This window comes from Bos taurus, chromosome 11 (genome assembly GCF_002263795.3).
Source record: "Bos taurus isolate L1 Dominette 01449 registration number 42190680 breed Hereford chromosome 11, ARS-UCD2.0, whole genome shotgun sequence".
In the NCBI taxonomy this organism is placed as follows: domain Eukaryota; kingdom Metazoa; phylum Chordata; class Mammalia; order Artiodactyla; family Bovidae; genus Bos; species Bos taurus.
The window spans coordinates 8,914,271-8,986,359 of NC_037338.1; the positions used below are offsets into that span (position 1 = coordinate 8,914,271).

The 72,089-nt window shown below is 45.3% G+C and overlaps 2 long non-coding RNA genes across 6 annotated transcripts; one reads left to right on the top strand and one right to left on the bottom strand.

Annotated features, from left to right (window-relative positions):
- Nucleotides 1-2,564: 2,564 nt before the first annotated feature.
- On the bottom strand, nucleotides 2,565-46,657 carry LOC101909778 (uncharacterized). Of its 4 annotated transcripts, none has more exons than XR_809611.4 (4): nucleotides 46,430-46,657; nucleotides 37,045-37,227; nucleotides 33,650-33,827; nucleotides 2,565-2,817 (listed from the first exon to the last, which is right to left on the bottom strand). It is a non-coding gene; the product is annotated as an uncharacterized lncRNA (long non-coding RNA). The 4 variants fall into 4 exon arrangements; XR_003037098.2 differs by lacking the exon at nucleotides 2,565-2,817 and adding an exon at nucleotides 6,690-9,010; XR_009496371.1 differs by lacking the exon at nucleotides 2,565-2,817 and adding an exon at nucleotides 45,499-46,179 and having other exon boundaries at nucleotides 30,533-33,827.
- An 18,874-nt stretch (nucleotides 46,658-65,531) lies between these two features.
- On the top strand, nucleotides 65,532-68,090 carry LOC132346544 (uncharacterized). Of its 2 annotated transcripts, none has more exons than XR_009496372.1 (4): nucleotides 65,532-65,884; nucleotides 66,012-66,256; nucleotides 67,043-67,187; nucleotides 67,630-68,090. It is a non-coding gene; the product is annotated as an uncharacterized lncRNA (long non-coding RNA). The 2 variants fall into 2 exon arrangements; XR_009496373.1 differs by having other exon boundaries at nucleotides 66,012-66,191.
- The last annotated feature ends 3,999 nt before the right edge of the window (nucleotides 68,091-72,089 follow it).

Consider the following 72,089-nt stretch of genomic DNA (forward strand, 5'->3'; position numbering starts at 1 on the left):
GAGTTGCCAGTTGGTGACAGGGAAGAGGAGGTGCTGTCATCAGAGCAGGGGAGTTGCACACACAGCCGCTAAGGTGGGATTCCTGCCCGGCCAGATTCCTGCCTTGCCGGTCTGTCCCCAACAGCTCCACTCGCTGCCACGAGCCGAGTCAGGCCGGCACACCCACATCCCAACAGCAGGATGCAGAGTCAACCATATCACCCCAGGCCACTGTTGCTGGAGGCTGGCCCATGTTTCTTTCTAAATTCTCTGTCCTACTGAGAGAAGGTCTTTCTGACTAGTCTCACTCAGTTATAACTAACAAACTCATCAGAAAAGAAAAAGGAGCAAATTTTAAGCAGTTTCTGCGGAAAGACCTCAATCGGAAAATAAAGATCTTCTTTTACAGGCAGGTATTCATGATAGGTTAGATTCCTAGAAGGCTCAGTGGTAAAGAACCTGCCTGCCAATGCAAGAGATGCAGGTTCCATCCCAGGGTTGGGAAAATCCCCTGGAGGAGGGCATGGCAACCCACTCCAGTATTCTTGCCTTGGAAATTCCATGGACAGGGGAACCTGGCAGGCTATAGTCCATGGGGTCACAAAGAGTTGGACACGACTAAGCATGCATGTAGTCATGGTAGATTAAATTACTGTTTAGCAAACATTCACTGCATGCCCCAAACACATACAATACTGACTTCCTTGGCATGAATTTACTTTCTTTTTTAAAATATTTATTTTTATTTCTTTCTTTGGCTGTGCCAGGTCTTATTTGCAGCACACAGGATCTTCAATCTTCAATGCAACACTCAGGAAATCTTTAGTTGTGGCGTGTGGGATCTAGTTCCCTGACCAGGGAACTAGATGGAATCCAGGTCCCGTGCACTGGTAGCTCAGAGTCTTAGCCACTGGACCACCAAGGAAGTCTTGAATTTACTTCCTTATCCCACGGATGTTGAGCTCGACCACGGGACCTCTTTTAGCCAATAACATGTGGGCAGATATATCGAATGTAGATTTGGAGTCTGGACCTTAATGCATGCGTGTTTACACTCACTCCTCTGAGAGCATTTGCCTTCACCTTGGAAAGATCAGTCTATACGGTTCTAAGCCCTCAGACAATCCTTGCAGAATGAAAGGCAGATGAAACAGACTTGAGCTCCAGCTGCAGCCCGAAGCAGGGTTGTCCCAGCTGGCCCCTAAACCTGGAGGAGAGCTGCCCAACCAAACCCAGCCCACGTTGGCCCAGCCGCAGCTGACCCAAAGCCCCAGAACTGGGGCTTAATGACGTAAGTCATTGAAATTTGGAGCTGTTTGTTGTTCAGCATCATTGTGCTGCTTCCTAAGCTTTTGAGAGAGGTCATTGATAATATATGCCTAATTATGCAACAGCAAGAAATACTCCAGCCAGAGCCAGAAACCTCTAGCCCTATGGACACAGTGTTCCAGAAAGCCGGCAGAGCCAGCACTCCAACCATGCAATCCTATTGATGTCATCAAGATGAATACCGCTCCACACTAACTGCATCTTCAACCTCTTGGTTCCAAGTTGGGGTGGCGGAGTCCCGCTTAACAGTAATATTTCAAAGCTGCTCCTGTTCCCACCGTGCTGCATTGGTTGCAGTCCATCCACAGTTTACAGGGAAAAACTACGAGTACCCACCTGCGTCTGTCTTCTTCTCTGGTGGTGGTGGTGGTGGTTTGGTCGTTCAGTCATGTCCAACTCTTTGCAACCCCACGGACTGTAGCCCCCCAGGCTCCTCTGTCCCTGGGATTTCCCAGCCAAGAATACTGGAGTGGGTTGTCATTTCCTACTCCAGGGGATCTTCCCCAGCCAGGGATTGAACCCACGTCTCCTGCATTGGCAGGCAAATTCTTTACAGACTGAGCCACCTGGGAAGTATCTGTCTCCTTCTCTGGAGTCTGTTTCATTTCCATGGGCTCTGTTTCAACCTCTGTCTTCCCTCCATCACAGGAAGACAGCAAAAGGAAACTCTCACACCGAACCATTATGACAATTTCCTCTAGAGGGGAGAGACCCGTAGGTGTCGAAAACCTTCCCTAAGTTGCTGCTGCTGCTGCTGCTAAGTTGCTTCAGTCGACTTAGTGTCCGACTCTGTGCAACCCCATAGATGGCAGCCCACCAGGCTCCACCGTCCCTGGGATTCTCCAGGCAAGAATGTTGGAGCAGGTTGCCATTTCCTTCTCCAATTGTATGAAAGTGAAAAGTGAAAGTGAAGTCGCTCAGTCATGTCCAACTCTTAGCGACCCCATGGACTGCAGCCTACCAGGCACCTCAGTCCATGGGATTTTCCAGGCAAGAGTACTGGAATGGGGTGCCATTGCCTTCTCCGTCCTCTAAGTTATATTTGCTTAATTTATGCTTCTACCAGCAAGTAATTAGGGCAACAATTAATTTCCGAATGCAAATGTGCGATGGGTCTCACTCGTTTTGTTGTTTTCAAAGCCCCTTGTCTTGAGCCACTTGTGTTAGCATCTTAATGGGTTTCGTTTAGCAAAAGGAAGGAAATTATTTTTTCTAATGCTTTATTTACTTGATCGAATCGGGCTTTTGATCAAACATTGACTACAAACGTTTGTTCAAGATCACATGCCATAGCATTTAATAGGAATGAAAACCTATAGTACAGAACCGTCATTTTCCACGTATCTGGCAGGCAACTGACATAAGTGGTGCGTCATCGGCAGACAAAAGACATTTGTAGGGATGTGCCTGTCTGTATGAACCAACACTGATTTTCCAATCAGAGGGAAGACTTCATTTCATCTCTGAAAATGCCACCGAGATGTTCTTCGAGGAGAGAAAATGTTCCATCTGGAAAGACAAGTAAAATTAGCTCTTATTCCTTTTACATCCTCCAGTGCTGGAAAGACTGGGATGATGGTCAGACGTCCAGTGAACACTCCTTGTAACTGTTCATTCCTTCCTAAGCTACCGCCTCGAGAACACTCTTTGCTGGGTCCCCCAGGACCTGCTCTCAGGATTCACAGAGTGCTGGGAAAGTCAGACAGGAAAACCCCTGCATATTTTTGTAACCACTCCACCTGGTATCCTTTTATATGCCTGATTGTTACTTTCTCCTCCACTAGAATGTAAGCCCCACGAGCGCTGGAACTGCATTTTCTCACCATCCCAGCAGGGACCAATCACAGTTGAGTCTCTCTGTGAATATCTGTGCCCTTGAAAGAAAAAGGTGGGCCTTTAGAGACGTGAAGAGGAGGAAATGAGAGCCCAAAGGAGAGATGCCCTTCTCAGCACAGGATAGGGTAGAAGGTGGATGAGTCAGAAAGGGGGCAAGGAGGACATGCGGATGGAGGGGGCTCCCCTGAGGACACAGGAAGGCTGCTGTCCGAGGAGCAGTCAGGAGACGGTCAGGAGTGCATAGTTGATATAAAGCCTGGGAGGAGGAGAGGGAGGAGGCAGTGATCCAGCCGGGTGTGAGAACACAGAGGAGGTTTCCCTGCACCACGGGGTCCCTTGGGGAACAGAGGTACTGAAACTGGACAGGTAGAGAGGCCCGAAAGCAGGAGTCACCTTATACCCAGATGGGGACCTCCATCTTTCTCTGCGATCAGTGTTGACTGTGATGGATCGAAGCGTGTAAATACCAAATTACTCACTACTGTGAACACCAAAGACAAACAGTTGTTCACTTTGGGCCGAAAGCTGAGGCCCATTTTTATGACAGATAACGAATGTGTTTCCACCGATGGGCGACTTGGCTTGATGGTAAGGCCAAAAGAGTATTCCAAACACACACGGCAGATGTAGCTACACTTTTCTCCCACTGTCTACACGTTTAAAGGAAAACCGGCATTTGTGTCTGAATTATCTGAATAATTCCACAATTCTTCCTTTGCTTTGAGTAGATGCTCAAAAGAATTAAGAAACAAGCATCTTTAAGATTAAACATGATTCTTACAAAAAGGCTACTTGAAAATAGCAAAGTTGGGACTTCCCTGGTGGCCCAGAGGTTAAGAATCCGCCTGCCAGTGCAGAGGACATATATGCAAACCCTGGTCCGGGAAGATCCCACATGCTGCAGAGCGACTGTGCTCTGGAGTCCATGCTGCACAAGAGAAGCCGCCGCAACAAGAAGCCCACGCCCCACAACTACAGAGTAGCCCCCACTGGCCACAACTAGAGGAATCCTGTGTGCAGCAAAGAAGACCCACTGCAGCCCCCAGACAAATATTTTTTAATAAAAACAAACAAAAAAAAAAGTAAAACGGCAAAGTTATTTGCTTCTGTTTTCACCCACATGAGAAAATATTTCATACAAGCACTGATGAGAGACCACCGAACAGGTGAGTGTTTTGGATTGCTTTCTTTTGTTTCCCAGACTTTCTGTTTTATTAGGGGAAAAAAACCACTCGGCAGAGCAAGGCAGAGATCACCGCTTGCCTTCTGCCTGCTGCACGCCAAGGTCATCAGTAAGTGGAAGTAGGCCCCCTCTGATTAAGAATTCCTCTCATGTCCACAGACTTCAGCCTGGGCATGACAAGGACTTTTGAACTTCAAAAAAATAAATATTTCAACATCTCATCAGGCCAGTATGCTAAGCCTGATGGTCTCGTCCAGCCTCCAGAGAACCCTCGCCAGCCGTTCCCTTCCAGCAGAGCAGAGGGGGTGGCCCCACATCTGCATTTGGGGAGCCCAGCTGCCAGGAAAGAGATGAGGGAGATGCCAGGATGTCCACCCACCTGTCCCTCCAGGACATTCAACCAGTTCCGGAATTGGGTGAGTTGACAGGTGATGGAGCAAGCCTTTCTCTGCTGGCTTTATGCTCTCTTCCAGACAGTAATGGTCAGGGGACGTGTAGACAGTGTTCCAGAGGCGGCAGGGAGCTGACCACCCTCACTCACTCCACCCTCTGTGTACAGAAATCCTTAAGGATGGGGCCGATTGAATGGATATTGGGCAAGAGCATGACAAGGGCTTCCGGGGTTCTCCACGTGGGCCCACACATCCCCCGCTTCCTCTTTCTGAGCAGCATGACCCTGAAGTCATCAGGAACAACAAGCCTTTGTTACTACCCTTCCGTGTAACTTTTAAAATTCATGTTACTCTTATAATACTTCATATACTGGCTTGTTTTTTCCCCCTCTGATCACACCTATATATTTTAGTTTGTCCTTCTACTTCTCTTTTTTTTAACTTCTTATTTTATGTTCTGAATGCATGCTAAGTCGCTTCAGTCGTGTCTGACTCTTTGTGACACTATGGACTGTGGTCCACCAGGTTCCTCTGTCCAAGGGATTCTCCAGGTAAGAATACTGGAGTGGGGTACCAGGCCCTCCTCCAGGGATCTTCACAATAGAAACTGCATCCCTTTAGTCTTCTGTATTGACCTCTAGTGCCACCTGGGAAACCCACTGGAGTATAGCCAATTAACAATATTGTGATAGTTTCAGATGGACAGCAAAGGGACTCAGCCATACATACACATGTATCCATTCTCTCCCACACTGCCCTCCCATCCAGGCTGCGACATAACGTTGAGCAGAGTTCCCACTGCTCTACAGGAGGTCCTTGTTGGTTATCCACTTTAAACACAGCAATGTGTATGTGTCCATCCCAAACCCCCTACCCTCCCCGCCCACCCTTATGGTCACTTATGGTAACCATAAGTTCTTTCTCTAAGTCTGTGCATCTGTTTCTGTTTCATAAATAAGTTCGTTTGTTTCTTTTTAGATTCTGCATATGAGTGATGTCGGGCAGGTGATCATACTTACAGTTTGCCCTTCTGCTTCTCTTACATCCCATCTATTCCTTTAAGGAGATCACAGTGGCGATGATCACACCGTCTGTTGTCAGGGAAAACTTGAACCTCAAGTGAAGTAAGACAGAACCTCTCACCCTGAGAGAGATGAACCATCCACAAATAGCTCTGGGGAATCAGAGAGCCCAAGCTCAGAGTCTTGACAGATCTATTTCAGAAGAATTCTTGTGTGGGGTTTTTAAAACCACAAAGCAGAGATGTTAGAGGTAAATGTGACACTCTGATGGCTCAGCTGCATAAAAGAAGGCGTACAGTAATCTTCTGACAGGGGATGTCATGCTTGAAGCTCCTTAGGGCCTCAGGAGACCCCAGCCATGGTCTAAGGACCTGAGGGACTAGATGGATTCAGTGGGATGCCTCAGAGGCTCAGGCAATTCCTATTTGCTTTGCAGTTTCAGAAGAGAAAACATTGGGGGCTGCCCCGCATATTTCATTTTTAAGGAGTTTCTAGTTCTGGGCTGCTTCTGCTTAGTCACTCAGTCATGTCCAACTCTTGGAGACCCCATGGACCATAGCCCACCAGGCTCCTCCGTCCATGGGATTCTCCAGGCAAGAATACTGGAGTAGGTTGCCATGCCCTCCTCCAGGGGATCTTCCCAACCCAGGGGTCAAATCCAGGTCTCCTGCATTGCAGCCAGATTCTTTACCACTGAGTCACCATGGAAGCCCTTCTAATGCTGTGGATAATGATAACCTACTTATTACCTACTGACCAGGGCTTCGAGGTACCAGCTGTATCTACTAACATTCAAGTTTTATTAAAAGTAGGATTAAAACATGAATGAAAGATAAATCATTTTGTAAGATCCTAGATTTCTGTGTGTTTCCCATAAGAAATTCTAGATAGGCCCCATAATGTTGAATTATTAAAACCAGAATTTTATGCTACTGGTACAAAGATGGAGCTATTTGACCCATAAAATAATCGCTTTAGGCAGACACTTGTTTATTACTTTAATAAGGGGAAAAGCTTTTGGCATGAAAAAAACTCAAAAAAAATTAATAAAATTCAATTGCCAATTACCTATAATTAGAAAATGTCCAAACTGCTTTTTTTTTTTTCAGCTGTCTTCATGGCACTCCAATAGAAAGCTTTAAGTAAATCTCTTCTTTTCAATGTGTCATTTTCATTAAAATCCCTGTACTATGTAACTAAAATAGGGGCTTCCCCAGTGACTCAGCAGGAAGAATCCTCCTGCAACGGAAGAGATGCAGGAGACCTGGGTTCGATCCCTGGGTCGGGAAGACCCCCTGGAGGAGGAAATGGCAACCCATTCCAGTATTCTTGTCTGGGAAATCCCATGGATAGGGGGGCCTGGTGGGCTGCAGTCAGTGGGGTCACAAAAAGTCATATACGACTGAGCAACTGAACAGCAGCAGCAGCAAGAGGTAGAAGAAACCCAAATGTCCATCAAAAATGAATAGATAAAGAAAACACAGTGTGTACATACAATTATATATTATTCAACTCTATAAGCAAGTAAAGCCCATAAGATACTATACAATGTAGATGAAACCGGAAGACATGACACTAAGTGAAACAAGCCAGTCACAGAAAGACAAATATTGTATGATTCCACTCCTAGGAGGTATCTAGACCAACCGAACTCAACAAGAGAAAGTGGTACCAGACGTCTGGGCAAGGGAGAAAAGTGGAGTTGTCCTTTCACGGGGATAGACTTTCAGATTTGCAACTTCTGAAGCTCTTTTTCACAACAATATGAGTATGCTCAATGCTACTGAACTGTACAAGTAAAAACGGTAAAGATGATAAATTGTATGTTGTACTTTTTTACTACAAAAAAAAAAAAACTGTTAAACGACAAGATCCCACTGTACAGCAAAGAGAACTGTATCCAATATCCTATGCTAAGGACTTCTCTGCTGGTCCAGTGGTTAAGACTTTGCCTTTCAAAGCATGGGGGGAGGGTTCGATCCCTGATCAGGGAACTAAGATCCCACATGCCCAAGGCCGAAAACCGAAACAGTAACAATATTGTAACAAATTCAGTAAAGACTTTTAAAAAATCTTATGATTGAACCATAATGGAAAAGAACATTGAAAAAAAAGCATGTGTATGTATGTATATAGATAGATATTCAGACATATACATTTGAATCCCTTTGCTGTATAACAGTAATTAACACAATATTGTAAATCAACTATAATTCAATTAATAAATAAATGGAATCATACAGTTTTTGTTTAATTGTTTAATTTGTCATTGCTTTTACAAAGCAGAGATGGTTGCACTGGAAAGAAAGCCCAGAGCGAGTAACAGTTTGTTTGTGGGGAGAGGTGGGGGAGCCGAATGTGGGGAACTAAGATTTTGAGGCCAAGGGTTTTAAAAAGCTGGCCAGGAAAAAAATTTCTGGAGACAGAAGGAAAAAAAAAAGTATGATGTTGAAATCAATTTCTAGAAAGAAGCCAGGCCTCGCACTGCGGACTATGGAGGCTCCAAGGCCACGGGACAGAGGAGATGCTGGAAACCACAGAAGGACATTTCTTGCCCTAAGCTCACAGTTTCCCATCTGAATTAATCACTGAGATTATACTCAGAAGCTGAGTCTCATCTTCCCGGTTTGGACGGGACACAACCTGAGTGAGGATGACAGAGTGTTGTCAGATCCCAAACCAAAGCAAGTGGTGGAAGAAGCTTCCCAATTATCAGCAAGTGAAGGCCAAATGCATGTCATACCCCATTCATTCATTCAGCCTATCCTCTGAACGGCCGTGGCTCCAGATGCTGCGTATGGAGGTTGGTCAGGGCACCTCCACTCCTAGGAACTTGCATCTTGGAGGCACCCGTCTGCTAGGCTCCGCTCTGTCACACAGACACAGTCCATGCTGTGTGTCTTCCATCCTTGCTTCTCTGTGCCTTTCAAGAGTTGAGACCTTGGACCAATCCTAGAAGACCATCCACCCTTGGTGATAACAAGCAGGTGTTTGTACAGTTGGAAGGCCAATATCCAAGTCCAAACACGGCTTGGCCCACAGGCAGCAGAGAGAGGCCAGAGCTTCCCACAGGGTGAAGGGCTCGTCAGCTGGCCGAGGATGGGTGCTCCCCAAGAAAGGGAACATAGAGGACACAGCTATGGCTCCAAGAGCTGCACTGAGACCTGCGAGCCAGGGAAGGGGTGGAAGGAAACAGCTCAGGTCACTGCAGCAGCGACTTCCACCCTGTGGTTCCCAGGAGGCCAGCCGGCGGCTGCGGTGACAGGTGGCTGTGGAAGGAAGGGCTGCCTTGAGAAGGGGCAAGCAGTTTGTAGCATCCTTGGGGCCCCTAAAGTTAGACTGGAAAAGTCTTTTCCACGTCTTGTCTATGGTCACCAAAGGGACTGTGTGGGACATGGGAAGAAAATATTAGAAAGTCTGCTGCTGCTGCTGCTGCTGCTATGTCGCTTCAGTCGTGTCCGACTCTGTGCGACCCCATGGACTGCAGCCTACCAGGCTCCCCCGTCCCTGGGATTCTCCAGGCAAGAACACTGGAATGGGTTGCCATTTCCTTCTCCATTAGAAAGTCTACATCTCTTTAACATACTCATCATTTTGAATTTTCACATTTTTATTTTATGATATATATCATCTATATCCGGAGAAGGCAATGGCACCCCACTCCAGTACTCTTGCCTGGAAAATCCCATGGACGGAGGAGCCTGGTAGGCTGCAGTCCATGGGGTCACTAAGAGTCGGATACAACTGAGCAACTTCACCTTCACTTTTCACTTTCATGCATTGGAGAAGGAAATGGTAGCCCACTCCAGTGTTCTTGCCTGGAGAATCCCGGGGACGGGGGAGCCTGGTAGGCTGCAGTCCATGGGGTCACTAAGAGACGGACACGACTGAAGTGACTTAGCATAGCATAGCATCATCTATATCATCAATGGTATCTGTGCACAAGAAATAACAAATAATAAATTGCCAAGTGTATATTGGGAGTTTGTGTTCAAAATATTTTAGTGATTAGGGCAAATAGTCCAGAAAGCCTGTCGATCCACCCTTTAATAAACTCCTGTATTTAAGAGTAGGACCAAGAACACCATGCTTTAGGGGACACCCATTGCCTTTTGAACCAAACCAGCAGGATGGCAGGAGAGGAGAAATCAAAATACAGAGGGAGCTAGGCAAGCAGGGGCGGACTTACCAGGTGGAACAGATTACAAAGGAGCAGAAAGTAAAAAAGTTAGGCGCTCAGTCATGTCCGATTCTTTGCAACTCCCTGAACTGTAGCCCGACAGGCTCCTCTGTCCATGGGATTCTCCAGGCAAGAATACTGGAACGGGTAGTCATTCCTTTTTCCAGGGCATCTTCCCCACCCAGGGATCGAACCCAGGTCTCCTACATGGCAGGCATACTTTACTGTCTGAGCCACCAGGGAAGCCCTTTGCTCACAAACGGACAGAAGAGGCAGACAAGTCCCAGAAAGACAGGCAAATGACGGCAAGCACCTCCAAAGTGTCGAGTGGTGCTTGGAGAATTACTTGCCAAACGGCGACTTTGATCAGGCTCATCTGTGCCTTTTCCTTTGGCCTCGGTACCCGGAGCTACTTCTTTCGGAAGAAAAAGTGGGCTACACGTAGAAAGGGTCTGTCCTTCAGGAGAGAGAGTTCATGTCCTTACTTGGTTTATTCATACCCTAAGTCTGTCTTAAAGGGGACATGGGGTGTGCCCGCATCCTCCACTGGATAAAATGCTCTCCAAGGACCTTACATTCAGACACACATGCACATATACACACATACACATACACGCATGTGTGCATGCACACACATACACGTATGTCTGCCCACACACATATACACATGCACACACGAACTGAAGCCCGTGTTTCCAAACACATAGATTTATATGCTTCAAGTCTTAATTGCTGTAATGTTCAATGTAATGTCTCTAGCAAGTAAAAATAAATAAGTACCAACAAAAACAGACTGTATAGCAAAGGGAGCTCTGCTCAATGTTACATGGCAGCCTGGACGGGAAGGGGGCTTGGGGGAGAATGGATACATGTATATGTATGGCTGAGTCCCTTCCCTTTTCTCCCGAAACAACATTGTTAATCGGCTATGCCCCAATACAAAATAAAGTTTTAAAAAAGAGGAACAACCAAAGGGGAAAAGAAAGGAGACAAAGTATAAGCTTGAGAGCAGTGGCCCTGGGCAGTGGGCTGGGAGCCAGGATGCAGGGGGCAGGGTCCCCTGCTTCTCCCCTCCAGCACCTCCCCCAGTCTCTGCCCGTCCCCTGCGCCTACCCCCGTATGACGCCCAGTGAGACGGGGGCCAAGCCTGCAACTGAAACCTTTCAGTCCCATAGAAAGTAAAGCAGGGATGTGAAGCTGCGACATGGCTCAGGAACCAGCGGGCCACGGCTCAGACTTCGCTCTGAACACCTCCCCCCAGGATGCACGTGTCCAAACCTCGGGCCATTGTGCACTCTGAGCCAGGCTGTGTGGGGGCCACCGGTGAGCAGAGCAGACAAGCCCTGGCCCTCACTTAGCTTCTGGTCTGAGGCCTCATTACTCAGTCTGGCTCCCATCCACTGAGAGCAGCCAGGGAAACAGAACCCCAGCCCCCACCCCAGACCCCCTGAGCCAGACACCAACCCCAGGCAGTTTGAATGCACATGCAAGTTTGAGAAGTGCTGGTTTCGTTGTTTGTTTCCGTGAAAAACAGTCAGACCAGGGGCTCGAAGACGCGTACATCTTCCCTTGACTTTCATGTGGGCCGGCGTTGGAGAAAATAATTCCTCAACTGTTGGAGCTCAAAGGGATCTTGTTGTTCAGTTGCTCACTCGTGTCAGATTCTTTGAGGCCCCATGGACTGTAGCCCACCAGGCTCCTCTGTCCATGGGATTTCCCAGACAAGAATACTGGAGTGGCTTGCCATTTCCTCCTCCAGGGGATCTGCCCAACCTGGGGATCGAACCCTGGTCTCCTGCATTGGCAAGCAGATTCTTTAGCACTGAGCCATGTGGGAAGCCCCAAAGGGATCTTACGGTTCATCTCATTCTACTGTTTCATTTAGGGATGAAGAAATGGGAAGCCAGAGAGGGAAGAAGCTCAGGAAAGAAGCCATGTGAAGGGAAGAAGCTCAGGGAAGAAGCCAGAACTGGAACCAAGAATTTTAGTAACAAGTTCTCTATGCCTGCCACAGGGCTGAAGAAAGGCAGCTGCTGCTGCTGCTGCTGCTAAGTCGCTTCAGTCGTGTCCGACTCTTTGTGATCCCATAGACGGCAGCCCACCAGGCTCCCCCGTCCCTGGGATTCTCCAGGCAAGAACACTGGAGTGGGCTGCCATTTCCTTCTCCAATGCATGAAAGTGAAAAGTGAAAGTGAAGTCGCTCAGTCGTGTCCAACTCTTAGCGACCCCATGGACTGCAGCCTACCAGGCTCCTCCGCCCCTGGGATTTTCCAAGCAAGAGTACTGGAGTTGGGTGCCATTGCCTTCTCCGGAAGAAAGGCAGGGGGCAGTGTAAAAGAAAGGGAGACAGAAACAAGACATGTAAGACAGGGGGCCACAGCACTGAAGACCTGGGGGTACCTCAAAGATGTTGGGGGGCAGGTTATTTCTACAGTCCTTTCCAAGCCTGCTCTTTGATACCCTCCCAAGTTGGTGCAGATAAAGAAATGCTGACCCCCTTTGGCTTCCCCGGCATGAATGTGCTTTTGTTCTGAGCGTGATATTCTGGTCAATGAGACCTCCCGGCACAGGAAGTGGCTATCAGGTGTCGTTCTGTCTCATTCCTCCAGACGAGCCTGTAAGTGAACCCTGGAGTCCAGGGTATGTGCATAAGGTTTACCCCCAAGACCCTCAAATCCCTTTGGCGAGAGCATCAGAAGGGAATCAGTACACCTTCTGGGGAAATGCATGTGGATTACATCATCCCGCCAGGCTCCTCTGTCCATGAGCTTCTCCAGGCAAGGATATTGAAGTGGTTAGCCATTCCCTTCTCCAGGGGATCTTCCCCCTAACCAGGGATCAACCCTAGGTCTCCTTCATTGCAGGCAGATTCTGTACCGTCTGAGCCACCCAAAGCTCCTCTCTACATCCAAGTTCCTAAGTGCAGTCGTCAAGGATGCCAATAGCCTCTTACTCCTCCTCACCACTCATCTGAAGCACTGGACCGCTTTAAAACTCAACCTTAAATCAACTTGAGAGACTCTCCCACAAGAACCGGCACGTTCTGTCAAAAACCAGATAGATTAAAAATGAACACAGGCAGTCACCAGACCCGTAGTGTCCAAGCCAAGCTGAAGGAGCAGGAGGCTGGCAGGCCTGAGCCGAGGGGGCTGTAATGGGCCTGCTACCGCCTTTTCTTCCCACCCCAGTAATAAATACTCAATTTGAGAGAGCTGATGGAAAAAGACAGGAGTGAAAAGTGGGCTTGACACATTTATGAGAAGGATTTGTCCTGGGTTTCTTGAGTATAAAGCCTGGAGTTTTTTCAATCTTACTAGAGGTAGCAGGGAATGAACACTTGTTTCATGTTTCCCGACCACGGTTCGGATGATTAGATGGATCATGTACCATTGGGACCAAAAAAAAAAAAATCATGGAAAAAGATGGCTTGTCAAGTTAACAAGAATTGTATATTGTTTGCAATTTATAAATAGAGGCAGAGAGGCAGACACAAACCGCCAGAAGATAGAGATACTGTTCCTCGCTGAACTCACAGTGTGTGCATTCTCAGCTGTGTCCGACTCTTTGCGACCCCATGGACTGTAGCCCACCACGCCCCTCAATCCATGGGATTTCCCAGGCAAGAATACCAGAGTGGGTTGCCGTTTCCTCCTCCAGGGGATCTTCCCGACACAGGGATCGGATGTAAGTCTCTTGTGTCTCCTGCGTTGGCAGGCAGATTCTGCATGCAGTTTCTGACACTGGAACAGAGAACATTTTATGATGGATTTTTTGATCCCTTTTGCTAAAAGATGAGGGTGGGGATCTCAAATTGTTCAGTGCTTCCAAATCATGATGACAACTAGCAACAGTATCTGTCGGCTCCACGAGCTGGTTTTCCTCCAAGGCGGATGGAGCCGAGGATTTGTTACTTGATCTAACAGCAATGGCTTTCCAATAGCCAGACATGCACAGCATCATTGATCAGTGTGCCCTCTCCTTGTTTGCATTGGAACACTGCTCAATTTACACCAATTAAAGAATGCTTGGTTTGGATATTGAAGAATCATTAAGGAATGCAAATCCCCAAGGGCTTCTAAAAATGACATCTGACTAGAATGGTGATTAAAGCATGAAGACGGCATTAGTATTTGAACAGTTTGACTGATACACAAAATCATTAGAATGTCTCTCCAGGAAGAGTGACTCTGGGTCAATGTATGTCCTTGCCTGGTCACCTAAACAAATCTGACAAGTCTAATTTTAAGTAATTGCTCAGAGTTTAGTGGCCGCCTCTGTCCCCACAAGGGCAGCCGTCTGGACCACATATTGTAATTGAGATGTGTCTTTAAACGCAATGTGTCAACCCAGCATGCAAATGCGCTCTCAGAAAAGGTTAAAGGTTAGTGATGCTCCGACGAATCGCTTTCCAGTCAAATTTCCACGTGAAAATTCTACTGTCGCCAGCAGTCACCTCCCTCAGCGGATTCTACCTCATCCCGTGCAGGAAAGGCTGGGTTTTCTGGCTATGTCTGACTCTCAAGTTCAGCTAGAGACCATCTGAAAGTGTGTTCTCTGGACCAGCAGCATTAGCATCACTTGGAAACTTGTTAGAAATGCTGAGTCCTGCCTCCTGCCTCCGCTAACCTGCTGAATCAGAGATGCTAGAGCTGAGGTCTTGCATTAATGCTTTACTAAGTCCTGCCCTGATCTAAAGCCCATTCGAGTTTGAGAACCACAGATCCAGACCCACTGAACCTCTGTCTGGGATGAAATAGATGCCCCGTGGGATAGTGATTTGCCTGAGGCCATGCAGCCCAAACGATAGTGGGAGCTATGATGAAGTATGTTATCGTCAAATCATTCATTGTTCAGTCGTTCTCGTGTCCAACTCTTTGTGACCCCGTGGACTGCAGCATGCCACAATTCCCTGACCTTCACTATCTCCTGGAGTTTGCTCAAACTCAAGTCCACTGAGTCGGTGATGCCATCCAACCATCTCATCCTCTGTCGCACCCTTCTCCTCCTGCCCTTGATCTTTCCAAGCATCAGAGTCTTCTCCAAAGTGTAGCTCTTTATATCAGGTAACCAAAGTATTGGAGCTTCAGCATGGACTATAGCCCACCAGGTTCCTCTGTCCATGAGATTTCCCAGGCAAGAATACTGGAGTGGGTTGCCATTTCCTTCTCCAGAGGATCTTCCTAACCCAGGGATTGAACCTGAATCTCTCTCATCTCCTACATTGGCAGGTGGGTTCTTTACCACTAGCCCCACCTGGGAAGTCCAAGAGTCACCTGGGAAGCCCTGAAATCATTAATCCTTGACTTTATTATTCAATAAAAACATTTGGGCTTCCCTGGTAGCTCAGTCAGGAAAGCATCTGCCTGCAATGCAGGAGACCAAAACTCAACCCCTCAATTGGGAAGATTCCCTTGGAGAAGGAAATGGCAACCCACTCCAATATTCTTGCCTGGGGAAATCCCATGGACAGAGGAGCCTGGCAGGCTACAGTCCATGGGGTCACAAAAAGTTGGACACAACTTAGCAACTAAACCACCACCACCAAAATTTTGAATATACTTTGCTGCTCTGTTTTTTGATGTTTGTTTGTTTGTTTTGGCAGGTATGCCCCTCCCCTCATCCCGGAGAGCTTATGCAGGATAGTCCTGGCTGGCGGGTGGCTGGTTTGCCTCTTCCTTCTCCTGGGCCCTAGAGACAAAACCCCCAGGGCTGGCTGTTGGCTGCAGCCTCTGGACTAAGTGCTGGGGACGGCTCATCTGAGCTGGAGATTTCATTGCCGTGGTGAAAGCCTTGCAAGATGGCTTCTTCAGTCCGTGGGGATCATGGGTGCCCAGGTGGAGACTGACTCTCCATTGCCAGCGGTCCCCGAAGGACCGGGAGGAGCAGAGCCCCTTGCCGACTCCCACTGGCTGTGTCGTCAGAACCACAGATGGTGTGAAGCAGAGGGCACTTGGGGAATGTTTGTTTCTACTTGATAACCCAGCATCTCTCAGGACCCTTTGGGGCTTTCGGACGATCCCTGTGCACCGTTAAAGATGAGCAGCGTGCAGCAAAGGAGGTGCGCATAGGAGCATAGCAGCATGGGAGGAGGTAAAAATGCAGCTTCTCCTCTACTTAGGATATAATTGAATATAATCAGACCTCCAGGAGGACTAACTAAACAATAGGTTTCTGATTTAATTCTTCTTTTTTATTAATATGAATCACTGTATCTCTTGCCATCTTATCCCAGTCTGACAACCCTCGAGCTACAAGGAGCCTGGTAACTACAAGCAAGGACATCAAATCAAAACAGAAAAATAAGGGCCGCCTCAGCTGCAGGCTCCAGGAGCTTGAGTTCCCAGCGCAGGCAGCTTAGCCAGATGGTGACCCTGTGAGAAAAAAGGTTTTTTCTCAACTCATCCAGCTCCCAGCAGACAGACAGAGCCGGTTTATACCACAGGCTCCCCTGTTCTTTGCTTCCTGGACACCCTCACCCCAGGTGAGCCTGTGCGCCCAGGGCCCCCCGCCCCCTGCCTCCCCCTCACCTCCCCGTCCCCTCCCTCCATCCCTCCATCCCTCCCGCCCGCCTGCCTTCCCTCTACCCGCAGTGATGCTCAGCCTTTCAGCCTTTCAAGCCGGCGCCCTGTGCGGGGCAGGGTTAAAATGCGTCTCTGAATGGGGAGGAGAGACAGGGTGGATTAATGGCAGCGGCAGAAGAGTGATACAGGCCGAGCAGAACAAAACGAGGGCGACCCGGACGAAACAAAGCCCCACAATAGATCATTTCTGAAAAGTCATCGGGCAGCTTTGAAACCCGGGCCTCTGTGGGTCCCGGGCAGTTTCGCAGCCACGGGCTTTCAAGACACATGAATGGAAACGGAACAGTAACTCTTTCTCCCAACTCTTTTCAGGGGTCTTGTCAGCAGAGAAGGATTTACCATTCAATTCCCATACTTTTATGTGGGAAATTAAGAATTGGCTCCTGAAAAAGCAGTTGCCTTTTTAAACTCTCATAAATTGTGACAATCTCATAGATTCACCCAAATTTCTTCTTTCTTTTCTCCTTTCCACTTAGAGTTCATTGTTTTAAAATATACTCATAAACACACATATACGTACACATTTCCATCTTGCCTTTTCTCAGGAGTATTTTCTACAAAAAAAACCCTCCAACCAAAGAAGACTCTCATCTGTCTGCTCTGTTTGGTTTTGATCCTTAACTATGTCCATTTTATCACAGTTCAACACAGACTTAACTTCTTCTTGGAATGAAAAGATCAATCCTTTCCAGATAGGAATCCTGTATATCTGGGGTGTTTTCAAGATTAATTTTTATGTGGACCATTTTTAAAGTCTTTATTGAACTTTTTATAATATTGCTTCTGTTTTATGTTGTGGTTTTTTGGCCATGAGACATGTGAGAGCTTAGCTCCCTGACCAAGGATGAAACCTGCACCCTTGCATCGGAAGGTGAAGTCTTAACCACTGGACTGCTGGGGAAGTCCTGGCTTTTGGAAAGGTGACAAGGGTTGGGTGAAGCTTATGCAAAGTCAGAGACAAAATAAAATGGGATGTTTTCTTGATTCCTGACTCGTGGCTCTGTGCTGAGTGGTGACTAGCCCTGAATAAAGGCTACTTCTGAAGTGTCTGATGAAAACACTCGGATCTTCCTGGAGGAGAGCTCAATCATCCGTCCCCATCTGGGGGGTCTGACGGTGTATCTCAGGAGACAGTGAGGAGCAGGCTCTTCTTTCTCAGAAGCCCTCGGCGTTTGCCATGTCCATCTCATTAACCTTCCCTGTCCTGGGACCCAGGCCCAGAGAAGCCCAGCTTAGGCTCTGAGCCAGCCCATCTGATCCGACTCCCCAGGCCTCTCCCAGGGATGCACTCGGGGATAGGAAACCCAGGTGTGCTTGACCCCCGCTTCCCTGGCCCCTTGTCCTGCCCCCTGGAGAGCCCAGGTCCAAGGCTGATTCCCATGGAGCAGCTATGCTGACTGCCAGCCACTCTCGGGGGCAGTCAAGCATATTCCGAGTCCTCAGAAATGCCTTGAGGTGAGAGATGGGAAAGATGGGGGTGGGGAGAAAGGAGGCCAACCCGCCACACCAGCCCATCGCGAGGCCAGGCTGGGACACATAACTATTTCCTGATGTGCAGAAGTTGAAACCTGGACTTCCTCTCTTTTTAGATGTTTCAGATATGCAAACACAAACCTCACAAAAGGAGTCTGATGGTATACTTAACACAGACTATCACCCCTCTAAGAAACAGAAATCAAAATAAAATAAAACAAAATAAAATGAATTTAAGAAGAGAGAAATCAATTTCCTATTTTTGAGGACAGTGTTTAAAAAAAGCATAGAAATTTGCAATATACGTATATCAAATCCACACGCTGTAAACCTAAACCTACACAACATCATGTCCATTTATCTCAGTAAATCAGGGGAGAGAAGAAAATCTTCGAAAGAAAATCCCCATAGTCACTGTATAGACACCAGCATGTTCAGGAGCTGTGTCGTCTCCTTCCTGAAATAACTTACTTGTTCAGAGTTATTTCTAAAGGAGTCAGGATGTCGATCTTTAAGAGGTCAAATAGCACTTAAAAATTAATTTTGGAAGGAAAGGATGGTCCTTACACACAGATTTCACTTGCTTGAGAAAAATGGGTTGCTGTGGTCCAGGAAGCTTTTAAAAATTAACATTTCCATTTCCTCCTTTGCTGTTTCTAAACCAGAGGCAAAAATTCCAAAGACCAGGCTCCTAAGAAGCTTTTGAAAACCTCATCACAGCTCCTCCAACCCCTTCCTCCAGCCTCGCCCACAACCCCAAACGATGAATGTGATCAGGAGAACAGCATCACAGAACCATGACCAGCTTTTCCCAGCCTGCTTGCAACTGGACAGCCTATTGTCCAAGAAACACTCCTGCAGCACTTCTCTGCTGGTCCAGTGGTTAAAACTTTACCTTCCAGTGCAGGGGGTCTGGGTTCGAACCCTGGTCAGTAAGCTACGATCCCACATGTCTTGCAGCGGAAAATCAAAACATAAAACAGAAACAGAAATGAATTCAATAAGGACTTTAAAAAAAAAAGAAGAAGAAGAAAGAAACTCTCTTGCAACATAATTCTTCAAACAACTGGCTTGGGCATATTTTTTTAAGGAATTCAAATATTACATCACTAGAGAAATTCTTCCATGATTTTTTGAATAACTTTTCTCAACCACCACTTGCCAGGACCACAACAGCCCGTGGTAATGGTGGGGATTCTTGTCTTTTCAAAGTTCTTTATCCATAAAGTAGCAGAAGTGATCTCATAAAATAATCAGGTGATTTATCTGTTCCCCCACCTGACTCCCACACATACACAGACACTTCTTGTGAACTCAGCAGCTTCCAGGACACAGAGAGTGAAACCCAGCCCCAGCCCCAAGGGTATGGCCCATCTTCTAGTGCATTCTGCCCTCCTCCACCCCCATTATCAGTCCCTTAAGCTCAGATTCTTCCTTGTCCCAGAGCCTTTGCACACACTCTGCTCTGCCTGCATGCCTGGCTTCCTGACTGCTTGAGCACTCAGCACAGAGCAGTCCTAGTTAAAGTAGCTTTTTCTCTCCTATTTCTCTCTCCCCAGCCCCAAGGCTACATCCTTCATAGTTCAGTCTGTGAGTGGATAGTCTTAATTTAACATCCATCTATTTGCTGTGGTCAATCTCCACTACAAGAAGGCAAAATCCAGGAAGATCCAGGCACAGATCTCTTAGCATCACCAGTAACTTGCACACTGCTGGTAGACAGTAGGTGCTCAGTAAATATCTGTAGGGCTTCCCTGGTGGCTCGGCAGTAAAAGAATCTACTTGCCAATGCAGAAGACTTGAGTTCAATCCCTGGGTCAGGAAGATCCCCTCGAGAAGGACATGGTAACCCATTCCAGAATCTTGCCTGAGAAATCCCATGGACAGAGGATCCTGGAGAGCCACAGTCCATGGAGTCACAAAAGAGTCGGACATGACTGAACGACTAAACAACGACAGCAATGAATATTTGTGGAAGGAAGGAAAGAAGAAAAACCTGAAGGAAGACAAGGTATTGACTTGAAATCAAGGCTCTACTTCCCCACCCAGTAATGTTGTATATTATTTGGGGTAAAAATCTCAGCTCTTAGATTAAACAGATCCCAAAATACAGTGGCTCACAGGATCAAATCATTTTCTCTTTCCCATAACTCTCTAGAGTGGACAGTCCAGGCAGACAGGATGCTCCGTTTCACATGGCGATGAAGAGATCCAGATTCTCTGCCTATTGTCATTCCACTGTCCTGCCAGGCACTGAGCACCTGCTTGGTTCAATGCGGTCCCAGCCCATCCAGGTTCCAGTCCATGGGGAGAAAGATGGGGAGGGGAGGAAAGCGATGCCCAGTGAAGGCAGGGAACAGAGGCTGCTCACAATACTTCAGCCCCCATTTTATGGCAAAAATGTAGTGGTTTGTCCTGAGGGGAAGGTGGGAAGTAAAGTCTCTAGATGAGTGACTTCGCATCCAGGGAGAAAGGAAGGCAAATTTGGAGAAAACTAGCCATCTGCTGCAGGTTCCTAGACTCCTCTCTGAGCAGAAAACATCCTGAAGCTTGTCCATGGGGAACAGAGCACGTGTGCAAACTGTCTTTGATCAGAGGACAGTGACCCACCCCGAAGGATCCCCGGCCATGTAACAGAGCTCTGGGGAGCTGCAGGGTCAGCAGGACCTCAGGCTGTGGGGCATCACTGCAGGGGACACCAACTTGCTCCTCCCTCCCCTTCCTTATCAGCTCTGAAGCTCAGAAAATATCCAGGTGCATTTCTGTTTTTACACCTAAATTTTCCCATTCAGCTCTTCACTCACCACATAAGAATATGCAAACAGCAGGTAACCCCAGAACCCAGTGCTCTAATTTAAAGGGAGGGAAATACTTTCAAATTGTGGTGCTGGAGAAGACTCTTGAGAGTCCCTTGAACTGCAAGGAGATCAGACCAGGCCATCCTAAAGAAAATTAACCCTGAATATTCATTGGAAGGACTGAAGCTCCAATACTTCGGCCACCTGATGCAAAGAGCTGAGTCATTGGAAAAGACCCTGATGCTGGGAAAGATTGAGGGTAGGAGGAAAAGAGGGCAACAGAGGATGAGATGGTTGGATGGTATCACCAACTCCATGGATATTAGTTTGAGCAAACTCCAGGATATAGTGAAGGACAGGGAAGCCTGTCATACTACAGCCCGTGGGGTTGCAAAGAGCTGAACACGAATTAGTGACTGAACAACGACAAAGAGACTGCTTCCATGTCCCCAAGACAATTCCAGTTTAGCAGCTTCCTTCCCTGTGATCTTGAGCAAATTAATATCCTTAAGACTCATTTTGCTCACCTTTAAAATGGGAGTGAAAACATCTTGTCACATGGCTATGATTAGAATTCAACTACCTCATGTAGGTAAAGATCTTGGGGGCTCCCCTGGTGGCTCAGACAGTAAAGAATCTGCCTGCAATGCCGGAGACCCAGGTTTGATCCCTGGGTCGGGAAGATCCCCTGGAGGAGGAAATGGCAACCCACTCCAGTATTCTTGCCTGGGAAATCCTATGGACAGAAGAGCCTGGTGGGCTGTAGTCCATGGGGTTGCAAAGAGTCAGAAGTTACAGAAAAACCTGAACAAAATTTCGGCCACCTCAATAAATTCCCTCAGCAGATTCGTCCCAGATGTCAGTTGATTTCAGATTTCTTTTTTACAGAGTGAAATCTTCTGCTTATGTGGACGGAATGACTGCCTTACTATCCCAAGGTAGAAGCCAAAAGTGTTGCCTAAAATGATGCTGCACCCTGGAACTTCTGGTAATTCCAGGTACTGCATTCTGGGTGGTGTTTATTCTGTGCCACCAACACCTGAGTGACTGAAAGTGAAATCAATCCAGGTTCTGTGTCTGGGGTTTCAACACTTTGCAGACTGGCACGTGTGCCTGAGAAAAATCCAGGGAATGCTCGGCCTTTCATTCCTCCGAGAACTATGCCATTTTCCAAGAAAAGCTAAATAGCTCATTCCTGTCTCACCCCCTCTTCTTCCAGCCTGGTTTCCTGAGGATATTTTTTAGCCAGACTGGAGTGTGTTTTTTAATAAGCTGTTGGAAACTAGAAGAGCTTTAAATCGAAACTTGTACTGAATGATTCTTGAGTGCATCACCCAACGAAGAACATTATCCTTGTTTCATTTATCACAGACAAAAATCACATCCACAGGAGCAAGGGCCACTCCATGGCTTTTGCAGACAAATTCCCCAGAGTATAAACCAAAATCCACAGGAAATCTCTCATCACTCTTTCTGTGAGAAGCTAACTAATAAGTACCATCAGGTAACGAAGCTGTTATTTTTTTTTTCTTTCTGCATCCCTTTTATCATCAGGAGGAATGGGGAACTTCATATTTCAAGGGCTTTTTGCACAGGAAATCCTGGTGTGGCTTTAACACACCCTGAGGTCCCTGGGGGGGAAGTACAGAGTAACCCTGAAAACCTTGGGCAGAGCAGCAGAGTTGGCCCGGATGGCATCCATCGGGGCTTCCTAAGTATGTAAACCACCCACCTAGATGGGCGTGCTCCCAGCCATCTGAGCCCTTGGACCTTGTTTCCAGAAGAGACGACGCCATGAACTGCAGAGCTCAGAGCCCAGATTCACTCCCCGAAATACAAACAAAAGCTTAAATCCAGACAAGGAAAATACTTGGTTTGGCTGAAGTGGACAGTTCAGGCCAGTGTGAACTGGGCAGGCTGAAGAGCCTGAGAATCTATAAACCTTCTTTAGAAAAGACAGACCCTGGTCAGCAGAGGTGGCCTGGCTAGAGATAAAAGTGTTCCCCCACCCACAAGCTAAAGACAATGCCCCCTTAATACATCCCAAACGTTCATGGTGCTTCTGTATGTCAGCGAGACACAGTTTTTAACTTCACTTCTGTGTTTTATGTTCTCTATGGTTTTTTGGGGGGAGCATCTCTGGTGGCTCAGTGGTAAAGAATCTGCCTGCCAATGCAGGAGAAGCAAGTTCGATCCCTGGGTTGGGAAGATTCTCCTGCAGAAGGAAACAGCAACCCACTCCAATATTCTTGCCTGGGAAAATCCCATGGACAGAGGAGCTTGATGGGCTACGGTCCATGAGGTCACAAAGAGTCGGACACAACTTGGTTAGTGACTGAACAACAACAACGATGGTTTTTTCATAGAGATCCATTTTTTTATAACTACTTCACTTTCACTTTCCACTTTCATGCATTGGAGAAGGAAATGGCAACCCCCTCCAGTGTTCTTGCCTGGAGAATGCCAGGGACGCAGGAGCCTAGTGGGCTGCTGTCTATGGAGTCGCACAGAGTCGGACACGACTGATCGACTCAGCAGCAGCAGCAGGACAATAAAAAATTAAAATGACAAACTTTAAAAAAAGATAAAGCCTCACCCAGCAGGGCAGGAGGCAGGGCTGGGGGTGGAGGAAGGTCTCCACGGCCACACTGAGGTGCTGGACGCATTCGTGCAGGCTGTTGAGGCCTTGCTGAACTGGCCAGTGGACGGGCAGGTCCTCATCGCCCCCTGGAATCCGGATGGCACCGAGGGCTGGCCAAGCAGGGTCAGAGGACACATGGGGAGGTAGGTGTGTTTCTTTCATCACATACAGTGATACACGTATAGTGATGAAGGACCATCACATGCCTTAGGAATGAGTCATTGAGTCACAGGGAACAATACAGCCTGAAACCCGTGGACCTTTAATCCAAAAATGTGCAGGTGACAAGGTGGTGCCCTGGGCACGGAAGAGATGGTGGGTCCCACAGCACTGCCTTCTGACCCCAGGGTGCCCTGGGGACAAGAGCAGCCTTCAAGCAGGTGACTGGAGAGACCCTAATAAGCAGTCTGTTTATGGAAGGGTCCTTGGGGTTAGAAAACCAAACCCGGGATGAGCAGTTATCACCCTGGGCTGGAAGCAGCCTTGGGAGGATGGATTCCTAACCAACAGAAAAGCGACCATGTCACCCTCAGGCCGTAAGAGGGGACGGAGCCATCATCACACTGACCCTACCATTCTGCTCCCCAGTTTAGGGGCAAACCCCGGGGGGGGGGGCAAAAAGGCTCCTGAAGCATTTCCGCTGTCCCTTCCCACATGACAGGGGTGTAAAAGGACGGGGGGTCTGCAGGGGTGCACGGAAGATGTCCAGCCCCCACATAGTTGACTTTCCCTTCATCTTCTTTTCCCACCAGACTTTAAGCTCCCAGAGGACCAGGATACAGTCTATCCCCTGCTGGGTCCCAAGTGCCCACAAGTGCCCACACACAGTGGGCACTCAGAGAGTATTTACCGAATGACTGCAGAGAAGCAAAGAAGAAAACCACTCGCCCAGGACTTAACAGCAAGTAGGTAACAAGCAGCATTTTGTAAAAGGTAAAAATAGTCCTTAACAGGGTGTTTCCCTACGGTAAACCAGTTCTTACTTTGACCATTCTGCCCAGAGCAAAATACAGCCGACATATATAAGAAGAGAAATGGAAAAGCATAGACGAGTTGTTGAAAAGATTATATTTATGCTTTGCTTGGAGTGAAGAAAAGTTTGGGGGAAAGGGACCAAAGAATTTTAAATGGCCTTTTAAGAAAAATACAAGAAGTACGTCTTTCTCCTAACTTTCGGACCTGTGGTCTAGGAAGAAGGGGCCGGTTGCCAGGATTATTAAAGAAACTCTGTGTTGAGCAGTGGAAAGATGTCAGCTTGTGGGTTTCTCTGCCACGGGAGGTTTTGGAGCCCAACGTTGTCTGGATTTGATGACAGGTAATGACATTAACTAATTACAAAACTAATCGCATTTGGAGCAGTGGAAGCTGAGATCATGATAAGCATAATCAAATCCCTGACTTCGGGGCTTCAGGAATGGGAGGATAAGCTTTCTCCCTTTGCAAAGCTTGACCAGATGCTTTTCAGAGGCCTTTGTCTGAGTCTTCTGGAAGCTGCAGACACCAGTAAGGGTGGAAACCAGCATTCTGAACCACAGCACCCAGTGGTCTGCTTGGCATTGAGCAAGCACGGGGTCCCAACTGGCTAAAGATGAGCCTTGCCAACCCCCTGCCATCCGGAGCTCCGACAAGGTTTAATGCCTGGCCCTCCACTTCCTCTCTCTTCCCCCAAAAGCCTGAAGACCCACGCCTCCTGACCCCCATCACTGGTTGGGTCATCTTGGACAAATTCCAACTCATTGGACCCTCTGTTTCTTCCTCTACAAAGCAGAGATCGAAATATTTGTCCCACTTGCCTCAGCAAATTGACATGAGGATCCAGTGAAGTAGCATTTACTTTGCGTGTTATGGGCTTCCCTGGTGGCTCAGACGGTAAAGAACCCACCTGCAACACAGGAGACCCAGGTTCAGTCCCTGGGTTGGGAAGATCCGCTGGAGAAGGACATGGCAACCGACTCCAGTATTCTTGCCTGGGAAATCCCATGGACAGAGGAGCCTGGCAGGCTGCAGTCCACAGGGTGGCAAAGAGTCAGACACAATTGAGCAGCTAACAGTTTTCAGGACTGTTACTGGATGGAACTAGTGACCATGGCATTTCCATGGCCCAGCTCCAGGCTCTGCTGATTCCTTAAAGGGCTTGAGATGCTCTGAAGGAGGTCGGCCTTTTCTCTGTCCTCCTCCCAGGGAACCTGGGGAGGAAGAAGGAAGAAAGAAGGTGATGGAGGTGACTGACCGCTAGAAAGGTGTCCGTCTTCTTTATTTTAAGGATTCCCACTTTCCTGATAATTGGGGTCTTCATATCGAAGGTGTTTGGCCTGTAATTTGGCTCCTCCTGTCGTACTTTTTATATTTTATAGCAGTCTGCAGCAAGTGTAACAAGTGTTTCAACATGTGTTGAAAGTGTTCGTTGTTTGGTCGTGTCTGACTCTTTGTGACCCCATGGACTATAGCCCACCAGGCTCCTCTGTCCATGGGATTTCCCAGGCAAGAATACTGGAGTCGGTTGCCATGTCCTTCTCCAGCGGATCTTCCCAACCCAGGGACTGAACCTGGGTCTCCTGTGTCGCAGGTGGGTTCTTCACCGTCTGAGCCACCAGGGAAGCCCATAACACGCAAAGTAAATGCTACTTCACTGGATCCTCACGTCAATTTGCTGAGGCAAGTGGGACAAATATTTCGATCTCTGCCTTGTAGAGGAAGAAACAGAGGGTCCAATGAGTTGGAATTTGTCCATGATGGCCCAACCAGTGAGGGGGTTCAGGAGGCATGGGTCTTCTGGCTTTTAGGGGAAGAGAGAGGAAGTGGAGGACCAGGCACTTACCTTGCTGGAAAAAACTGTTAGTTGCTCAGTTGTGTCCGACTCTTTGTAACCTCATAGACTGCAGCCTGCCAGGCTCTTCTGTCCATGGGATTCTCCAGGCAAGAATACCAGAGTGGGTTACCATTCCCTTCTCCACAGGATCGTCCCAACCCAGGGATCAAACCCGGGTCCCCTGCATTGCAGGCAGATTCTTTACTGTCTGAACCACCAGGGAACCCAACATTCCTGAAGCCCCCATGTAAAACTTGAAATGAAATCCTATATGTCTGTCAGTCACTTGGAAAATGATCTATCCATTCTCTTATCAATTCATCCCCCTCCCCACCAGTTAAAGCCATCCTCTGAGTTCAACTTCACTCTTCAGAAACCAAGCAATCACTTAAGAAAGGGGAAAACATTAAGAGATCCGGATTTCAATTAACTTGGCCATTGATTTTTGTGTAATTCTGGGGGAGGCATTATTCTTTGGGTAAGATGGGGGGAGGCAAAGAACTCAAAGATTAATGAAGGTTCTAATACGGGCAGTGCCAAGGGCTGGGATATCCGACATCGTGGTCCCCAGGCCCTGTTGAAAAGCAGAAATATTAGGAAATAGTCTGGAAGAGAGGCCTGCTGCTGACCTGCCCGTGACAGTGGTGGGTCTGCCGTTCACTGGGTGAGGAGGGCTTTCTTGTTACATTTTAATGTAATTCCTGTATTTGGTGTTTCACACAATTCCATCATTTTTTAGTTGGTCAAAAAGTATGTACTCATGTAACAATTTAATGTATTAATTTTTGACTGTTCTTCATATCATGTACCTCTCTAGTCAAAGTGATGTTATAAACATTCAGTGACAATGAATCAGTGTTAATCCTAAATCCTTGAGGGCTTCCCTGGTGGTCCAGTGTTTAGGAATCGGCCTGCCAATGCAGGGGGCATGGGTTTGATCCCTGGTCCGTGAACAACTAAGCGCTTGAGCCACAACTACTGAGCCTGTGCTCTAGAGCCGGGAGCCAGAAGTACCGAGCTAGCCCTGTAGAGGCCTCGAGCCACAGCTACTGAGCCTGGAAGCTGCAACTGCTGAGCATGTGTGCTTAGCTACTGAAGCCAGTGCACCCTGGAACCCGTGCTCCGCAACAAGAGAAGCCACTGCAGTGAGGAGCCCTCACACCCCAAGGAAGAGTAGCCCCTGCTCGCTGCAACCAGAGAAAAGCCAGAGCCACAGCAATGAAGAGCCAGTGCAGCCAAAACTAAAATAAATAAATAAATCTTTTAAAAATAAAAATAAATCCTTGATCCTCCACAACGTGCTTGAAAAGACAAACTTTCTGAGTTAAAAGCTCTAACATCTGTTAGGAAGAATTTTTCATGTGGGTTTGGAATCTTTAATTCCACCCCCCCACTTTATGAACTGCATTGGCTTTTGACCTCCAGACATCTGACTGCAAATATCTTTTCTTGTATTCCCATAGTTCTAGACAATCATTTTTGGAAGACAATAAATGTATTCACTATAGATAAAGATAAATAACATATGTAGCCAAACTTGATTGTTTTAGCTGTAACTGTTTCATAACTGTCACATGCGTATCCATCCTAACAGGGGACACAAGGTTAGCATGCACACACACACACGTGCACGCACACACGTGCACACACTACAGAAATGCCACAGAGGAAACCACTGATACAGATATAATTTTTAATGCGTTGTGTCACTGACTGTCTTCTGGAGGAAAGAGTCTCTGTGAAAATAGATTTAAAACAACAGGCAGTTTAATCAGATAAGTACACCACATCTATCTCTGTCCCCTGGAAATATGATTTCAGCATCATGCCTGGTGGGGAGCTCATTGAAAGACGTGTCTTCTGAGCAGTAGAGTGAAAGCAACTGTCATGAGAAGCTTTTCCAGGGTAAAGGGATCTGCTGGTGTGATGACTGTGGGGAGGAAGATGACGATCGCCGTCATCAATAGGTAAACTGTTGGAACTGAGCAAAGGAAATAAGGTGTAATTGCAAATGATACAGGCTTCCCAGGTGGCGAAAGTGGTAAAGTCGTGCCAGTGCAGGAGACATAAGAGACACGAGTGCAATCCCTGGGTCAGGAAGATCCCCTGGAGATGGAAATGGCAACTCGCTCTAGTATTCTTGCCTAGAGAATCCTATGGACAGAGGAGCCCGGCGGGCTACAGTCTGTGGGGTCACAAAGAGTCAGACATGACTGAAGTGACTGAGCACACACGCACCCAGTGTCCCCTCAGGGAAGCGGTTGACCAATCAGAGGTGAGAACTGGCAGGTAAACTTTCTTCCTCCCCTTCCCTCTCCAGATCAGTCTCCCCTGAGACCTCATAGTTCATGCTGCCCTGCGGCTGCTGTGACAAGTTACCCCAAACTTGGCAGCTCATACAGCAGGCATGTATCCAATCAGCGTCACTGGCCCACACGGAGCTCTCAGCAGGGGCCGTACTCTCTCTGGAGACTGGAGGGGAGGGGCCCTTCCTTGCTTCTTTGAGCACCTGGTGAGGCCCACATCCCTTGCCTGGTGATCACTCCATCACTGCCATCTCTGCCTCGTGTTCACACTGCCTTCTTCTCTTCCGTGTATTAAATCTGCCTCTGTCTCTGCCTCTTATTAAAAGGACAGTTACAACTGGATTTAGGACCTATCCAGATAATCCAGAGCTTTCCAGGTCACACTAGAGGTAAAGAACCCTCCTGCCAATGCAGGAGACGCAGGTTCAATCCCTGGATCAGGAAGATCCCCTGGAGGAGTAAATGGCAACAGACTCCAGTATTCTTGCCTGGAGAATCCCATGGACAGAGGAGCCTGGCAGGCTGTAGTCCATGGGGTCGCTGAAGAGTCGGACATGACTGAGCAAGTACACAGATTATCCAAGGTAACTCTCCATCTCAAGATCCTTCATCACAGCCTATTCCTGGATCGAACCTCCACAGAACAGATAGCATATGAGCTTCTCCTCAAGCTCTCCTTTCTAAGGAACTCAAAATAATGCACATAAATCATCAAGAACTTTGCACACGGCAACGGGAGTTATAACAGTAGTAACAATAATAGTTTCCACCGTTTTCAATGAGATTTTACTTTTTTCAGGAGCATTGCTAAATCGCTTAAAAATAGGCTTAGACACTGTGGAAATGGAGGTCATCTATTTCGGTGGAATTTTACACTGTGTTGAAAGATTTATTCCCCCCTCTACAAAACATTTCCTGCATGGTGACAATTTCTCAGTAGAATACCTGCTAAAAGATTAGAATTAGAAAAAGAAGGGTTTTCCCACAGCAAATGGAAGGGAATTCACTTCATGGCAGGGAAGTTAAATAAATTGGTTAATGCTCACCAATTTCTTAGAGAGGAAAAGTGTTATCTGTATCAATGTTAAATCCTGCAATGAATATGCTTTTTGTGCTGAAACAAATTACGTTTCTGAGAACAGCACCATCCTGGGTCCTAGGAATATTGGAGGAACAGCACAGCTTCAAGAGGGCAAGGGGAGAAGGGGGTGACAGAGGATGAGATGGTTGGATGGCATCACTGACTCCATGGACATGAGTTTGAGTGAGCTCCAGGAGACTGTGAAGGACAGGGAAGCCTGGTGTGCTGAAGTTCACGGGGTTGCAAAGAGTTGGACACAACTGAGCAGCTGAACAACAACAGCATGGTTTAAATGCTGAATTGCAGGATCAGATGCCCCTCCTCCAAATTCAGAGAGCAGGAGTGTGAGTTACTGATGTGGGAGAAAGAGGAGAATAAGAAGGATTTTCTACTGTACTTCCCAGAGGTCTGTGCAGTTGACAGCTGTACCATGAAAGATTCTGGAGGGTTCACTTTGTTTTATTTTTATGAGGCAACTTTATTTGCACCATTGTTTCAGGGAATCATGTGACTTTTAGGTGCAAGCCTACGTGAAGAGCATAAGTAGCCAACAGAATTGACTATAACTATCAGGGAAAATACTGGCAAATCTCCTACTGGGACACAACACATTCCGTATTACAGTTCAGGCTGCTTCCTCCTCGCACATTTGATAATCATCACGTCAAAAGTTACAAGACACATTACTGAAGGACTACAATGTGACTGAAGACGGTATGGGACAGTAAAGCCAAGTAAGTCCATATCTGGCCTATTTAATATACATCATCTAAATGAATGATTCACGTTTGAAAATGTCTCTGATAGGGATTCCCTGGGACTTCATGTACAAAATCGTAACTTTCAAATTTTCCAAACCTAGATTGTCCCCATCCTGTAGCTGTTGGTGAAATCTGCTAGCAATATTTCATCTCTTTTCCTCTTTTCTTTCTTGATATGTAAACACACGTATGCACATGTATACACACACACACAGTCACACATACTCACATGTGCACAGGTATATACATGCACACCTACATGCAAACATACGTATACATGCATCCACATGTGCGAGTATACACACATGTACACATACATGCGTGCTTACATGCACGTGTAACGTATGTTATGTGCCCATATACACACACAACCCAAAACAATGTCTCCAGCAACACGCTGTTGAGTGACAGGACTACTCTCCCTTCCCCACCCCATTTCTCTCTTTATATCACAGATAAGGACCAAGCCCTTGGGCAGCTCAGGAGAAACTGTGAGGGAATCTACTTCTGGAGGACTCCAGCCCAGGAGTCCGAGAACAAAACCATCCTACGAGTCTTCCACCTCTTCTTTAAATAATCATCACTCTCCCTGAAAAATTCAGCGCCTTTTCCAGTTAAAAGCAGATGAATAAATATTGCTGAATAGTGAAGAAAAGACAGAAGAGAGAGAGGGAGAGAAAGAGCAAGAGACAAACTAACTGAAGAACTGAACACGCCTGAAACCGTGGCCAGAAGTATGACGCGCAGAGGCACATGGAGCCCTGGAAAGTAGTGTTTAAAACCAGCAAACAGCTTATGGTGCTTCCACCTGCTTCAGTTCAGTTCAGTTGAGTCAGTTGTGTCCGACTCTGCAACCCGGACTGCAGCACGTCAGGCCTCCCTGTCCATCACCAACTCCCGGAGCTCACTCAAACTCATGTCCATCGAGACAGTGATACCATCCAGCCATCTCATCCTCTGTCATCCCCTTCACCTCCTGCCCCCAGTCCCTTCCAGCATCAGAGTCTTTTCCAATGAGTCAACACTTTGCATGAGGTGGCCAAAGTACTGGAGTCTCAGCTTTAGCATCATTCCTTCCAAAAATTCCCCGGGCTGATCTCCTTCAGAATGGACTGGTTGGATCTCCTTGCAGTCCAAGGGACTCTCAAGAGTCTTCTCCAACACCATATTTCAAAAGCATCAATTCTTCGGCACTCAGCTTTCTTCACAGTCCAACTCTCACATCCATATATGACCACTGGAAAAATCATGGCCTTGACTAGATGGACCTTTGTTGGCAAAGTAATGTCTCTGCTTTTGAATATGCTATCTAGGTTGGTCATAACTTTCCTTCCAAGGAGTAAGCTTGCTGCTGCTGCTGCTGCCAAGTCACTTCAGTCGTGTCCGACTCTGTGCAACCCCATAGACGGCAGCCCACTAGGCTCCTCTGTCCCTGGGATTCTCCAGGCAAGAACACTGGAGTGGGCTGCCATTTCCTTCTCCAATGCATGAAAGTGAAAAGTGAAAGTGAAGTCGCTCAGTCGTGCCTGACTCTTAGTGACCTCATGGACTGGGGCCCACCAGGCTCCTCTGTACATGGGATTTTCCAGGCAAGAGTATTGGAATGGGGTGCCATGGAGTAAGCTTACTAGATCTTAACTAAACTGATTCTCATTTCTTCACATGGCAAATAGAGATAACACTTATTCACTGCTTTTATACATAGTATCTATGCCACATAGTATAAGATACTTTTATACATAGTATCTTATGACTGAGAAAACATTTGACCCTCTGCTGTACTTGAGTTCTCCACTTGACTCACCCAACCACCCACTGGTGGCAGAGGGGCCCATCTTTTGGCCCTGCAGCAGAAGTCCACAGGATGACCCTAGGTGTTTTTTTTTTAATTGAAGGTGATCATAGGTCTTGATGGACTTCCTTGGTGGCTCAGACTGTAAAGAATCCACCTGCAGGGTTTCCTGGTGGCTTAGTGGTAAAGAATCCGCTTGCAATGCAGGAGACATGGGTTCAATACCTGAGTCAGAAAGATCTTCTGGAGCAGCATCCACCTGTAGTGTGCGAGATCTGAGTTCAATCCCTGGGTTGGGAAGATCCCCTAGAGGAGGGCATGGCAACCCACTCCAGTATTCTTGCCTGGAGAATCCCCATGGACAGAGAGGCCTGGAGGGCTACAGTTCATGGGGTCACAAAGAGTCAGACATGACTGAGCAACTAAGCACAGCACATAGGTCTTGATGGAGGAGAAAATGGCAACCGACTCCAGTATTCTTGCCTGGAGAATCCCACTGACAGAGGAGTCTGGCAGGCTACTGTCCATGGGGCTGCAAAGAGTCAGACATGACTGAGCCAGTAAGCACACATGCACACATAGGTCTTGAATTAGCTAATAAAGGTGCACTCTAAGTCATTAACACCTCCTCCTCCAGGCAGCAGACAAAGGAAGAGCCCAGCCATGATTCACCACCTGCCACCAAGACAATCGCAGCAGAACCTTTTCTCAAACCATGACTTCTTGCACTGCATCCTTCTCACTTCCTGCTACCAATGCACCTGTACTGATTACCGGGGACAAAAACACATCACCAAAGGTCCTCAGCGTCTCACCAAAGGAAGACCACTATTCACATTCCTATAAACACATTTCTCAACCTGGAGTAGACTTTCAGCAGGTGCTCAGTGGATCAGGTGGAGTAAGTATATCAAGAGTCAGCAAACTTTTTCTGCAAGAACCAGATAGCAAATCTTTGAGGTTTTGTAGACAATGTGGTCTTTATCAACACTGTTCCACGTTGTGTCCAAAAGCAGCTGTAGACAACACATCCACAAATGGCTGTGGCCATGGCGATCCCATGAATCTTAACTTACAAAAGGAGGCAACAGAGACTTCCCTGGTAGTCCAGTGGTTAAGAATCTGCCTGCCAGTGCAGGTGACCCCTGGTCCAGGAAATAAGATCCCACATGCCATGGAGCAACTAAGCCCATGTGCCCTGACTCCAGAGCTCACCGTCTAGAGTCTTTGAGCTGCAACGACTGAGGCTATGCACCACAGTTATTGAAGCCTGCACGCCATAGAGCCCGTGCTCTGTGGCAAGGGAAGCCACCAGATGAGAAGCCCATGCACCACAAATAGAGAGTAGCCCGCAACTAGAGAAAAGCCTGTGTAGCAACAAAGACCCAGTGCAGCCAAAAATAAATTAATAAATAAAAAAAATTTTTTTTAAGAGACAACAGGTCAGAGGTAGCCTGTGGGCCTTTGCCAAAACCCCAGGACTTACATCAACTTTGGGGAAAGTGTTGATGTCAAAAACATCATTTTAAGTCTTCCTTTTAGAGGCCGGTCCTGCCAGTTCTGAACAGTACATCCAGGCACTTCTGTCCCTCTTCCCATAATCCTCTTGTGAACACCCACTGGCTTCAGAGACATGGGGCTTTCACCCTTCACACACAGTTATTCTGGAAGACAAAACAGGGGCAGAAATTAAAACCAGAGACCAGGTCTTTGTACCCTGCCCAGCATATCAAGTGCCCCTCTTCAAATTGTCCTGGGTGAGCTGTGTACCTAACGAAGAAAATAGAACTATTCTTTCAGTTAATCGTCTTTTAGCAAGGGGGTGGTGGGGTGGGGGGGGCGCAAATTTACTAAAGGCTCTTCTAAAATGCCAGCTGAAAAGGGAAAATGCTCCTTGGCACTAGGTAATCTTTTTCATGTGAAGTTACACGATCACTTCTCATTCTGTCTCTTAAGCACCGCGTGGCACCCATCCATGTATTAGGCTAATAACTGCACGAATCTAGTTAAAAAGAAGCAAGCAATTATTTTAATTAGAGGAGAACAAAAATAACACTCCTGGATTCTGGTTTAAGGGACAAGAAGGAAGTCGTCGGGGTTCAAAAAGATCCCACAAAATATTTTTGTGAAAGGAAAAATAATTAAGGCCAAATTTAGAATGGACTGGCAATACGTGGGCCAAATAAAATGAATGGCACCACTGTGCAGCTAAAACCCATTCATAGAGACGAGCCCCAGAAAGTCCATTTCTGTGATACCATTTGGAGGGTGTAGCCAATTTCACAAAGTGAAAGTTCGCGTCTAGCGGGGACTTCAGCAACCCTTGCGAACCTCTTACACGATCTCTTACAGAGTTTCTGTGTAAACTCTTTTATTAATAAGAGAAAGGGGGAAGCATCTCGGTCAGATGCCTTTTAAGCAGGATTTTTTTTTTCTTTAAAATTCTTAGAGTAAATGGTTTTAATTTGTTACTCTGGAAAAATCTGTATAGGAAATCCTTGCTACTAATCCATTCTACAGAAAGCGGATGCCATCGGAAGAGAGTTTCCACTATTTGAGTTGAATTTAGTCAAAGAGGAAGAGATTGCATCAGCGGATTTTCCATCGCCTGGGCCTTCTTGCCTCCCTTCTGGGCATGGCATTTGGGCCATCCTAGTCCATCTCAGGCTTCCAAAAAGATGAAATAAGGGAATTCCCTGGTGGGCCAGGAGTTAAGAATCTGCCTCACAATTCAGGGAACATGGGTTCGATCCTTGGTCGGGGAACTAAGATCCCACATGCCTTGGAGCAACTAAGCCCGTGCACTGCAATAGAAAGTTCGTGTGCCTCAACAAAAGATTCTAGTAAGGTGGATGAACCTAGAGCCTATTATACAGAGTGAAGTCAGTCAGAGAAAAACAGATATGGTATACTAACGCACAGATATGGAATCTAGAAAGATAATTCAGCCTATTATACAGAGCAAGATATCAGAAAGAGAAAAACAAATAGTGTATATGAACACATATATACGTAATTTGGAAAGATAGTACTGATGAACCCATTTTCAGGGCAGCAAGTGAGACACAGACATAGAGAACAGACTGTGGACACGGTGGGGAAGAGAGTGTGGGACCAACTGGGAGAGCAGCCCTGACATACGCACACAGAGCCAGTGGGATGCTGCTGTACAGCGTAGGGAGCTCAGGCTGGCACTCTATGATGACCTAGAGGGGCGGGATGGGGGAGGTAATGGGAAGGTTTTAGAGGGAGGGGAGGTGTGTATACCTATGGCTGATTCATATCGATATATAGCAGAAGCCACCACAATAATGTAAAGCAATTATCCTCCAGTTAAAAATAAATACATTTTTAGAAAGATCCCATATGATGCAAGGAAGATCCTGAGTGCTGCAACCAGGACCCAAGACAGCCAAATAAATAAAGGAATAAAGTTGAAATGAAATACAAACCAGTCCCCTAGTCAGCGTTGTCCCTTCTGTTTGAATTTATACATGTTTACTGAACACCTGCTCTCCACCAGGCTGAGCCCTGGACCCTGCCTGCAAAGAGCTCACCATCTCATCACAGAGATGAGGCCCCGGCCAGGAGACCACACAGTCCCAGCTGGGAGGGCTCAAGGGTTCTGGTCTGAGCTGATGGTTAAACAGTGGGTTGTCCAGGAGGAAGCCATGGACAGCCCATGCCTGGTGGGAGGAGCAACACACACAAAGGTTGGTACAAAAAGGCCCCTCGTACACACTGAGAACCAAGGGCAGCTGGAGATGCTGCAGGGGAGGGGGCAGGCTGGCGAGGACACAGAGCCCGGCCAGAGGGGTTCCAGGTGCGTGTTCACAAGCCTGCACTCCACCTCGCAAAGCCACCAAGGAGCTCTCTATGAGGGCTGAGGCGGCCAGCTTTCTATGCTGCTTTTTGGCTGTGCTGAATCTTCAGTGCTGCCCGGGCTTTTTTCTCTAGGTGTGATGAGCAGAGGCTGCCCTTCAGCTGCAGGGCTTGGGCTTCTCATTGCAGTGGCTTCTCTTGTCGGGTGCACAGGCTCAATGGCTGTGGTGCATGGACTTAGTTGTTCCGCGGCACGTGGGATCTTCCTGGACCAGGGGTTGAATCCATGTCTCCTGCTTCGGCAGGTGTATTCTTTACCACTGAGCCACCAGGGAAGACCCACCAGCTTTCCATTTTGGAGTGAGCACTTGGATGTCTGAGAAGAGGATGAAACGAAGACTGGGGGTACTAGAAATGCCATAGCCCAGAGGACCACAGCAAGTAGGTGTGGAGAGATGGGTGAGCTATGAGATGCACAGTACTGAAGGAGATTAAAAAGAACAGGTCTGTGGAGCAGCGATCAAAAGGTCAAAAGGAGGAGATGAAATTGGTTTTGAAGATTCTCACTGGGATCAGGTATTTATCTGAATGCTTGCCCTGTCCAGAAAGTTGTTATCTCACAAGTTCCTCTTCAAATCCAAGATGGACCTTGACAATGGGCCCAGGACTGAGACGCAGTGACAAAGGTCAGCCTTGAGCATGTATGTTTACTGCCAAGTGCCATGGGAGAGCTCCTAGAAAACAGTCTAACTCCTATTGACCTTCCCATGGGCTTCCCAGATGGCTCATCAGTAAAGAATCCACCTGTAATGCAGAAGACACAGGATAGGTTGGGAAGATCCCCTGGAGGAGGGCATGACAACCCACTCCAGTACGCTTGCCTGGGAAATCCCATGGACAGAGGAGCCTTTTGAGCTACAGTCCATGGTGTCCCAAAAAGTTGGACAAGACTGAACATGCACACAGATGCAAAACTCACACGAAACCAGTTTTCTGCCTGAAGTCTAATTCAAAATATACAGAAACCTGGAATGAAATATGATTGTGATGAATACTTACTGTGATGGTTGGTATGATGGGTTAACTTGATGGGGCTAAGGGAGGCCCAGAGAGCTGGTGAAATGTATTTCGGGGTGTGTCTGTTGAGGGTGTTTCTGGAGAAGCCTGGCCTTCAAATGGGCGGATGGAGTTAAAAGGACCACCCTCAACGTTGCAGTGAGAAGCATCCCATCTGCTGGACGTCTGTACCAAATAGAAAGACAGAGGAAGGGTGAGTTTTCTCTCTGCTTCCCCTGGGACACCCGTCTTCTCCCGCCCTTGGACGTGGGAGCTCCCAGTGCTTGGGCCTTCAGAGTCCAACCAGGTGTGTGCTCATGCGGTCACTTCAATCACGTCCACCTCTCTGCAACCCTATGCATAGCACAAGTGTATTCCATTATCTTGTAATAACTTTTAATGGAGTATAATCTATAAAAATACTGAATCATCGTGCTGTATACCTGAAACCAATATAATACTGTAAATCAACTCCACTTCAATTTAAAAAGAATCCAACCATGACTTATACCACTGCCCACCCCCCAGCCCTCAACCCCCCAGTAGTCAGGCCTTCAGATTTGGACAGGGTTACACCATTAGCTTTCCTGGCTCCCAGTTTGCTGATAGCAGATCAAGCGACTTCTTGGCTTCTGTAACTGTGCTAGCCAATTCCTATAGTAGGTCTGCTCTTATATGTGTGTATGTATGTGTATATATATATATATATATATATATATATATATATATATGCATATATTCAATTGGTAGGTTTCTCTGGAGAAACCTGAGTAGCATACTCCAGACAGGTGTTAGTTGCTCAGTCATGTCTGAATCTTTGTGACCCCATGGACTGTATCCTGCCAGACTCCTCTGTCCATGGGATTCTCCAGGCAAGAGTACTGAAGTGGGTAGCCATTTCCTTCTCCAGGAGATCTTCCTGACCCAGGACTGATGCTAGGACAAACTACATACAATCACTATATTAGATTAGGAGGAAATGGAAACCCACTCCAGTGTTCTTGCCTGGGAAATCCCATGGACAGAGGAGCCTGGGGGGGCTACAGTCCATGGTGTTGTAAAGAGTCAGCCATAAATGAGCACACACACATGCATTCATGTTTTAAATTTTTAGAGAATGTAATGAGAACACTTCTCAATTTGTTTCATGAGCCAGCTAAATCATGATAACATACCTGGCAGGGATATTACACTAAAAAAAAAAAAAACTACAGGTAAATTTCTTTTCTACATATTGTAAAATTATCAAAACATGTGGTAATACATAAAATAAATATCATAACAAAATTCAGTTTAGTCCAGAAATGCAAGGCTGGTTTGACATTCAAAAACTTCTTGCACAGTTCATCACATTAACAAAATAAAGGGGAAAATCATATGATCAGCCTATAAACAAGTAAGCACTTAATTTATGGCAAAAATGTTTCAGAGTACTAGAGAAAGGAAGTAAGTGGATATGATGGAGGAATAAACAGACTTGATCCCAACATCACACCATATATGAAAGTCAATACCATGTAGATTACAGATCTAAATGAGAAAGGTGAAATTATTGATATAAAGTTTCCAGAAGATAATACAAAAGAATATTTTCATGACCATCAGGAAAGCAAAGCGTTCTTAAATAGGACATAGGAAGCATTAACTATAAAGGAAAATCTTGGTAAGTTAAAGTACAATAAAATTAAAATCTTCTAGTCATCCAAAGACACCATAAAGTGAGTGAAAAGTCAATATATACCTCAGGGTAGTATAAGATATTTTCAATATACATAAACAGAAAAGGATCATATTCACAATATAAGTATCTCAGTAAGATACTTAAAAATCTGAAAGAAAAGATGAACAATACATCAGGAAAATCAGCGAGACATTTGCAAAAACCCATTCTCAAGATACCCAAATAGCCAGGGTACTTGAAAAGATGTTCAACTTATTAGTAAATCTGATAAATCAAGTTAAAACCACAATGAAATCAACTAGGTACCACCAGAGAGCCCCAAATCAAAAAGACTAAGAACCAGATATGAACAAGGAAGTAGGGCGGAATAACTCTCCCACTTGCTGGTGGGAGTAGAAACTGACAAAGTTCTCTGGTCTACACACACAACAGAAATGCATGCACACACCCACCAAAGACATCCACAAGAAGGCCCACAGCAGCCCCCTCGGAATTAGCCTAGAACTGAAACAACCCAAACACGGATCAGGAGGAAAATGATGGGTAAACTATGCTTTGTAACTGTTAGAACGGAAGGAAATACAACAGGGAAAAAATACTATAATTATACGCAACAACATAGATACAGCTCACAAACTTGATGTTGAAAGGATAAAGCCAGACACAAAAGAACAGATACCATATGATTGCATTTATAGAGTGTTACTCAAGAAACAGGTGGCTCAGATGGTAAAGCGTCTGCCCACAATGCCGGAAACCCGGGTTCAATCCCTGGGTCGGGAAGATCTCCTTGAGAAGGATATGGCAACCCACTCCAGTATTCTTGCCTGGAAAATCCCATGGATGGTGGAATCTGGTAGGCTACAGTCCATGGGGTCTCAAAGAGTCAGACACGACTGAGCGACTTCACTCACTCGCTCAAGAAAAGAGAAAAAAACAACCTATGGGACTAGATGTTAGGATGGTGGCTATCTCTGAGGAGGAAGAAGGGACACCATCACCAGGGCCATTGGGGACAATGGCTGGTTCTTTTTCTTACCTGGGGGTGGTTACTGGGATGCATTCCCACCAGGATCATCCATGGAGTCACGTATTTCTGCTTTTTGCAGCTTCCATATGTGGAACCTCAATAAAGAGTCCCCAAAATTTTCAAGTGTTGATTTCTTCAGTGAAGCACATGGAGGGACTAATACAGAAAATAGTGTAGAAGATCTTTTTTAAAACCAACCTTGGGACCTTCTTGGTGGTGGTCCAATGGCTAAGACTTCATGCTCCCAAGGCAAGGGACCTGCGTTTGATCCATGGTCAGGAAACCCATGGATCCCACACACCAAAACTAAGATTTCACATGATACAACCAAAAATCTCACATGCCCCAGTGAAGCTCGAAGATCCTGAGGGCCACAACTTAGACCTGACACAGCCAAATAAATAAATAATTTTTTTTTTAAATAGTAGTCTGCAGTTACCTGGGTTCACTGACCTAGAACCAGACATCCTAGAAAGTGAAGTCAAGTGGGTCTTAGAAAGCATCACTACGAACAAAGCTAGTGGAGGTGATGGAATTCCAGTTGAGCTCTTTCAAATCCTGAAAGATGATGCTGTGAAAGTGTTGCACTCAATATGCCAGCAAATTTGGAAAACTCAGCAGTGGCCACAGGACTGGAAAAGGTCCGTTTTCATTCCAATCCCAAAGAAAGGCAATGCCAAAGAATGCTCAAACTACCGCACAATTGCACTCATCTCACACACTAGTAAAGTAATGCTCAAAATTCTCCAAGCCAGGCTTCAGCAATATGTGAACCGTGAACTTCCTGATGTTCAAGCTGGTTTTAGAAAAGGCAGAGGAACCAGAGATCAAATTGCCAACATCCGCTGGATCATGGAAAAAGCAAGAGTTCCAGAAAAACATCTATTTCTGCTTTGTTGACTATGCCAAAGCCTTTGACTGTGTGGATCACAATAAACTGTGGAAAATTCTTCAAGAGATGGGAATACCAGACCACCTGATCTGTTTCTTGAGAAATGTGTATGCAGGTCAGGAAGCAACAGTTAGAACTGGACATGGAACAACAGACTGGTTCCAAATAGGAAAAGGAGTTCGTCAAGACTGTATATTGTCACCCTGCTTATTTAACTTCTATGCAGAGTACATCATGAGAAACGCTGGACTGGAAGAAGCACAAGCTGGAATCAAGATTGCCGGGAGAAATATCAATAACCTCAGATATGCAGATGACACCACCCTTATGGCAGAAAGTGAAGAGGAACTAAAAAGCCTCTTGATGAAAGTGAAAGAGGAGAGTGAAAAAGTTGGCTTAAAGCTCAACATTCAGAAAATGAAGATCATGGCATCTGGTCCCATCACTTCATGGGAAATAGATGGGGAAACAGTGGAAACAGTGGCAGACTTTATTTTTGGGGGCTCCAAAATCACTGCAGATGGTGACTGTAGCCATGAAATTAAAAGACGCTTATTCCTTGGAAGGAGAGTTATGACCAACCTAGATGGCATATTCAAAAGCAGAGACATTACTTTGCCAACAAAGATTCGTCTAGTCAAGGCTATGGTTTTTCCTGTGGTCATGTATGGGTGTGAGAGTTGGACTGTGAAGAAGGCTGGGTGCCAAAGAATTGATGCTTTTGAACTGTGGTGTTGGAGAAGACTCTTGAGAGTCCCTTGGACTGCAAGGAGATCCAACCAGTCCATTCTGAAGGAGATCAGCCCTGGGTGTTCTTTGGAAGGAATGATGCTGAAGCTGAAACTCCAGTATTTTGGCCACTTCATGCAAAGAGTTGACTCATTGGAAAAGACTCTGATGCTGGGAGGGATTGGGGGCAGGAGGAGAAGGGGACAACAGAGGATGAGATGGCCGGATGGCATCACTGACTCTGTGGACGGGAGTCTGGGTGAACTCCGGGAGTTGGTGATGGACAGGGAGGCCTGGCGTGCTGTCATTCATGGGGTCGCAAAGAGTCGGACACGACTGAGCGACTGAACTGAATCTAGGTTCAATGTGCCCTCCTGATGTTGGTTCCAGAGCGGAAAGTGGAAAGGACCACGCATACACACCTATGACTATAGGTCAGCTGGATCGGGAAAAGTGAATGCCTTTCCCTGAGGAACCATGAATAAAACTCGGACCCTCTGCAGTTGAGCAAAGAGGTGAGGAATGTATGAGGGAAAAAAAAAATGAAAGAGCCGTTGTATGAAATTATGTCAACAATGAAGGACCTGGAGGAGACGCTTGTATTTCCAGCCTTATTATGTAAAGCGGGATTAAAAGGTAACAAATTGAGGCTGTCTAGGAGGAAATACTTTCTTACGAAATGGATAATTAACCTCTAGCCAATGGTTTAGTAAAATCCAACTCCTCCCTTAAAAAAAAAAAAAGATTAGCTATTTATAGCAGCTGAAACAGCATCCACAGTTACACTGACTGCTATTATATTACAAAGACACCTCTGCTTCCAGGCAAAAAAAAAAAAACTGATAGCCAGCTGGGGTCAGGAAGGACATTTTCCCTTTGGTGTGGGATTTCATAGCTCCGTTATCTAGTAGTGAACCATCCAGGCACTGCCTGGCGTTTGCACCTCCGTTTGGACACCTGGCTCTTCCATCCAGGGAGCTGCACTCAAACAAGCCATTGTTTTCCTCCTGGATGGCACACCTGTAGCCTTGTATTTAGGCCACACCTTGTGTTTCCAAAAGGTAAACACAAGGAATATAATCAAAATTGGTCCTAACACGACTGTTTTTACATCAACAGTCTATAAATATATGGGAGAACTCAATATACGTGTGAAATAAACAGAGCAGGTATGCCTACACGGAGGTAATTCAAAAGACGGCTCTGTAATTTAGCAGCCTGGATCTCAATTGTTGTATTTTTCGGCATGAAAAACACAGATATTATTCATCAAAGTGATTGTCCTGCGCACTTGTATACCTTATATAATTTATTTTTTCAGGGCTTTTTACTTCAAAGAAATCACTCGCTAATGACATTTCAGACTTTAGAAATTTTTCTGATAGCACACTGCTATTCCCTCAGGGGCAGAATTGTGAATAAGTGGATTTTTTAAAGATCATTAACAGATATTACAAACCAATTCAAACGGAGCATTTTCCTTGCAAATTACCTTTAACTTTTAAAGCCATTGGAAAAAAAGAAAAAGGAAAAAAGACAGTGAGTGATTTAATTTACTTAGCCTGTCTACAAATCACAGCTTTGCACTCCATCGGCGATTGCATTTTTCAACCAAAAAACATCTCTAACTATCTCTAATAGAGATATTTTTCTAAATGATCACACTCAATGAGTGATATTTCAAAAGATAGTGATGTTTAGTTTTTCGTTTTTTGTGTTTTTTTTTTTTTTTTTTTTATCACTGAGCAAGTTGCCCTGGAATTGAGAATGTTTATTTTATTGATATGCTTGAAGCCAAACCAGTCAGCCCTGCACTGCCTGTATCTGTTGCTTAATTAAAACTCGCAGGTAATTAGCAGGTTTATCATTTCTGAGCACATGGATGGAGAAGCTTTGGTGGTAGATTGTGGAGTTTTTGAGGTAAGGAGGGGCTCTTTTATTTAATGATCAAACTGTCGTTTCCTGGCTAAAGAGCTAATATTTGGGGTGAGAAGCACCTTTATTCCCCACGTGCATCAGGCCTAGATTCCTATTTGCATCAGCACCCCGTTGTGTATGTTTTCTATTCAAAGAGCCCCTGTGGACTTCAAAGTGAGTTGCCTGCGAGGCCAGGCTACATGGGAGTCCTGAACGGGGTCGGATCAGGCCCAGAGCCGGGAGAAACCATGCCAAGACCAGCGCGCGCTGGAGCCCCCAAACCATGTCACAAAATTAAAGGGTGTCCCCTGCCTAGGCCACCCCACAGTGCATGTGGGAAATGTCCCCAGGCTTGCCAAGCGCTGCGCTGGCTTCTCAGGCTACTCCTTATAAATATTTGATGAGTGGCACTCCATTTGTAAGGAACTATGTTAATAAGAATATTCTTTGAAATCGGAGTCCAACGTAGGCTTTAAAAGGGGTCATTGTTTGAAGGACTACAGGTTTCCCCTTTTTCCTTTTTAAAGTGCAAAGTCAACTTACCAAGAGTCAAACAAAAGGATCTGGTGTCCTTTTGGATGGTCCATCAACCAAAAATGGGTAGGATTCTACACTGAAGGAAGTTCTATTTTTGGAAGGGTTTATTAAATTATTGAGGGTGTGTGTGCTTAGTCGCTCAGTCATGTCCCACTCTTTGCGACCCCATGGATTGTAATCTGCCAGGCTCTTCTGTCCGTGTGAATCTCCAGGAAAGAATACTGGAGTGGGTTGCCATTTCCTCCTCCAGGGGATCTTCCTGACCTGGGCAGGGGCAAGGAGGTGGGTGGGGATTGAACCCTGGTCTCCTGCATTACAGGTGGATTCTTTATCATCTGAGCCACTAGGGAAGCCCTAAATTATTGAGAGGACTTCCCTTGTAGCTCAGTCGGTAAAGAATCTGCCTGCAGTGCAGGAGACCCAGGTTCGATCCTTGGGTTGGGAAGATCCCCTGGAGAAGGAAATGGCAACCCACTCCAGTATCCATGCCTGGAAAATCTCATGGACAGAGGAGCCTGCTGGGCTGCACTCCATGGGGTCACAAAGAGTCAGGCACAACTGATCGACTAACACTTACTTACTTACTTACTTACTTACTTACTTACAGGAATAAAAATGCAAATATTTCTTGAATGTTTCTTGGGTGCCAGATATTTTCATTCTCTTCTTTTCATCCTCACCAAAATATTATGCAGTAGAAGGTAAAGAATCCAAGAATCCGCCTGCAATGCAGGAGACCCGGGTTTGATCCCTAGTTTGGAAAGATGCCCTGGAGAAGGAAATGGCAACCCACTCCAGTATTCTTGCCTGGGAAATCCCATGGACAGAGGAGCCTGGGGGGCTACAGTCTATGGGGTCTCAAGAGTCGGACACAACTGAGCACCTAAACGACCACCAGGAAAGTTCCCTGGAACAGAGATACACGTTCCTGGGCCCTCACACGGGGGTGTGGCCTCACCAAGCCTTTCGTCTATATGACAGGTGATGGTTTCTGAAACTGCTTCACACAATCCAGGTCATGGAGACAGTGTCTCATCAACCTTTTCTTCCACTTCAGGCCAGTTTCTCAACATGAGACTTTCTGTTCTCATCACTGTAAGCTTTGGTCTTTTAACGAAAATGAATCTAAATGGGAATGATTTTTCATGTAATTGGGGTAAAAACAAAAGTTTAAAAATAGAATAAAGTAAAACAGGATGATTTCCACTCATAGAACATCAATCTGTTTATTTTGTGCTCAATCGACAGATCTTTATACCCGCTGAGTTGAAGTGCTTCAGCGAGGTGCTAAGATGTTGGATTTCTGAGCACGCTTTACCTTGCCTTGACATTTAGGGTAAAATCAAACTTCTAAATCTGAAGCACAGGGAGGGTGAGATGAATTGGGAGATCAGGATTGATGTATATACACTATTGATAACTGTAACATAACTGATGAGAACCCACTGTAGAGCACAGGGAATGCTCTATGGTGACTTAAATGGGAAGGAAATCCAAAAAGAGGGTATGTCTGTATACATACAGCTGATTCACTTTGCTGTACAGAAGAAACTAACACAACATTGTAAAGCAACTCTACTCTCATAAAAATTAATTTTAAACAGATTTTTTTAAAACCCATAAAGCATGTAAGAGGGCAGATGTGATTTGATGCCGGACGGCCTCTCATACCTCATCCTGACCGGCTCACTGCTCTGCAGTCTCTGTGGAGAGGCTGAGGTGCCTCCTGCCTTTCTCCACCTGCTGGTCCTGTCTCTTCATTGTTGTTGCTCTTGTTCTTCAGTTTTGACTGAACACATCTGACTCTGCAACCCCATACGCTGCAGCACGCCAGCCTTTCCTGTCCTTCACCGTCTCCCAGAGTTTTCTCAAACTCATATCCATTGAGTCAGTGATTCCATCCAACTTTCTCATCCTCTGTTGTCCCCTACTCCACCTGCCTTCAATCTTTCCCAGTATCAGGCTCTTTTCCAATGAGTTGGCTCTTTGCATCAGGTGACCAAAGTATTGGAGCTTCAGCATCGGCCCTTCCACTGAATGTTCACGTTTGACTTCTTTTAGGATTGACTGGTTGGATCTCCTTGTAGTCCAAGTGACTCTCAAGAGTCTTCTCCAGCACCACAATTGTTAATTTGGTTTAAAGGTGCTCTCCTCAGAAAGTGCTTGCTTTGCCTTCAGATCCAAAACAGTCCAGCCCTGATGTTCACCATTTCCACTTCCTTCAGAGCATCATTTCCTCTGTTAGCTTAGTCTCTCATGCAGCATCCATCTCCCCAGTTCAGCTGAGCCTCCAGAAAGTCAGAGATCATCACAGTCTGTCCTCCACTTCTTCTCCCAGTCCGTGCACAGTCCCTGGCACAGGGAATATTGTTGGCTGAAAGCAGCTTTACCTGGTGTAAAACAACATAAAACCCCAGGCAGATACTCTGTCATTGGCTGCTGAGGCAGCTCTTGAACTGAGGAAGAAAAGCTCTCATTTTCCTCGTGCACCAGCTCAAGTTCTTTCCCCTGCAATTGATCCCTGCCTCCTCTCCGCCAGACAGACACGCACACCTGATCTGGAAGGACTGCCTGTGTTTACTCCCAGTCCAGGAAGTCTTACCTGTTGGCAGGGTCCTGCCTGCCAAGAAGGCACAGCTCCCCCGTCATCTGAGTGCTAGGCGGCCATGAGTTTGGTGTCCGAGGGGCCAGGTGTGGCTCTCAGGGGCTCCAGGGGCTCCTCTGTGCAAGTCACCACTGGCGACAGCAATATCGCAGAACTCAGTTCCCGTCACCTCCTAAACTGCTGACCCTGATGCAGGGTGGAATGTTTTGTTTTCTTGATTGGATCACTTCCAAATTAAAGAAGGACTATTTAATAGTTGTAACAAGGGAAACAACACTTAGAAACAGATTAAAAACAAAGATAATTCTTTGTCCCCATCACACCTCACTACCACTCTCTGAAGATTACCAGAGGCAGACACACATAGCCTATATCCCTGTGTTATATAAATGATACAGTGTATATTACATACATTTATACTTAATGCGTGTGTGTTAAGTCACTTCAGTGTGTACCACTGAAGTACAACTTCAGTATAATATAATTATAACTTATGTATACATACATTAGTATAACATATGTGCTGCTAAGCTAAGTGCTAAATTGCTTCAGTCATGTCTGACTCTGTGCGACCCCATAGATGGAAGCCCACCAGGCTCCCCTATCCCTGGGATTCTCCAGGCAAGAACACTGGAGTGGGTTGCCATTTCCATCTCCAATGCATGAAAGTGAAAAGTGAAAGGGAAGTCAATCAGTCGTGTCCGACTCTTAGCGACCCCATGGACTACAACCTACCAGCCTCCTCCATCCATGGGATTTTCCAGGAAAGAGTACTGGAGCGGGGTGCCATTGCCTTCTACGATAACATATGTATATATAACTATATATTTGCTGTTGTTTTTGTTCAGCCGCTCAGTCATGTCTCACTCTTTTTGACCCCTTGGACTGTAACCCACCAGGTTCCTCTGTCCATGGGATTTCCCAGGCAAGAATACTGGAGTGGGTTGCCATTTCCTTCTCCAGAGGATCTTCCCAACCCAGGGGTCGAACCCACATATCCTGCATCTCCTGCCTTGGCAGACAGGTTCTTTACCACTGAGCCACCTGGGAAGTTCATAACTATATAACGAATATATAGAATTTTACATCCGTGGGGCTGTGTATATGCTGGAGGGACTTTATCACAGGATCCCATCTTCATTCAATGGCTGCTTATCTATGTATGTTACTTGCCTTTCTTAGGTGTGGCTACTCCAGGGACTTTCTGGGAAGACGGGTGGGACCACAGAGGACCACACCTGTGTGCAGCGGTGCCCATTTCCCGTTCTCTTCAGAAACATACCTGCGTTGGGAAAACACACTGGGATTCAGATGAGTTTTCAGAGAAGTGACATTGCTGGTGTTTTCTCCCGGATGACGGTTTGAGGACATCTGAAGAGGTGCCTGCCCCACCCCTACCTTGGTGAGGTCCAGACCAGCCCTGAGCACCGTCTCCTTGCTTCCTTGAACTCCCCCGCCCACGTTGCTCCCTTCTGTTTCTTTTTTCTTTTTTTTTTCCTCTCCTCTGTTTCTAACTGGCTCCCATTTCAAGTTGCCAGCCCCTGTATTGCCTCTGACCTTGTCTCTTTCCAGCAGCCTTCTCTCAGGAACGAATCTCAAGGTCAAGGCTTCATTGACTTCCTCCTAGGTGCCTCTGCCCTCCAGGCCTTAGAGAGAGCCACCCACACTTTCACTGGGTGCCCATCGACTCAGCCCAGCTGTCTCCAGGTGGTCATCCCCTCTGACTCTCCCCCTACAGACCACAAACTTGGTCAACACAGCTGTGAACTGCTGCGTAGGTTTCAAACATATTCAAGGCGTTTATTTCAACCAGTTCTTACAATAGCCCATAAAGTAGAGAAGGTTACATACACTGGCCCCTCAAATATATGGGTCTTAAGAACATTAACAGGAAATTTGCTAAAAAGATGTTAAATTGGTCACATAAAAAATAGTTTTGCTGTTAGTAAAAGAAAAATACAGTAGAGTAACATTGATATACTTTTTGCCTATGGAAGAGCAAATATTTCTAAGGATGAACAATACTCTGTTCAACAAGGGAGGACAGTGGCCAGACCCTTTAACCTCTCAAAGGTAGGAGGACATATTGGTGGTACTGCTCTGATTGATAATTTGCCATTCTTGCCTGGAGAACCCCGTGGACTGAGGAGCCTGGCAGGCTACAGTCCACGGGATCACAAAGAGTCGGACATGACTGAAGTGACTTAGCACGCACGAAAATTCAACCAAATTCTCCTAAAGCATCCTCGCCATCTGCCTCTTGAATAGCCATTGCCGCCCCCGGCTGTCTCTAGAAGATACTCCCCTGTCCTTGCAGGATGGAGCCCCCTCTCCCCACATCGGCACAGGCTCTCCCAGCACAGAGGCCGCCCCAGGCACTGTCACCGTCTGCAGGAAGTCTTTGCAGCCTCTGGGGCACCATTTTGTCACCCCTGGGACCACTGCCATGCTCCAAGTCCACTCAAGGCATCTGCTTTGAGTTGTTTTTTTCCCCACAAACAGTGAAGGATTTGTGTTGATTCTTCCCCAGAAGGTCACTGGTGACCAGTGACCCTCGGGGTGTCCACAGGGGGACCATGGACAAGTGAGTCAGCCCTCCTGGGGACTGAACTCATGACCTCATTAGCACAGGGCTGTCATCAACAGACCCACACAGCACGTACCTCATTGAAGGCACTGAGGCAGTATTTTGCTAAATGTTAATTCTTAGATTAACTACAGATGAGTAGAGTTCCTAGAAGGGAAAAAGAAATGAGAGAGATGTGTGCATTCTTTAAAGGAAATGTGGATCATCAGTAGATGGTCCCTTTGGTTCATTTTATGATTGAATTTCAGCATCGGAAGGTGACACTCATTGGGATCCATGGTGCCATATTTTGTGGGTTTTTTTTTTTTTTTTCATCAATATCCTGGCCAGAAGACTGTCAGGGAAAAAAAGCAAATGGTGTCACTTCCCCCTTTGGCCAAACTGCATAAGGATTCTGTAGTGATTCCTCCAAAGTTCAAGCTTCAAACACAGGCAGCATGAGGGAAAGGGTTCTCCCATCTGAGGGAGAGGTGGTCCTTCCCATACACGAAAGGCTGGGCCCTCCTGTCTCCCCACCCCACACACCCCAGAACCCTAATTCCTGTGGCCAGAAGCCCCTCCTGCAGTCCTGTGTCAGTCACTCTGCAGCTCAGTCAGCCCCCCTCCCACCCCCCTCACCTCCGTTTACCTTATCCCCAGCTGGTCCCTGAGGGACCAGTTTTACAAATAGCAACTATGGTTTGGAGCTGAGTTTCGACACCAGCTCTGTATCCTGTGTCAGATTACATCTCTATGAATATTCCACCGACTGCACAGCTCTGAAGAGAAGTTTCCGCTTTCAGGCCATTTCAACTTCAGTCGCTCCCACCCCTGACAGCGATCTTTGAAACTGATAGGGCCCTGATAGAAGCCAGAAGAAATTTTTAAAAAATATTAATAATCATGGGCGAGGTTCCCAGTCTTTGTAATCTTGTGGAAGAGCTCCCTGGAGGAAAGCACACTTGAACTGAACACATGCCCACGCGAGCTCGTCCATGGAAAAGGCTACTCGGAAATGCATAGATGTTTTGCAGAGAATTTCTATGATGGGGGAGAAGAGGATAAGTCAGTCGTCTGCACTTACCACCTTTTCCCTGAGGAACTTGAAAGACCATCTTTAAACACTCAGGTCTGTTCCCACTGCAAAAGAAGCCCCACAGCACCCAGGCATTCAGTGGAGAAGACTAACCTCTTAGGAGCAGCGCAGCTCTGCCATGCACCACCTCCAGCATGTGCCAGCTCATTGGGGTGGGGGTGAGGGGGCAGGGAAAATTAGTATCTGCTTCGAGCTGGTCATTTCCTCACCTGTAAAATGATGATAGTCACAGTTACTGCAAAATAGTCACTGTCTCCACATGGAATAAAGGACATCAAATTCTTTACTGGATTCCCTGGAACACAGTACCTCCTTGCTGAAACTTAACTATTTCTAACTTACTTCACCCTGTATGACAGACTCAAGGTCCATGAGAAAAGCAAATATCATATATTAACGCATATTCATGGGATCTAGAAAAATGGTACAGATGAACCTATTCACAGGGCAGGAATAGAGATGCAGATGCAGAGAATGGACATGCAGACATGAGGCGAAGGGGAGGGTGGGATGAAATGGAAGATTAGGATTGACGTATATACACTGTCACGTGTAAAAGAGATAGCTAGTAGGAAGCTGCTATGTAGCACAGGGAGTTCAGTCTGGTGGTCTGTGATGACCTAGAGGGGTGGGATTGGGGGTGGGAGGGAAAGGTTCAAGAGGGAGGGGATAGATATATATACACGATTCACTTTGTTGTATAGCAGACACTAACACAACTTTGAAAGCAATTACAATTAGAAATAATAATTATAAAACTTTAAATTTTAAAAATTAATAACTAATTTTTAAATTGCTTAAAGAAACTTAACTATTGTAGCTGCTATGTGCTTCCTGACCACCTCGGGACCTATAGATGCATCCCAGATACCCTTCCCTTTGTAAATCTAAAATAAGAATTAAGTTGTATATAGCAGTACATCCATGAAGAAGATACTGGTGATTAGACTGACCGTAGCCACTTGCAACAAGTATGCTCTGATTCCAACAGCTAAGAGGCAGCAGCCTGCAATGAAAACAGTTAGCCCTGATTTTTAAACAATGCCTTTAAAAATGTTTCCTTCTGAAATACATTATAAATGGCATCAGGAATTTTCCAAACTGCCATGATCAAAATACACGATCTTAAAATCATAATTCTCTACAACATACCAAAATCGTAGTCAGCCTAAAGATTCTCAGAAATTTTGAATTCTGAATGCCTTAAAAAAAAATTCAATTCAAATAAAATCAGACTAAGTACTTTGTTATGAAAATACAATCTGAGATTCTGTATTTGAGGAACACTCTTACAAGCATTTAGTAAGTTATAATTTAAAACTTCTACTCAAGTTCAAGTTGACAGTTAGGGACTAAATAAATAGAAACTAAATTGATGAATAGTATCTTTCTTACAGCTGTGGGCTCCATTTGCTACTCTAATCTCCAGCAGGGAATATTAGCTCAATAAAACAAATATTTTTAATTTCTTCTATGCATTTCCTCAAACCATGCCAATGCACTTATCTATGGCTCACTTATCTATGGCTCACTTAAAAAATTTGTTAAGTACCCCCCTTCACTTACTTAAAAGAGGATGTTTGATGTCCTAACAACAATGGAGTAATGGGCATGAGGGCATATTGTTTTCAGGCGCTGAGCCCTTAATCACTTCCAGTTCTGATTCATCAGAAAAATAGTGCTCTTGAGGGATTTTTTTTTTTGGTCACAAAATATTGTCTTTAATTTTGAGATACTTACTTCTTGCCAGAAAATGATACTGTATTTTTGTCCTAATGATGAAGGATGAAAGATGGGGAGAATTCCATTTGGTGATTATTGGACCACAAAGAAGTAAACTGATTCAGAAAACAAATCCCCAGAAGAAAAATAAAACATATAATGTGAGGTGGGAGCATGGAATTCTTGGCATCTATTCAATTGGGGCCAGGATTGGTAATTTAATAACATCCTTGTTTTGTTAATATTTGGGGGTGGGGTAAAGCTCTAGGGCTTTAGCTTTGGGCCAGATTCCTTCTACTCCCCACCATTACCTCAACCAGCAACAGTGTTTAAAGACATAAATCCCAGGGGCCTCACAAAGGATTGTTAAATCACAGGCTGCGGGCAGGGGTTCAAGATGCCATCCTTCCCACGTAAGCCAAAGCGAGGAGGGAACCCTGATCTCCTCAGTTCAGTGGGCAATGGGAACGCGTCCAAAGAAAGCCCACTCTGACCACTGTCCCCAGAGGCCCTGAGCATCACACCCGAATCAGAGCAGATGGGTGATCTCATGAAGAGAAACCTGCCAATTGCCACAATTCTGCCAAAACATTCTGATTCATGGGGTAATTGTGCCACTTTCCTTCAGACTGATCCTTCTAGCTTCCCCTGCTGGTTACTGGGCAGAGTTTGGAAGGGAAAAAAAAAAAAAACAGCTTCGACTTTGGAAATCCTGGCCACACCTGTGCACTCCAAAAAAAACATACCTGAGTGATGCGTGTGGTAAAGGAATTCAAGTTGGTGCTTCAGTAAATTCTGCCTTTTCCTGGGACCTGGAGGTCATGGAGTGTGTCATTTTTTTTTAGCTCTGGTTCTCTTTCAAGTTTAAATGAGGGGATAAAATAGCACAGGAAAAAAATGAAAATAAAAAACAAAAACATTCAAATTGAAGAGGGTGACAGGTTTAATCCAAACTCAGTCCCAAACACAGTTCTGAGTTGTCACTTTCTTCCATGACCTTTTAATTCCTAGATTTATGTAATGTGTAGGAATAAAACAAATATAATTATTAAAAGTCTTACCAATGTTATGATCTCCATGATGGTATAAGAGAAACATTAAACAGGTAACACAAGTGTGATAGACAGTGCTACTAGTGATGGTGGCAATGGTGACTGTGATGACGGAGGTGGAGGGGTGATGATGGTGGTGATGATGGAGGTGGAGGGGTGATGGTGGTGGTGGTGTTGGAGGTGGAGGGGTGATGATGGTGATGGTGGTGATGGAGGTGGAGGGGTGATGATGGTGGTGATGATGGAGGTGGAGGGGTTATGATGGTGGTGGTGATGGAGGTGGAGGGGTGATGATGGTGGTGGTGATGGAGGTGGAGGGGTGATGATGGTGGTGGTGGTGATGGAGGTGGTGGAGGGGTGATGATGGTGGTGGTGATGGAGGTGGAGGGGCGATGATGGTGGTGGTGGTGGTGATGGAGGTGGAGGGGTGATGATGGTGGTAGTGGTGGTGATGGAGGTGGAGGGGTGATGATGGTGGTGGTGATGGAGGTGGTGGAGGGGTGATGATGGTGGTGGTGATGGAGGTGGTGGAGGGGTGATGATGGTGGTGGTGATGGAGGTGGAGGGGTGATGATGGTGGTGGTGGTGATGGAGGTGGAGGGGTGATGATGGTGGTGGTGGTGATGGAGGTGGAGGGGTGATGATGGTGGTGGTGGTGGTGATGGAGGTGGAGGGGCGATGATGGTGGTGGTGATGGAGGTGGAGGGGTGATGATGGTGGTGGTGGTGATGGAGGTGGTGGAGGGGTGATGATGGTGGTGGTGATGGAGGTGGAGGGGCGATGATGGTGGTGGTGGTGGTGATGGAGGTGGAGGGGTGATGATGGTGGTAGTGGTGGTGATGGAGGTGGAGGGGTGATGATGGTGGTGGTGGTGATGGAGGTGGAGGGGCGATGATGGTGGTGGTGATGGAGGTGAAGGGGTGATGATGGTGGTGGTGGTGGTGATGGAGGTGGAGGGGCGATGATGGTGGTGGTGATGGAGGTGGAGGGGTGATGATGGTGGTGGTGATGGAGGTGGAGGGGCGATGATGGTGGTGGTGATGGAGGTGGAGGGGTGATGATGGTGGTGGTGGTGATGGAGGTGGTGGAGGGGTGATGATGGTGGTGGTGATGGAGGTGGAGGGGCGATGATGGTGGTGGTGGTGGTGATGGAGGTGGAGGGGTGATGATGGTGGTAGTGGTGGTGATGGAGGTGGAGGGGTGATGATGGTGGTGGTGATGGAGGTGGAGGGGCGATGATGGTGGTGGTGATGGAGGTGGAGGAGTGATGATGGTGGTGGTGGTGGTGATGGAGGTGGAGGGGCGATGATGGTGGTGGTGATGGAGGTGGAGGAGTGATGATGGTGGTGGTGGTGATGGAGGTGGAGGGGCGATGATGGTGGTGGTGATGGAGGTGAAGGGGTGATGATGGTGGTGGTGGTGGTGATGGAGGTGGAGGGGCGATGATGGTGGTGGTGATGGAGGTGGAGGAGTGATGATGGTGGTGGTGGTGATGGAGGTGGAGGGGCGATGATGGTGGTGGTGATGGAGGTGAAGGGGTGATGATGGTGGTGGTGGTGGTGATGGAGGTGGAGGGGCGATGATGGTGGTGGTGATGGAGGTGGAGGAGTGATGATGGTGGTGGTGGTGATGGAGGTGGAGGGGCGATGATGGTGGTGGTGATGGAGGTGAAGGGGTGATGATGGTGGTGGTGGTGGTGATGGAGGTGGAGGGGCGATGATGGTGGTGGTGATGGAGGTGGAGGGGCGATGATGGTGGTGGTGATGGAGGTGGAGGGGCGATGATGGTGGTGATGATGGAGGTGGAGGGGTGATGATGGTGGTGGTGGTGATGGAGGTGGTGGAGGGGTGATGATGGTGGTGGTGATGGAGGTGGAGGGGCGATGATGGTGGTGGTGATGGAGGTGGAGGGGCGATGATGGTGGTGGTGATGGAGGTGAAGGGGTGATGATGGTGGTGGTGGTGGTGATGGAGGTGGAGGGGTGATGATGGTGGTGGTGATGGAGGTGGAGGGGTGATGATGGTGGTGGTGGTGATGGAGGTGGTGGAGGGGTGATGATGGTGGTGGTGATGGAGGTGGAGGGGCGATGATGGTGGTGGCAGTGATGGAGGTGGTGGAGGGGCGATGATGGTGGTGGTGATGGAGGTGGAGGGGCGATGATGGTGGTGGTGATGGAGGTGAGGGGTGATGATGGTGGTGGTGGTGATGGAGGTGGTGGAGGGGTGATGATGGTGGTGGTGATGGAGGTGGAGGGGCGATGATGGTGGTGGTGATGGAGGTGGAGGGGGATGATGGTGGTGATGAGGTGGTGATGGGGTGGATGGAGTGGGGTGATGATGGTGGTGGTGATGGAGGTGGAGGGGTGATGATGGTGGTGGTGATGGAGGTGGAGGGGCGATGATGGTGGTGGTGATGGAGGTGGAGGGGGATGATGGGGTGGTGATGGAGGTGGAGGGGGATGATGGTGGTGGTGGGTGATGGAGGTGGTGGAGGGGTGATGATGGTGGTGGTGATGGAGGTGGAGGGGCGATGATGGTGGTGGTGATGGAGGTGGAGGGGCGATGATGGTGGTGATGATGGAGGTGGAGGGGTGATGATGGTGGTGGTGGTGATGGAGGTGGAGGGGCGATGATGGTGGTGATGATGGAGGTGGAGGGGTGATGATGGTGGTGGTGGTGATGGAGGTGGTGGAGGGGTGATGATGGTGGTGGTGATGGAGGTGGAGGGGCGATGATGGTGGTGGTGATGGAGGTGGAGGGGCGATGATGGTGGTGGTGATGGAGGTGAAGGGGTGATGATGGTGGTGGTGGTGGTGATGGAGGTGGAGGGGTGATGATAGTGGTGGTGATGGAGGTGGAGGGGCGATGATGGTGGTGGTGATGGAGGTGAAGGGGTGATGATGGTGGTGGTGGTGGTGATGGAGGTGGAGGGGTGATGATGGTGGTGGTGATGGAGGTGGAGGGGTGATGATGGTGGTGGTGGTGATGGAGGTGGTGGAGGGGTGATGATGGTGGTGGTGATGGAGGTGGAGGGGCGATGATGGTGGTGGTGGTGGTGATGGAGGTGGTGGTGAGGGTGATGATGATGGTGGTGGTGAAGACAGTGTTGGTGAATAGTCATTTCCCAAAATAGTCAATTAAACACTTCAACTCACATATTAGAGGCTTGAAAGGTCTCTACCGATCTTCTCTGAGTCTTAGCTTCCTTTTGGGGGTCAATATTTGGTTAATCTGATCACAAAGATGTTCTTCGATTAAAACTTGAAAAGCACTTTCAAGAGAAAGAACAGAAGTGAAGTTGAAGCAACTGTTTAAGATTGGTGTTTCTCTCCACCAATGAGTTTTTATTCTTCATTATTATTTTCATTCTAATCATGGTCACTGAAACCATTTCAGAGTATTATAGGCATCCAAGGAGGCCAAACAGCCAGTTCCTGGAGCCTCTCGTGAAGATATGAGACACTTTTTTAGTGAGGTTCATAAACGTCTTGTTGCTGTTTTTCAGTCACTTAGTCATGTCAGACTCTTGGCAACCATGGGCTGCCAGCACGCCAGGCTTCCCTGTCCTTCACTATCTCCCAGAGTTTGTTCAAACTCAACGTCCATTGAGTCAGTGATGCCATCCAACTATCTCATCCTCTGTCACTCCTTTCTCCTCCTGCCCTCAATCTTTCCGAGCATCAGGATCTTTTCCAATGAGTCGGCTCTTTGCATCAGGTGACCAAAATATTGTAGTTTCAGTTCAACACCAGTCCTTCCAATGAATATTTAGGGTTGAAAATGTCTAGGACAGAGAAGTGTGCCCTGTAAGGGCCTATTACCATAAATAGAGAGAAATCCTTGTCCTGTATGGTTTTGTGTAACTGAGGATGAGATCCTCATAGGCAGTTTATTTGCATTTCTCTTCCCCCACCTTCTGGGCTCAGCATAGGATTGAATGGACCAGACCACTGTGTAGTCAGGTGTGATCACGTGACTTTTTAACCAACGAGATGTGAGGGGTGACAGGTGTCACTTCAGGACAGAAGCTATAGAAGTCAGGGCAAGCTTCCCCAGGTCCCATTACCTCCTGCTGCGGTGAGTGTGGGACCACGTACAGCAAAGACCCCGCCATCCAGCATCCATAAATGTCTACAATTGAAGGACACCCTTGCAACCGACGATGGACAAGAAATGGGATCAAGGAGCAAAATTGTTATTGTAAGTCACTGAGATTTTGATGGTTATTTTCTATTTTCATAGCATAACCTTCTCTACCAGAACAGATACAACTGGCAAAGAGCCAAAACAAGAGAGTTGAAAGTCAGTGGTGGTCACATGGGAAAGAAAGAATCTACATCTTTCTGAGAATGAACCAAATCCTCAAAAAGACTCTGTGATCGAATTGCTAACTCTGAGACATTTAATCGTTCCCTAGCGAAGGTCTCTTTGAGACAAAAAGCGCTCAGGAAAAAGGTTTGACATGACCTGCAAGCAATTGGAAGTCACCATAACCCACTCGGATGGCGAGGTAATGTGGCGTCTCTTTGGCTGAGTTTTATTTCCAACAATACAGCACCTTCTCACCACTGTCCAGCAGACAGATTCCTTCTCATCTCATCTGCAGAATTGTTCATTTAAAGACGGCACTGCTCAAGATATAAGCCTCCTTTAAGGAACTCTACTTTTAAGAAAACCAAGTCTCACAAAATTAGTACATTTCCACATTCAAAGTGAGGTGGCAAATGTGAAAAGCCATCTGTGCCCACCCTCCCCTCCACCCTTCAGACTTCCCCACCACCCAGAGCTTCAGCTCTGCATGAAAAATCTAACACATGCAAAGCATAGAGGCTCTTTGAAAATTTGGCCCAGTGTGTGTCTTCTATGTGAGTCGCCGTCTCACAGAGCCTTGCCAATAACAGCAAAGAGGAAAGAAAAGGAAAGGTTTTCTTTTCTCTGAACTTGGGATTGAAACATAAAACTCCTCTCTTCTAACGGGCTGAATGGCTCCAATTTTCTACACTCGGGAGGACCTCTTCGTCCCCATTGCCTTCATAATATCCACATGGCTTTTCAGTGGGCATTTCTTTCCTCCCAAGTGAATTGCATGGCAGCAGTGGTCCCAAGTGGGTCACTGTCGAGGGGCCCAGAGTCCTCAGCAGCCCCCAGGATCATTGTAAAGATGAAGCAAGATGGACGATCTGAATACTCTGAAACACTCTAGAAGCACTACATTTACGGCATTATTTCTCCCATCTCATCTCCCGGGTCTGCTGTGTCTGACATAAGCTCTAAGTTTTCTGCAGTCTCTAAGAGCAGAGGGAACTCACATTCACTGGAAACATCCCAGTGCACAGCTCACGCAAAAACTCTAAGAGTTGGGTGTTAGAATCTCTAAGAACGCAGAGAGGTGCAGAGAATCCAGTGTTTCCCCAGGGTGAAACCAGCAGTGGCAAGGGGAGAACCCCAATCAGAACCTGCCTTTCTCTCCCTTGATTCAATGCTTAGACAGAGCAACATTCCACCTGGGGGTCCTCCTGGGACGAGCCAAGTCTGTTTCAAAAGGATGGGTATGGATGTGCCATCTATTTAGCTGACAGGAGACTGTCTTAAACTGCCCCTGTGAAGTGGGCTCATCAGAACTCTCCACCTAGAGTCCCTTGGATGGACCCAAAGCCCACCAGACAAAGAACCCAAGAAGGCAAGTGAGGAAGAATAGACAGGGTCTGTGCCTGTGAGAAGAGGACAGGATTGAGCAACTTCATAAAAGAAAAAATGAGGGGGCAAGTCCGAAAGAAAATCATATGGAAATTAGTTGCCTGTCAACATAGACAGGTTTGAAATGTCCGATAGCTTGGGAGAACTGTAGTGGAAGAAGACAACAGACCATGTCCATAAAAGCAGAGAGAACAGGAAGAGATAAGGATGCAGGGATAAAGGGTGGTCAAGGATTTTGAGAGGGAACCTTGGTGGTGGGGCAGGAAAGAAATACAGCAATATCACTGGGAAAGAAAGGAACCTTGGAGCAAAGCAAAGAATAGCAACTGTGGGCATGAGAGGTTTGATTTTAAGTATTAAAGGAAAGTGAAAGCAAAATGAAAGTGTTAGTCGCTCAGTCGTGTCCAGCTCTTTATCACGCTATGGACTGTAACCCACCAGGCTCCTCTATCCATGGGATTTTCCAGGCAAGAGTACTGGAGTGTACAGTCGTTCCCTTCTCCAGGGGATCTTCGCAACCCAGGGATCAAACCCAGGTCTCTTGCATTGGCAGGGGGATTCTTTACCATTTGAGCCATCAGGGAAGCCCAGGAAATATTAAAAAGGGGTAAGGACCAAAGGGAAGAAAATCCACAGCAAAAGGGAAGGGGGAAAAGAAAAGTAAAACCGAGAGGTTGAAATGGCCAAAATTATTTCTGCAAAAAAAGTATATACACACTGTCTCCTTAGAAAACGAGTTGGAAAGGCAGCCAAGGCACCAGAAACACCAGCAGAGGCCAATTCATCTGACTCAGGTTAAGAAAACTGATAAAAACCATGAGCTACCTTAAACAGCATAACTGAAAGAAGAGAGAGGGAAGCCTTCTAATATTCAAAACATATGCAGCTTTCTAAACAATATCTTGGTTGCAAACTTCCAGGTTTCTAGCTAAGCCTTTTTCTCAAGTTACTTTCCTACTTTATGTACCCCAAGATGTACACATTCATCTCAAATAATTGACCAAAAAAAACACAAAATGTTTGCAAGCTCTATCTTCACTTCTTTGCAAATGGCATCACAAGAAATTCCTCACTTGGAAAAACACGTCCAGACTCCTTTAGAGCATTCTTTGATTTTGATCTCCTTGAACCATCCAATTTATTTTTTTAATTTAACTCTACTTAATTTGTTTACTGAGTTAACTGGTTCACCAACTTAACTGGAATTTATAGATGAATTATCACTCATTTTTGTCTAAACAGGCCAGCTGTTTAAGAATATAGACACATAATGTACTTTTCTCAATAGTAATTAATTTGCATTGCTCCCTCACAGCAGATCATTGGCAAAATGGTTTTTCTTAAATTCTGGATCTACAAGAGGAACCGTCAGTATGGCACAGCAAATACCCATAAAATCCCAAAGTTGAAGGAGTAATTTTATAAGGCAGGCCACTTGACTGACATAATTTAGTAGCCCATGTCTTTTCCTATGGAGACTCATACTTTTAAAAAGCACATTTCCTTATCTTTTTTAATCATTTTTCTCATCAGAAAATAAAAAACCTTCTAGTTGATAATATGAGGAAAAATGGAAATTTGAGACCTTGTAGAGTATTCTTAAAATGACTAGCCAATAAAGGAAATGTTTCTATATTTAAAATGATAATGCTTTCCATCTCAGAAGGTAAATATATAGTTTAGGAAACTGTCCCATCCATTTTTGTAAAGTCATGGTCCTGATTTCTAAATCACACCTGGAGAAGAATCGTAGAGATTTCCAGTCTCAGGGCTTTCACTGGAGAGCAGAGAGGGAGCTGAACAGCTGATTTTTCTCTCCATCCCGAAGCCTGTTTCACATTTACTCAGCAAAACTGCTCTGGAATTCACATAAATAAATAAATAAATACAGAAGTTCAAGAGACAGAAGAAAACATTCACCAGGCACAGACCCCAGACTAGAGATCAAGCAGGGAGTCTCAATTCTCACCTGTGCAAACGCATAACTTCTCCTAGGTGGAATTCTATCCCCGGTTCTGAATCGTGCTATCGAGCCCCCAAATTACCATGATGGACAAATGAGGTTTCCAAATCAGAATAAGGTATGTACATAAGTATGGAGGAACCACCCAAGCCTTAGGGAAAGGACTTAGGAAAGTCTGGATAAGGTGACTGGCAGGAATGGCAGAGATCTTTTTTCATTTGTTTATTCTCCATTACCTTCCATTTCCTGGGATGTCTTATGATCTCCTGCAGAGGGCAACTAGGAAGTCCCTGTGGAGGTAACGACACTTTCAACCTGTAAGGGTATTTCTTCTAAGGAGCTCTGAACATAATTTATTTCAGTTCTTCTTGGAAGTCAAATAGCATTAAGGCCTATGAATAAACAGATACATTGTTGATGGAAGGGGTGATAGTTTACGCCTAAACCACCCACGGCATGACCTTCAATTTTATTTTGGTTGCTTTATCCATATACACAGAGAGTTTCCCCTGAAAACATTCCGAGGTAGAAAGCTCAAATGTCATTTAAAGCCCAGAGTGGCTGTTCTTGCCAGGGGATGAGTAGCAGGGTGGGGAAGGAGAATCAGAGGCAACCAGACAGGGAGCTTCAGGGTGCAAAACTGGGTCACTCAGATTGCCTCTAATGTAGACGAATGCCACTGAGTGCTGGCCGTCTTTTACTCCACTTTCTTCCAAAGATGAGAGCATGGCATCATTACCCAAATTGGCTCAGACCTTCCCTTCCCTGGGGTTGCCTGAAACACAGACTGAACCAGAGTTTCTTTCCATCAAGGTGAACAATGGGAGAGGCAGGTTCATAACTCAATAGCTTCAGGAAACATTCAGTGCAGGACGTAGTTTATCCTTGGACAAGGCTTTGGAACATTATAGTTATGGTCTTTTAGAAAAAAAAAATACATTTTTGTTTCTTTCCTCATCGAAATTTGGTCTGTGATATTTCAATACTTAATCATGTCTCTTTTTTTTTATCATTTCAGTTGGTCATGAAAAGTTCTGTCAGCTGTTAGAAAGATGAATTAATAATAAATAAATCCCTATGTTCTCAGATTTCCTAGTGTCATCAGGACACGTCATGATGTATATGATTTGTCAGAATTGGTATGAAGTTTGTGACCACAGACATCTCCATAGAGGACCCTCCCCCAGAAAAATTGTCTCCGTGGGGGCTTGAACTCAGAAAAAGTTATCACCTCTGTTGTACTGAATGAGTTTCTAATAAACCTGCAATATAGCAAAGTATGTGGGGAATGAAAGAAAGGGAGAGTGGGTGCCAGCCTCTGAGATTGGAATCTGGCTTGTGACATGTGCATAGAGTTAGTGCACCCTGGCATGGTCCATCTCAAGGGTTCATTAATAAATAGATCTGAGAGAATCTGCCCAGTAAACACCTCTCAAATTAAGAATTTTTGCACAATAGATCATGTCAGCTTCAGAGGTTGGGTCTCTATGACACCACCATAACTAACTATAAAGTGAAAATTTTAGAAAGCCTTGCGGATGTCAAAGCTACATCATGTGAAATATATAGAAATCGAGAGTTACTGTATTTCCTGAGGCCAGTAGTGCCCATTACCACAATATTCTACTTAGAAAAGGTCCGTCTCGCCTGGCTGACCACGTCACTGCAGCCTGGCGGGGTGCTCCTCTCCCAGGGTAACCGCTGGACAGGCCCTAGCCACCTTGGCTTTCTTCATTTGCCCAACTCCAAGGAAGGAATTCTCTCTGACCTTGGGGTTGAAATATCAAGCCGAACCTCTTGGAATTTATCATTAGCCTGGCATCTGCGCTTAGCAATAGAGCCTCTGAATTCAAAACAGGACTGTTTCCTGGCTCAGAACTTCAGTTCCAAATTCCTTGGGCTCAAAAACTGATGGGAAAACAGATCTTCAGCATTCTTCTGATATAAAAATCATTCAAACTGACAACAGATAAGAAATTGACAAGGAGATGCGAAAGCCTTCATTTACATAGCTGTCTCTTCCTTCTACACAGTGAAGAACAGAGCATCCTTAACCTTGGTTTTCTCACTTCTCTCAGTTTAAAGCACAGCCCATAACATTAATTAAAGTGTGTGTGTGTGAGCTGGAGGGTAAAAGTTATATTTCATATGCTGTGCCACATGGTATTCTAGAACTGTACAATTTTTAGGTGTGCTTTTTTCCCCCCCCCCTCAACTTGCTATGTATGCAGCCCCGCTTGCTCTTCAGCCTAGCCTCATACAGAAACTCCACAAGAGCAACCTACAGATAGATGCAGTGGGTAGAACAGATGCTGAGGCATTGGTGGCTTAAGCATGGATAGATGGAGGTAAGTTTCTGGCTGGAGAATGCAGGTGCTGGGCGGGGCATCTGAGGTTACCTACTACAATCCTTTTGCTTCACAGATAAGTCCTGCAGAAGGTGGGTTCGATGACTAGTAAGGGGTAACCCCAAGTATTTCTGATGATTTCAAGTCTTTCCACCTCACCAGGACCATTAGCCTCTTTGAGATACAGACATAAGTTAGATCTCTTACTGGGGGGGGGGGGGGGGGCGGGAAAGTCATCTACTTATCTACACTTCCTAATGTTTGCATATCAACTCAGGAGGGTCACAGAGCCCCTGGAGTTTACCTCTGGATGTTACTGGGCCCCTGGTTCCTGAGTTAAGAACTAACACACCCAAGGAAGCAAGTTTCGTAAGTAGAAAACACTACTTTCAAAACTTATCTCTTCTAGAACAGAAACTAGAGTTAATGATACAATCTATAAAATTCAGGGGGAAAGAAATTCCAATTGAATTAAGCCCTAATCAATATTTCCATACGTCTAGCGTGTGTTAAATAAATAAAAAAAAAATGCCTAAGAGAAATTTAAACCTACATGTATTTTACTAGCTATCTCACATATGGACCTGGAATATCGTTTCTCCTAATATGGAGATGGCTCAGCAGTATTTAAATGATTCCTTATTCCAAGTTATATAAATATGCACCAGATGTATCTTTTGTAAATGTTATGTTTTTCAACTTCTCAGCATTTGCAAGTAGTTGAAAGCTATGTCAGGCATGCTTTAATGGGGCATAAAAGTGTATTGTATTCAAAGAGATGGCACAGCTCTATAATAGGTGAAAATACAAATGTTGTCAATGGATACATTCTCATTTTATTGATTTACACTGCATAATAGCATGCCCTGTAATCTCCTTTCCATGCAAGTTCTTCACCAATTGAAATATAACTAGATATTTAAAAATCATGCGTACATTAATGGATTCTGTAGATGACAGAAAATTCAAAACACAGAATTTTATGTATGACTAGAAGGCAGCTCAGAGATCAACTAAATCCCATCCCCTGATTTAATAGATGAGAAGCTGAGACCAGAAGGGTGACATGCGGCAACCACATCACTAACCTACTTGCGGCTTCGTGCATGAATTTCTATACTCTTAAATATATGGAACCTTACTGAACTCTTTATACAATCTGCCTCTCGACTACCTAAACAAAAAATAGAAGGAACAGTAAAACATATATCACTTATTGATTTCCTGTGACTTACTGGGAAGAAGCAGACGTGATCTATATGCCGCAAACTGTCAAATTATCTTATGGGAAGTAAATATAGGACTTGAGTGCCAAGTGCTAGGATTAAAAATTGTCAAAGAATATCATAACACTATTCCTCCAATATAAAATTCTAATGGACTCAAGATTAGCTTTTTTTACTTTTAAAACAAAAGATACCATAGTGAATTCTTTTCAGAACATTTTATTGGAGGTTAAATAGTACATCAAAGATGTTAAAGAAATACATTCAAGGCATATGTAATTGACTGCCCATCTCGAAAAGAGTGCTTTTTTAAATAAATAAAAAAATAAAAGTTAACACAGATCTTTATTGTAAAACTCTTTTTTTATTATTTTTCTCTCTCTTTGCTGGGGAGAAAGCAAACCCTATCTCTTGTCATTTATGTGACTTTCTAACATCTCTAGGCAGAGTGAGCATTTGAGGGTGCACACAAGTATATGCTGACTTCACCTGGCTCATTTTCCCCAAATTAGTTTCCTCTGTCACATATTTTTTATAAACTGCTTTTAATTCTTCCTTGGAATGAGGCAGCATATTAATTAACTAATAACTAATTAATTATTTGGTGAAAGTCATTTTCCGAAAGCCAAGTAACCTTTTCACTTTGACCTTTACAAATAACATTTCGCCCTTTGGGGACCAGTGGCAGCAAGGAAGATTTCATTTAGAATGAAATCATCACGGAGGTTTTTTTCAGCGTTGGTGTCTTGGTCTCTCGTGGAGCACTGGTGTTTCTCAGGGCTCCACAGCCGACTGTCTTTCCTCTCGGGCCCCAAACGAAACCCCATCTTTTCCCTCTCGCTGGGAATCAGGCTTGCACATTCTGCTCCGTGGCCCAGATTCAAGGCACTCCCCGAGGGGCACACAGTCCAGCCTCGCTGATTGATCCCTGGGTTGCCTAGAAAAGCTCCATTGTCTCTGAATGATGCTGGGACCAGTGAGAAGGTTAAAGACAGTGGCTCTGCCTATGGCTGCGAGGCATCCGCACGCTCCCTACGAGGGTGTTTGAGAGCGGAGCACAGAGAGGAGCGGAACCAGCCCACCGGCTCCTCCATCAGCCTGGAAGCAGAGCCGCCTAGAGACGGTGCTTCTCATCCGCAGGTCAGCCCTCCCTGGGTGCCCGGATACAGAGCAACAGACACACCACTGTTGTCTATTCTGTGCAAGGTTTATAGACACACACTTATGCACCTGCTGGGGCCCTTTAACTTGGTATACTTCAATATAAATGGAGCATCCAGCCTAAATTCTAATACTCATTTCTGCTTAATCCACAGAGCCTTGTGGAGCCTTATTCTGCTCTCATGATCATGCAGGGCTGGGAGACGGCTGGCTGGTACTGGTGCACACAGAAGTCGTGAGCATCCTGATTGTGATGCGAGACTCTTGGGGGTGCTGCAGTCACAATTGTCACAGGGCTGCTTTGCAAGCACAGAGATGGACCTAAAAGGGGGGGATAGCTGGGGATCTTCACAAAAGGGAGAAAGCAGCAGGGTCCCAGAATTTGCAAAGCAGTAAAGCAAATAAAAGCTTACTGTCTGGTAAAAGCACACTGTCTCCAAGACAGGTGACTGAAGTTCAGACTTGGGTACCACCACTTGGGACATTCAGCAGGTGACTAAGCCCCTGGAAGCCTCAGTTGGCTCACCTGTCAAACTGGGATACACGATGCGCTTCATGGGGTGTTTAAAGGCTTAACAAGGACAATGCACACAAGATGCGTGTTTCAATACCTTGGTACATGGTAAGCCCATAGTAAAATGTGGCCGTTATTATTACTGCTGCTGTTGTTGTCATGGAAATTCTCTTTTGAGTCTTTATGCTTAGAAATGAGAAAAGATTTGACTTTCCTCTCATCTTCCCTAACTCAGAGATTGAGCACACACTGCTGAATCCTGGTGGACCATCCACCCTCCAGGCCATGCAGAGGAGTTCAAAATGGAAGAGAGGGAAGAAGGTGCCCAAGACCTGGGTTAGAATCCATCATCTCCCACCAGCAGTGGCTCTGCAAGCATGGGCACCTCGCCTCCATGACAAAGTCCAGGCCACAGGTGGCAAGAATATTTTCAGAGGGAGTCAGAGGGACATCTCAGAGGTGGTCACTCTCCATGGCCCAGTAAGGGGGGAGAACAATGGCATTCCTACTGCTGCCTCAGTTCCCTGAGGACAAGAGGGGAAAACCCCATCACCCTTGAAGTGATGGCAGCGAGGGGTCTGTCAGGTTGGGTGTGGGGGAGTCTGTACTCTAAAATCTCACCCCACTTCAGTGGGCTCCACAAAGACCACATCCACCCACCAGTGGACAGCCAACAAGGGCTCCTTCCCAGCATCACCTGCCCACTGCCACCCCAACACTCCTAGGTTTCTCCAGTGCCCTGGGAAGCCAACTCAATGCTTTCCCAACCCCTACTGTGTACCTATCACATCTTTAAAGCATAAGGCTTGGCAAAAGAAAATTTAAAAATAAACAACTCTATATTTGATGCTTAATGCGTATATCCCTTAGAAAATCTATATGAAACTTTTCGCCCCTCTCAGAAAAACCAGTTTAGCTGCTAACCAATGCTACTGAATTTACTGAGACTGCAAGCTAGAAGTAGTTGATGCACACAGCCCAAGCTGGTCCAGCATTTCCTGCTAAGACCCAGAGGGCAGAGAGCATGCGGGAAACTGTGCCCAGTTTCCTATGCACATGAGGAACTTGCTTTACTCATACTACAAGGGGTCCCCCACTCTCACCACACATACACACACACACACACATGAGAGCTAGGTCTGGTGGGTTGATTCTGTTTAATAGACGGGGTAAGCTCTGTGCAGCCTGAGGAAGGTTAAAAAAAAAAAAAAAGGAGAATTCGTGTTGCTGCATTGATGTTTTGTTGTCCACTGATTTTGCTTCCAGGGCCGTCCACCACCCCGGGCCTAGTACCTCACAAATGAGACCTTTCCTTCCGGCGAACACAATGGTGGCTAATGTATCCAACTCACCAAAGTCAGAGTTTCACAATAGCACTATTTTCAAGATGCTTTTATATTTATTAGAAAAGGTATTTATTTTTTAATCGCGTCAAAACTCTTTGGACGTCTTGGGTTTTTTTTTCTTTTCCTTTCTTTAAGGACCCTGCATTTTGGGTTAAGGGCAGTAAATAGTAGCCAGTCCTGATTGGCCAACAGCTGTTTCTTTATGGGAACCTTACTTGCCAAGTAGCTGGACAGCGATACTCGCTTGGTATTCATGGGAAGTACTTGCCGAACAATAATGACAATAATTGCCTCTGATTCTTGTGTTTACAACACTGCCAAAGTATCATTAGGGCCTTATTTATAGATAATAATGCTTATTAATCACAAGTATTTGAATTTTGGAATGTATTAGATTAATATTCTTTTGTACCTCAGTTCTGTACTAATGCTGTGAAAGACATTTACTGAATGCAACTCATTGGGAATGCTTATTTTGAGCTGCAAAATAATGTGTGTAATTTGCAGGTGAAAGATAAAGAAATTACATGGCTACCTCTCAGCAGCCTGCACCGTGATCAATGGCCAATGTGGAGAAGTAGGCCCTGGCTCTAAAACGAGAAAAGAAAGAAGCAAAATAGCCATCCCTAGAGGTATTATTTCCCCCCAAAATCTTGTAAATTCTTATAACAGGAGAACTTCCTAATAATAAGTCTATCATCTTGTTTTGCCATAAATCTTTGGTGGATGGCATCATTTTATTGAAAGGGGTCTGGGGTAAAGACTAATTAGCGATTCTGCAACAAACCCACGTTGTATAAGTTTTGGGAGGCTCAAGGGAGAAAAAGGGTAGGATGACTGGTAACTGGAAATAGCACAAGTATGCCTTGGGTTTAACTGTCCAGTTGCTACATATCCTTCACTTATTCATTAAATTTTTCTAGATGCTTGATTTTTGTGCAAGCAAACACTAACACTCTATTTCCTTATTTTTATGTGCATCTAGAAATAGGAACCATGAAAAATTTCAAAAGACCATCACACTTTTTCCAGGATTAACATTAATAAACAATTTCAGTTTGTGTAGTAAAACAACTTTATAAATAAATATGAAGTATTACTTGCCCATAGTTTTCACCTAGCCACTTCATCCTGATATTATAGCAAATACGAAATCAGCAATATTTTTTTTCCACCTAGCACACATTATTTGTTCTTGGAGTACCTTTATGTGTTAGAATAATAATACTTCAGTAGTTTAATTAGATGAATGCAAAAAAAAAAAAGTAGTTCCATAATTTTCCAGAAACTTTTGAGAAAGAAAGCAAGGTTTATGAATATAAATTCTAGGTGCTATTTTTAAAATAATACTTGCCACTAGAAATCTTTTTAAACATTGCCTATCATTAAGATTTACTAATGTTCTTTAAGCTGAACCCAAATCATGCTCAACCTTATCCTACTTTACCAAAGACTACTTTAAAATAGTCTGTGGGCCTAATTACCACCGACAATGTATAATATTGTCCTGCCATATTTTCATCCCTCACATAAGGGTAAAGAAACGGTACCTTTGAATTAAAATTACACTGAGAAAATTGTCCTCCCTACAAGATCCTTGAAAATGTGTTCAGCACATGTTTCCAAGTCCAAGCATACAGGATTCTAATTCATTAAATGTATAATGCTAACATTTTAATCCACTGCTAAATGTAAATAACTTCAGCAATCCCAGCTGGGCTATTTAACATTTATTTAATGTATTTTATAATACGTGTGTGTGTCTCCTCTCATGGGGCTAAGTAGAAAGGTGAACAATTATCTAATAACTTCCATCAGTGTACTCCACCAAACCTGGTAAGTCAGGCCCCTCCTCTCTTTTTATTTATTTATCTAGTAACTATCTCACCTTGAGGTCCATTCAGGTGTGTGTTCTATCACTCCTAATCAGTACAATGAAGAATCAGGCAAGACCTTCTAGAATCTGTTGCTACCTTACAAATTTAATCACTATAGATAGCCAGTCTAGACTGTTCAAATTTCACTCCCTCTTCTTTCTTTTTTTTTTTTTAATAGCTAGGCAGAAGGGTGTGCCGCAATGCCTGAATTCTCCAAATAATTAAATTCCCTCCCTTATTTTGCCTTTGGTAGACATTGCCTAGTTCTCTCTTTAAAAGATGAGAGCAGTTGGATGAGGAAAGAGAATAAGGTTTTGAGAAAGCATAGAGGCACCTCACCTCAATGCGTGTCCCTGATGGAGCCTAAATAGTGAGGTTGAGTACCTGAACCCCACCCCCAGAGGTCCCTGAGGACCTCAAAAGCAGACTCACCCAACTGCTCACAGACTTTAAAAAAAGCAAAGTGGGAGAGAGGGAAAGGAAAGGCAGAGAGGGAGGGAGGAAGGAGAGGAGGGAGGAAGAAGATGGCTAGTCCATGAAGCTGGAGTTTAAATGTGAGACTATTACGAAAATAATTCACTTTGAAAACTGCTTTCACAGAATAAGTTGGTCTCCACCAATATCCGAGCAGTTCTCTAAGAGCCTGGTTGGCTATGAAACTTGATATCTGTCAACATTTTATAGTTGCCCTGAGTTAATAAGCTATTTTCCTTCTTTGCTGTAACTGACAAATTTTTAAAAATTGCATCTTAGATGCCTACCTTCTGGGGAGTTGTATTTGCTATGTTATAGTTCTTTCTGCTTTCCGGCCACAGAACACCAAAGTATTTATTCTTACAAATCTTTCTACGTGTGTAACTTGAGCTTACTAAAACAGTCCTTTACTCACTTCATTAATTAAATCGACAGAAAAGATGCTTTTACACTTTTGGAGTGAATGACTCTTTATCCAAATTTTTGAATACACATTGTTCAATTTTAGATCATTATATAGCATGTGTCTTTTCCTACCAAACCACACTGTCATGTAGAAATCTTTCTAAAATAAAAGCCTAACTTATGCTTACAGTTGATTTAAAACCCCATCTACAGTAAAATTCTTTTACTTTTTTCAAGAATATTCTTTTTAATTTTTTTTTTCATTTATGGCATTTCCATCATTTTAACTTCAAATTTTTAACAAATTAAAAAACAAACCTCAAAATAGCACTTGGGCTAAACTAATTTTTATTTTCACAAGCTCATCACTAATATTTAGATACCATGGATGAGGCATCAATCTTTGAAATACTCTGAAATAAACAAGCAATAAATTACATGTGGGAATAAATGCCATCATAAACACCATATATATATTTTCAGTAAAGAAATACACATTTACATAAACATAGAAAAGCTGATAAAATAATTTGTAATATCAGTAAAAATAACTCACACGAGAGAGCTCCTTCTATCATGGTCTTCAAGAAAATTTCAAAACTTTATCATTCTGATTCTTTTTATCAATGAGAACAAATAACTCTTCAACCATAACATTAATGTATAATGTTTCTTTACATTTGCTCAGTGTGAAGGAGTGCTTGGAGTCTTGCCAATGTATTCATTTTAATTAAAAAAAGTCTTTGAAAATACAAAAATTCAAAACAATATCTAAAAAGAAGCAAATAAGTAACATGCCATCCCATATTACACAAATCATCTCAAGGATAAATATGTGCCTCCAACTTGCTTTCTCATTTCGAATTATCACTAGACTAGTGAGTGTCTTTTAATGATAGAAAGGTCTACAAAATTAAACTACTTTAAAAATGTTTTCTTTACAGCAGAATGAAAAATAAAACTAATGTTCTTTTTCACTGTGTGCCGAATTTAATTTTTGTCATAAGACAATAGCATTTCATTTGCAGGGGAAAAAAAGACGAAAAGTACCTGAATTTAGATAGAATGTTTATATTTAAATTCTTAAGTATGATGTCTTTTTTATTTATGTAAAATGAGTTGTTTGTAGTATTTTAAAAGGGAGCATGCTGAAAATATTAATATAGTGTATGGATTTTTTCCTACTGACTCTTATGGTGTCATCTAGGGCTGGCACAATTCATATTTCAAAAGCAATTTTAAACTTGTTTTCAATAGGGATAAGATTTACTCTTTTATTTTAGGACTATCTGTGATAGAATGTATTGTTAATCATAGAAGTTTGGTATATTCCACATGGGCATGTTATATGCAAATGTATTCAGTTGGGGTATGTATATATTTTGTTATGTTATGTACATAAACATCTACCCTCGTGCATATGTATATTTACATCATGTATAAATATGTGTATATTACCAAAGGGTCTTATACTGAAGGGGAGGAGGAGCTTTCGGGGGACTGCCATACAATATTTTAGTTGACTGTTCACTGAGGCTGTTTTCTATGAGAGTAATTAGGTTTCCTTTTTTCACAGCCCCCAAGGTGGGTGTTTATAGACACGGTTTAGTTATTACTGTTTTCCAAAAGGCTAGTTTTTTAATCTTACGTCTACATATGCTTTAAATAAATTAGTGGTTGCCCACCCCCTACCTTGTCCTTCTCTTAGGAAGGCCTATGGGCAAACATCTTGATAAATAATTCAAAGAAAAGCTAAACTTTGATTCCAAAAAACAAAGTTCATCTAGTTAAACACTGACATTTTACTATTAACATTCTTTACTAAAATTTAGCTGTCTATACAATATCTTATAAAAAGGAGTGACAAATAGTATGAGGATACTGGTAGGTTAGGGTCTTTGGAGGTAAGTGTGTGCAAATTTTACTTAGGGACTTTCTCCAGAACAGGAGGTCTTAAAAGAATTGCCACTGAGCATTAAACCACCTAACGTCCACGTAAATCCAAGAAACAAGAAATATATACCACCAGTATTTCCAAATTATTGAAAATCCTTAGATGCAAACGTTAGGACAAAAAGAAGACACTAAAAGTATTTATAAAGTTTATTTTTAGGATCCTCTGAAAGTCATGTTATCAAAAATACAGTCGGGCAATTGGGTTCATATTCTCAATGATGGAGAGAAATATTTAGCCTTTTTCTGAATTCTTCC